This window comes from Ursus maritimus, unplaced genomic scaffold, assembly GCF_017311325.1.
Source record: "Ursus maritimus isolate PB19 unplaced genomic scaffold, ASM1731132v1 scaffold_5, whole genome shotgun sequence".
In the NCBI taxonomy this organism is placed as follows: Eukaryota; Metazoa; Chordata; class Mammalia; order Carnivora; family Ursidae; genus Ursus; species Ursus maritimus.
The window spans coordinates 8,650,168-8,722,256 of NW_024426663.1; the positions used below are offsets into that span (position 1 = coordinate 8,650,168).

A 72,089-nucleotide genomic window follows, 5' to 3' on the forward strand; every position below is an offset into this window, starting at 1 on the left:
ATCATGACCTGAACTGAGACCAAGAGTTAGACATTTAACCGACTGAGCCACCCAGGTGCCCCAATACCATTTCTATCCCCTTGTCCCCTTACACCCTATTCACTCTTTACCTAAATAACTCTTGCCAAGTTCACTAATGGCTTTTAACATCTAAACCTAAAGGATGTTCATTTTGGATCCTCATCGTATATAATTTATCAGCAGTTTTGAGAAGGTTGACCTCTCCCTTGTGGTTTGCAAGACAGGACCACATCTAGTTTTGTTGCAACCTCTCTACTTCTCTGTGTTTTCTCCTTTTCGAAGTCATTAAATGGAATTTTCCTATGTCCTCTTTACTTCTCTGTCTATGCTCTTAGGAATTTTATCCAATAGGACTTTAGCTATCAACCATAAGCTAGTGACTTCCAAATTCACTTCTCCAGTCCAATCATTTATTCATTCTTTAAGAATTTATTGAATGCCTACAATATGCCAGTCACTTGGGATAAGGGAGTGAATGAGCTCAGACTTTTCTGAGTTTAAGACCCATATATCAAACAAACAAACAAACAAAAAACCATCTATCCAACTGCCTACTATTATCTCCACTTGAATGCCTCAAAGGCATCTCCTATTAACACACGTTAAACCAAGCACATTATCTCCTCCTCAAGTCTAATCCTCTTCCCAAGTACTTATTGGCACCACTTGACAACCAGTTGCTCAAGTTAGAAAACTGGGAGCCTTCTTCAGTTTTCCCTGATCCTTCACCCCTTCAAGCCCATTTCATTATTACCTCCTAAATACATCTTGATTCCATCGAGTTGACTCTCCATCTCCACCTTCAACTCCTAATCCCATGTACCATCATCACTTAATGATACTAACGCCTATAATCCCCCAGCTGAGTTCCCCGGTTCTGCTTCTCCTTCTGCTTCTCCTCCTTCCTTGTGTTTTAAAAACACAAATTTTATATTATGATCCATAACCCCTCTCCCCACACCACCATATTCGGCCCTCTTTCACTTCTTTAAACACACCGTGCTCCATCCTACTACAGGGACTTTGCAATGCTGTTCCTTTGCAAAGGAATGTTCCCCCAGTCCTCCTACCCCACGTACCGGCTTAAATCTACCTACAGGTCAAATTTTAGTATGCTTGTCAGTTCTTCTGTGAGCTAAACCCCACACTATGCTAGGTTCCCTACTGTATACCCTTGTTGTTACCTCCCTTCTTAGTATTTATCACAGTTGCAATTTTACATTTAATTGCATGTGATTTTTGAAATTAATATAGGTCTTCTCCAATAGATTGGAAGCATAATGATGACAGAGGCTATTTAATTTTTGCTCTCTGTTAATTGTTCAGCTTTCGTATAGTCCCTATCACATGTCAGGTTTTCAATAAAGACTGTTATGAATGAATGAATAAACGAATGAATGAAAAAAATCATTCAAAATCCCATTACCCCAAAATAGGCAGTTATATTTTTGTGTATTCATTTCCAATAATTTTAATGCAAACATATTTTGATATTTTTATAATTTGGATAGATACTGTATCTACAATTTTAATTTTAATACTTATATCAAACCCCAAGAGTTTTCTGAAATTATAAGTTATTCTTCAAAAACCACTTTTGGGGCTCCTGGGTGACTCAGTCGGTTAAGCATCTGCCTTCAGCTCAGGTCATGATCCCAGGGTCCTGGGATCGCGCTCCATGGCGGGCTCCCTGCTCAGTGGGGAGCCTGCTTCTCCCTCTCCCTCTGCCTGCTGCTCTGCCTGCTTGTGCTCTCTCTATCTCTCAAATAAATAAATAAAATATTTTTAAAATTTTTAAAAAGACTCCACTTTTAATGGTTGTATAACATTCCAACTTATGAGTCTAGTTTAATGTATTTAAACACTCTCCTATCATTAGATACTTGGGATCTTTCCAATAGTTTTACTGTTATAAATAAAGCAACAGTAACCATTTTTGTGTATTTTATGTATCTAAATTTATGGCTACTTACATGAGACAAACCCTTAAAATGGGATAAATTCCAAGGTTAAGATGTATAAATTTTTTTAAGACTTGAGGATACCTGGGGCACCTGAGTGGCTCAGTGGGTTATGCATCCAACTCTTTTTATTAAAGGTTTTATTTATTTTTTTTTGAGAGAGAGCACAAGCGGGTGGGGGGGGGGCGGGGAGAGGGAGAAGCAGATCCCCTGCTGAGCAGGAAGCCCAACATGGAGCCCAATCCCAGGATTCTGGGATCATGACCCAAGCGGATGGTAGCCACTAAACTGACTAAGCCACCCAGGCGCCCCAAGCCTCCAACTCTTGATTTCGGCTCAGGTCATGATTTCAGGGTCATGAGATCAAGCCCCACATTGGACTCCAAGCTCAGCACTGAGTCTGTTTGTCCCTCTCCCTCTTCTCCTCCCTCCACTCCCTCTCTCTCTCTCTCTCAAATAAATAAAACCTTAAAAAAACCCAAAGACTTGGGAATGCCTGAATACTAAGAATACAAGAGCAGTAAATGATATTGTAGCATTTATATGTATCTCTGTTGAAATAAATTACTCAGATTAAGACTGCAAATCAGGGTGAGACCAGTTTCCTGCAAGCATTTACTCAACTTTTAAAACTCTACTTTGTGCATAGGTTACTCCAGAGCAAGAATGAGGAAATATTTTGCAGGATGGACTTATTTTTCAGCATTTTGCCCTAGTGTCTTGAAGAGAACTCTTTTGAGAATATGCTTTCCCCACCTGGGGTTTGGGTTTTGATTTTCATGCTTAGTCTTTGTTTCTGCTTACAAATCTGATTTCACTATTGGTATAGTTCAGTAGGATTCTTCACAGTATGTCCTAAGAATAGTCATTTACAAAATGAACATAAACACAGCCTCAAGACTCTGCTAGTCGATATGCTTAAAAGTTATTTCTTTGGATACGTTAATCAAGGTCCAGTGCCCTGGGACAGGGCAAGTGATCAATTAAAGCATCAGGGGCTAGGGTTTAAGGAAGGTGAAATCATCTGCCATGCTGGACACTCCCTCCCTGCTCTCAGCAATTACAGGATTTCCCTCTGGGAGGTTTCCACACAAGAGTCTCAATTAGAAGAGTCTATTAACAAAAACAAAGCCTTCTAGACAAGTGTTTTTTGCAAGAATATTCCATTCAAAACAACCACAGCAATATTTTCAACAAATATGCTTATAATATTTCTGATATTCGATATACACGTCAGAATCATCCATTTTTCATTCTGAGAAGACTCAATTCTCAGGCTACTATGTTAGCACACGTCAAGCTAGTAAAAGAAATCTGTGCACGGCATGACCTACTTTTGATGTACTGATTTTTTTTTCTCAAAAAGAATTAAAAACGGTCATTAAAAATTCAGGCAGAACTGCATTAACACAATGGATGTAAAAGCTATTTCAACACAGTGGAATGCGTTGTATTTTTCATGAGATTCTACAACCGATAATTTTTAGGTATATTTTGCTGTTAGATACATTATATAAATCCTCTCAGTTCTTAGGATATAGTTTAATTCAGAGTCATATCCTCAGTTCCCTGTTCTGGTACATAATTCTTCTTGTAAAGGGAAGAACCACCTTTATTTTTACTAAGGTAGGTTAATTTTGATACCACGAATATTCATATTTATACCATACTCTTCTCATGTTTTTCATTTAGACATGCCCAGAGATACTCCTGCCTCTATAGTAGAATTTTCTTTTTATTACCTAATTCTTCTGTTTTGGTTGTTACGAAATGCATTCTAAGTTTTTAAAACATCTTCCTATGTTCACAACAACTCTATGACATATGCATGTATGCTCATTTTACAGATGAGGATACTGAGGCTCATACATTTAAATTACCTGCCTAATGTAATCTAATTCAAAGCCTAGAAAAGGGTAAAGTCAACATTCTAACCACGTTCTCTCTGGCTCTACACCTCTGTTCTTCCCACCACGTCGGGTCATGAATCATATAACTGTACTACACCTAGTTGTGAACATAGAGATGACATAATTTCTGACCTGTTTTGGTGCTCAGTGACACCTAATTATTATCAACAACACCATGTTTCTAGTGTCACCTAGCTATGAGCATTCCTCTGTCATTCCTTGCCTATTAATTCTTTTTCGATCAAAGCACATTCTTTTCCTTGCCTATACCTCTTCTTTCTGCAGCTACACAATCTACTGAATGAATGAAGTGTCGTTCCTCGTTTTCTCCTCCATACGCGCAGGTTGAGGACAGCGATGCACGACAGAAAGAGCGCGGGCTTCCGACAGGTCCATCTGCATTTGAGTCCCAACACCACCACTTAGCAGCTACATAACTGTGGGCAATCATTCCTTGGAGATGAAGATCTTTTCATCTGTAAAGGGCATAATGATGCTTATCTTATAGCGTTTATAGATTAAAAACAATGCATGCACATAGTAGGTACTCAGTAAATAATTTCTCTCATGATTATTTTCACCATTTTACCATATGCTTCCGTTAAATCAGACCACATGTCCACTCCACCCCCAGTATTGTCTATGCTTTGCCACACCACTTGTCTGTAATTCTCACCCACCCCATTTCTTCCAATTTATTCTTCAACCTTCGTCCAAAAATCACTTCCATCAAGCTTTCCCAGCTCCTACTAAGCAGGAGACAGCTCTCCTTTATCTGAACAGCGATAGCACTTGGAACTTGCTTACTAGATTCCCTGTATCTTGTATCGCAATATGTTTATTTTTGTCTGCTGTGTCATTAAACTGTAAGAACCTCGATTACATGGTCAACATCGTAATCGTCCCTGTTTTCTCCACAGCATCTAGCTCAGGACCTGGCCCTCCGTATATGGATGAATGAATCAGGTATATAAATGAAATCTCTATTCTGTATTCTTTCTTTAATAGCCTCAAAATCTCTTAATTTAAAATGTGTGGGAACTCTTAAGCTAACAGTTTTAGAGATAGAACTCATTTCTACAGTGACCAAATAAAAACCTCGACTCCTTGACCCTTCCCCAGAACATCCCTACCAGGATGGATACGCATAAACTGGAATACCCAGAGGAGATTAGGAGTTCTGAGATATATTGTAAAAAATGTAGTTTGAAACAAAAAGAATGGGAAGATGGGCAGTATTGTGTTATGAAGGGAGAAGTAATGTGGAAAATCAGATAGAAAAATAAAGTGCTTCTAATGGAGAATGAACATCCTTTGGTCCAGAAAAAGGAAGCTCCGTGATGTATTTGTGAAAAATCAAACAATTTTACACTATTATTTCTTCTTATACTAAGGTTCTCTAGAGAAACAGAAACAATAGGTATATATGTATGTAAAGAGATTTATTATAAGGAAATGACTCGGGATCATGGAGGCTGAGAAATCCCACAGTCTGCCATGGGCAAACTGGAGTCACGAGAGCCTTGGTACAGTTCTAGTCCAAAGTCAGAAGGCCTGAGAACCAGGAGTACGAATGGTGTACATCCCAGTCTGAGGGCAGAAGACCAACCTCCCAGCCCAATTAGCCAGACAGAGACAGAATTCTCCCTTCCTCCGTTTTTCATTCTCATCAGGCCTTGAAGGTTTCAGATGACGCTCACCCACACTGAGGAAGACAACCTGCTTTACTCAGTGTACGAATCCAAAGGCTCATCTCATCCAGAAACATCCCCACCTAGACACACCCAGAAATAATGTTTTACCAGCTCTCCAGGAAACCCTGAACCCAGTCAAGTTGACACGTAAAACTAACCATCACAACGCTCGAGTTTAAAAGGATGTAATTTTGGCAAAAATAAGGAAATTCACTGACTCGTACCACGGTAGCTAATAACTCTTACGCGTGTTGGTGAACACAGCCACAGGTCTGTAGGTGAATCCCTGCAGACGGCCCCAGGCCAGAGAAGGAAGTCGGTGCTGAAACCCAGCAGGTGCTCTGCACAGCCAGCGGTGCTACTCTGGCCTGGAACTACTTCCACCTGGAGGAACGGTGCCTTCTGATAATTGGTCGAGTCGCTGTGAACCTGAGGGGTTGTCACAGAAGACCTGTTCCAAACTGTCTCCTATGGTCAACGACAGCCTGTCAATAAACCCTTTGGGCATTCCGATAAAAGCGTGCCTCTTCTTTTCCCTAGTAGGTCTGTGTCCCTGAACACTGCCTGCTGTGAACTGGAGCTGTAAATGCTGAAAGTTCAAAAATATTCAGTGCAGCAAGACCTCACCTGCACTTTCGCCATATATAAATTCTTTTAGGGCAAGAAAAACACCTTAAAGTATTAAAAATAGATAGCTCTTGGGTGAATCTTTGAAAACAGACATGCTTTCAATCTATTGTTTTATTTAAGAATACCAGTCTTACGTGGGAATCCCACTATTTATGCAAAAGACATCAGAGAAAAACTTGTCACATGTACTCCTGAGAGGGAAACTTTCTCTCCCACTACTCCTAAAGAGGCACCCTCTCAAAGCTTGTTTCTTTAAAAGCTTTAGAAAGTAGGTGGAACAGAAGAGGATGACAATGTCATTCCATGTGACAGCCACAGCATACAATGAAACTCCTCTGCCACTCACCCCAGTGTATTCCCTTCTGCTGAGACAAATTCTGATTCTCTGCAATCTTGACCTCAAACCACTAATAAAACCATCATAATTATGGACTTGCATCCCGGCTTGCTGATAGCCGCCCACCCACACGAGCTGTATAAGCAGCAGCTTCCGGAAGTCTGAGGGTAGGATCACTTTGTGCGGGACAGTGGGAGGATGAGGGCAACAGCACTGAATGTGGGGTCTGGGCTCTGAGGCTTCCGGGAACCCAGGGGAGGTGACGGGAGGGGCCTCCTCTGCCTCAGAACCTGAAACAATGTGGAGACAATTATACAGGTGGGAACAGTGGACAAAAATAGGCCAGAAGCAGCATCACGCAGTTCCCTCTGCCTGGAGTGTCCTTCCCTGCCCCTCCCCTTATGGGCATTCTACCCACCCCTAAGGACCACTTAAAGACCTGCTTCTCCAGGAAGCCTTTCCTAATCTTCCTCTTTCGCTCTCCCCTCTTCCTCCCTCTCCTCAACTAGTACATGCTCAGAATTCATCTTCATTCCCTTCCTTTCTGATGTTAACCTCAATTGCACTTACTCCTCTTATTGGTATTTAAGTATATCATGTTTATTGTGTTTGAATTTTGGGGGTTTGTCTCCCAGATAAACCACAGACAACTTGAGGCTGGAGACCAAACTTGGTGTATCCCTATATACCCCCAACACGAGGCACAATGCCTTGTTCACAGCAGTAGACAGGGCCTTTGCACATCCTGTTTTATTAACCCAGGAAACACCTCTCTATTCTCCACCCACCCACCCTACCCCCTTAATCAAGTTTACTAGTACTTGTTAAGAAAGAAACATTCTCCTCTCACTCCTCATACACTGTTCATGAGCAATTCCCACAGTGACATTTATGGTCTTTTGTCCGTCTCTCTCTGACTCACTCCATCCCAGGACAGGGACCTGCATGTGACTGGGGTGTTTGCAAGAAGGGACCGAGGAACCCCAGTCAGGCTCTTATCTTACTCCCTATTCCAGGTTTCAGGAGGGTGTATTCTGGTCTGCGATCTGATCTGGCCTGCAGTTTTAAAGCATAAATTCAATTCAGAGAAGTATTAGCAAGCTTTTCTGACTGTATATGCAAGCTCTACCTTAAATTGTATCCGTAACAAAGTTGATAGTTTGATCTCCATCTGTCTGACTCCTTTGTCTTCCTCTCAATTGTTCCCAAACTCAAGCAGGAGAGGGGTGTTACGTACGATCCTCCTAATGTCTCATTACTAGTCCTATTTCCGATTATAACAGACACATCACTTCCTTGGAAATTCTTCCCTGACCATCGAAACTTGGTTGGGTTCTCCTGTACATCATACATATGATATATTATATATATAAATATCACTTTATCATACCTGTTTTCCCCTCCATGCCACTTATCCAACAGCATATTTTTCTGTGGGACTGCTTTCTTTTATTTTTTATTATAGACCATTTCAAATATATACAGAAGCAGAGAGAATAGTATATGGATCCCCCACACACCCATCAACCAGCTTCATCAATTACCCACCCAACTTTATTTCATCTATACCCCCACCCTCCTCCACAAACCCAGACAACTCTGAAGAAAACATCCTAGACATCACACCATGATATCTATATTTACAGCACGTATCTCTAATACACATGCGCTAACCGTTAATGTTTGATTTTTTACTTCACCTGTTTGTGGAATTATTATTATGATAATCTGTACTCCTTCCCACAGATTATGAACTCCGTGTGTCAGAGAATTTGTCTGTTTTATCTTGATTATATTCCTAGTACGTAGTAGCTGCTCAATAAATTAAATATAAAGGAAGACATTTAAAAAGTGAATACAGAAAACCATTTGCAACTTGGGGGCCAGACAGCATCTGTTCCCCTTCTTTTGGTAACAACACCCAGAAGTTCTCTCAACTCTCAGTCCCTGTGATTCAAGAAGCGTTGGCTCTACCCCTGGCTCTAGGGTTACGGCACATGGATCAGGACCGACAAAGCAGAGTAATGCAACCTCATGGCCAACGATACCGGTTTAATGACAAGCACAGGACCCAGTCAGAGGGAATGGGATGCTGGGGAACTTGGTGCACAGCCGGGAGAGAGGCAAGCACTTTCTCCTACTGGACCTGAACCTGGAGAATGAGAGGTTCATATCACTGCAAGGCCAGAGTGTATTTGAAAATGGCTCTGTCATAGAGGATGGAGAACCGAGGGACGGGGAGAGAAATCAGGGCATAGAGAAAGCACTCGAGTCAGACATCATGGGAATCAAACCTACCAGGGGATTTTTAAAGTTAAATTACTCAGCTTAAATTACTAAGCCCTGTTGGCTTAGACAAGCTTGGGGTATAGTTGCCAAGACCTTTCAACTGAAGGTTCCTGTCTGATTAGAAGGAAAGAGGGAAAAGATAAAGAGTAAAGAGAAAACCACTTGCATGGTAAGTAAAATATATTCTTTTCAGTCGAGTCCTTGGCGTAGTAATCATATATCCTGAGTTTTTACGGCAGATCAAGCCTCCAGCCATCAGATTCCTCATTTATATGATGAGGGGAACTAAGTGGTCTCTAAATCCCCTTTGAGAGATTGTGTGAGTTTTGTGGGGAAAGCCTGAGAGAGCACACAGAGGGATCTGGACTTCCTTGCTGGAAATAGCATCTGCTTACTGGCATATTTCCTTTCTTGGTTTAATTCATTTTAAAGCATTTCATATCTTCTAGGAAAAAAATAATAACTTCCAAAATGAGAAAGACCCCTGCTCGGCATTTCACTTCTGGGCAGCAGACACTCTATAGGAAAAATAAGTCTTTCCTCACTCACTGTGGCCCAAGACTATAATACAATATCAGCACTATGAAAGCACATTCAGATATGAAGCATCATCAACAGGGAGCCGGAGATAAGCTTTTAAAAATTTTCCCCAGCAGAGACTTTGCCTTCTGCAAAGAATAAGCTCACTTTAGCTGCTATGGAGATCACTTGTTTTCTCTTAAACACACATGTGTCTTTATTTCAAGTTCCTCTTTTTTGGAACAGTATGAAAATGTTCACCTGGTTGAAAGACAAATCTCAGAATAATACTAGAGGCAACAAAAGAAATTGTCTAATATTTAGGAATCTCTTGGCTTTAAAGTCTCGTATTTTCTCCTAACAGAATTTAAGAACTACATTTATGGAGTTGCAAGTAGGAATCTACTTTTATTGAAGGAAGTCAAATTACACTGTGGAGGGAAAAGAAAATGGTCTCGGGAAACATGGCGATATGGAGAGGTCCTCTGGCTATAGTTCTCCCATTCACTACCTACTCTCCCACGAGGTCAGAAGGAAAGAAACTTGGGTAAAGAACCTACTTCCCCTCCGTGTTCTCCTCCACCGGAGAAGACGCAGGAGCTGGAAAGATTGCTCATTTGAAAGACGCCTTCTCTGCTCTCCCTGAAATCTGTATTTTATCCAAATTTCTTAATGTAGAGATTCATAAAATCTTTCTAAGGAGCAATGTGACAATAGAATTATCAATACCTTAAAAGCAGACATATCCTTTGCGGCGTCCAAGATGGCTCCTAGAACTCACTCCTTCCTGTAGTTCCGTCCCACAGTGAATCGCGGCTGGGCGACGGCAGTAGCGTCCTACTGCTGCTGTGACACACTGCTACAAACGTAGCTACTTAAAACACCACAGACTTAGCGTCTTCAAGTTCTAGAGGCGAGAAGTTCAAAATGGGTCACAATGGGCTAATATCAAGCTGTCGACAGGGTGTGTTTTCTCTGGAGTCTCCAGGGGACGATCTGCTTCCTACCCTTTTCCAGCTTCCTTGGCGCGTGGCGTCCTTCCAGGCAGCAATCACACCACTTTGACACCTGTGTCTGCAATCTCATCTCCTTCTCTGACTCTAACGCTCCTGCTTCCCTATTTTACTTATAACAACCCTTGTGATTACATTGGATCCACCTGGATAATCCAGGACACTCTACCTATCTCAAAATCCTAACTTAACAAGAGCTGTAAATTCCCCTTTGCCATAAAAGATAAGTTCCACTGTTTTAGGACGTCTTTGAGGGATCATTATTCTGCTTACCACAGTGACCAATAGAAACTGGCATTCGTAACAGCGTGTGATTTCCTTTGTGAGGTCATGGAAGGCAATACAACTTCAGTCTTGCTTTCTGGAATGTTTTTTGTTCTGGGGAAATCAGCTATCATGTGTGAGGACAGTCAAGCAGCCCTATGGAGAGGCCCATGTGAAGAAGAACGTTTTCCCACCCACAACTGGCATCAACTTACAGCCACATGTAGGGCCCCATGGAGTAGATTCTCCATCTTTGGTCGAGCCTTCAAGTGATGACAGCCCAGCCAACATCTGACTGCAACCTCAGGAAAGACCCTGTCTGGCCACTCCTGAATCCCCGACCCAACAATAATACATTAGTTTTGTTGTATGCCTCTAAATATAATTGGGGCCATTCATTATGCAGCATTACAACTGACATACCCCTTGACCCAACGATTCCACTCCTAAAAATGGAGTCAGTTGTATGAGGAGAGAATTCTGAGGAAAGATTAGTGCACAAAGTCATTACCTGCACACACAATTCTGAATAGAGAAGCTCATCGGAGTTTTTATTAGTGAAACTTTAAAGATAGCCTTAATAGGCAGCCATGGGGGAATTGGTTAATTAAAGTAAAACATACCCATATGATGGATGAGCAAGTATCATGTTGCAGAACATAAAAGTTATGTTGTACAACAAGAGTTCTCAAACCTTTCTGGGTAAAACCTTTTCTGTAAGTAAAACTTTTAAGAGCAGCATGCACAATAAAAGCAAATCTTCTCAGCTGAGATAGGTTCAGGTTCCCAGAGCCAGCCCCTGGTTAGCAGTGATGTACCCCAAGGACACCTAGGATTCTGGAAGCACACTTTGAAAGTCACTGTTCAAAGAGAATCTTTAATGTCACATGAACCAGTATACCAACTGAAAGAAGCAAGATCCCTGTTTTTTGCCATGTGCTTATCTCCCTCACCAGACTCATCTTAGACGCTCCGCCCTTGCCATCAGCACCCCGGCCTTCTGGCTTGCTCAGCTGTCAACTTCCTCCTCAGTAAAACCTTCCATGTCCATTTCTTCCCTTCTTCCCACACTAACCCAAACTGGATCAGGTCCTGAGGCTGGAAGTCTAAGATTAAGGTGTTGGCAGGTTTGATTTTTTTCTGAGGTCTCTCTCCTTGGCTTGCAGATGGCCAATTTCTCCATGTAGCCTCACGTGGTTCTGTCTGGTCTATGTCCTAATGTCCCTATCTGGTCCCTATGTCCCAATTTCCTCTTCTTATGAGGACACCAGTCATAGTGGATCAGGGCTATTATGGACTGAATGTGTCCCCCGGAAATTCATATGCTGAAGTCCTAACCCTCAATGAGATGGTATTTGAAGGTGGGGTCTTTGGAAGCTAATTAGCTTTAGATAGGTGGGACCCTCATGATGGGATTAATGTCCTTGTAAGGAGAAGAGGCTTGAACTCACTCTCTCACTAGCGTTCTTTTTCTCTCTCCCTTTCTCTCCCACAAGTCTTCTCCACCCTCCTCCTCTCCCTCCCCCTCTCTTTCTCAGGGCCCTGCGGGGATATAGTGATGTGGCTGGCTGCAAGCCAAGAAGAGAGCTCTCATCAGTAACCAAATCTGTTAGCACCTTGATCTTGGACTTACCATCAGAGCTGTGAGAAATAAATGTCTCCTTGTTTAAACAACCCAATCCAGGGCGCCTGGGTGGCTCAGTTGGTTAAATGTCTGCCTTTGGCTCAGATCATGATCCCAGGGTCCTGGGGTCAAGCCCCCCATCATTGGGCTCCCTGCTCCACAGGGAGCCTGCTTCTCCCTCTCCCTCTGCCTGTAGCTCCCCTGCTTGTGCTCTCTCTGTGTCAAATAAATAAATAAAATCTTTTAAAAATAAATAAATGAACAAACAAAACAAACAAACAACCCAATCCATGGTACTTTGTTACAGCAGCCCAAGAGGACTAAAGCAAGGGACCGCCCTAATGCGGACATCATGTCCTCCTGATTCGATGTGACGAGAAGGGCGCTTCATCTCTGTGGTATTCTTTCCAAAACCCATAACCCTAGCCTAACCTTGGAAAAAACAAAATCAGACAAATCCAGATCTGAGACATTCTACAGGATACGTGTCCAGTACTCCTCAAGGCCATCAAGGTCTTGGGGGGATGAGGGTTTAAAAAAAAAAAAAAAGTAAAGATTGAGAATCTGTCAAAGACCAACAGAAACATTAACAGAAAAACTGATGAAATGCAAATGAAGTCTAGAGTGTAAAAAAAAAAAAAAAAAAAAAGCCTATCAGGAATAAAAACTTGACTCTGATATCCAACTTGAGAAAAAAAAAATCTCACAATTCCCTGGAAGCAGGGCAATTTACATTCTCGATACAGGAATGGGAATGGGGCAACAACCTCATCAAACCCACAAAAAAGTCCCGATTCAAAGTAACTTGTTGGAAAATTTGCCTCTCATTCCATGTACATTAGAATCCTCTTGATGGTCTTGTGTAAGATGTATTAGAAAACACCGGTTCCTTTCTATTCTCCCTTCTGCATGCCACAGCCAGAATGCCAAGTCAGCTTGAAGCTATATTATATTAGGACAACATATTATATGTTCTTTTTTAAAAGCTTCAAGTTGAATAAACTGAGCTCTAAAACCATAAAAGCATTCACACAATATACCCAAAGCAGTTTTAATCCCTTGAAGGAAGATTGTTAAGAGGTACAAAACTTCCAAGAAAAAAAATGAGTAAATGATTTAACAAAAAGAAAAAGACATATGTAACCTTGTATAATCATATCAGAGGGCCGTCCTTATAAATTTAAACTAATAAGCAGAATAATAGTGTTTCATTTCAGTGGTACTAGAAAAAGCCATCAAATTTAGAAACTTTTCGAGGACTGTTTCAGGGAAGGAGATACTTAAAAAACTGTGAGTACATTGTCTTTTGCTCAGATAATCTTTTATGTTACCCAAGCTGCTGCCCTCCTTTTCTGGCCTTTTCCCTTTCCTGATCCTTAAATCCATCTTTCTCCTCTGTCTAAAATCAGAAAGCATAATTAGAGGGCATGTGGCTCCACCTTTTATGGAAATAGCTCTACTCCCTATTTGCATGTGTTTGGACCCATTACCAGCTGTCTGTAAAAGCAGGAGGGTGACCATTCCTCCTTATTATCCAGGCAGATTCTGTTCAAAGCCAAAGATTAGAACAGTGCAAATGGTAGAAAATAGCTTTTTTTTCTTTTGAAAAATACAAGAGCAGTTTAAAGTGAATAGAAATTAGTGGATCAGTGAACTGGAAGGAAACGTTATTGCCTCTGAAATAGCCTTGCTCCCACTCAACTTTGCATAACAATATTCAGTTTGCTATTATGTAGCACGACTTCCAGCCGGCTGCCCAGCCCAAACCGGGAAAGTTCCTCTCTCTACCATGGGCTTGGTGCGAATGAGATGCACAATGCCACCAAACATAGAGAGGACGGTTTTTTTAATCTAAGCAATTATTTCTGCCATTAACAGGTGTAAAATGTCTTCTAACAAGAAAGTGCAGAACAGCAAATGTGCTTTTGAAATATGCAGCACAAGTTGCATATAAATAAGACATTCTAGGAGTCTCTCTGCTTCAATTTTATAAAGCAGATGTCTGCTGTCCTAAGCAAATAGTTCAAGTTGTTTCCAAAATATGGAGGCAAAAAGCAATAGAGGTACCATTTACACACTCATTAGTAAGAGAGGAAATGCATCTGCTTTGGAAAATTGCTGCTCACTAAAAAGCAAGTTTCCCTAGCAACGGCTACATCACACAACTCCGACCATTTCTAAGCTACAAGAGAAATTATAGGAAAATATATAAAAAGATTTTTATCGAATATTTTTTATCTTTGCCATGGGAACATTTCCCCTAAGCTAAGATATGCCTAGGGAAATTAAGACTTGCCATACACTAGGCAAGAAAAAAAATTTTTTTTTTAAGGGTGTATCTATAATTACTCATCCTTTGCTAAGGGCAAAAAGATGGAAAGCCATTCTATAACATCAGATGACAGGGAGTGAGAGAGAGAGAGAGAGAGTGCAAGAGAGGCAGAGAGAGGCATGTGTAAACCAGGGAAGTGAATAGAGAGGGGATTCCCTGCCTCAGGCACCATCTCAGTAAGAGGTATGGTTGGTTTGGTGACCCCTGGCTCCATTCTTTCCTTTGTGGCTTTTCTTGTTTCCACCCCTAGCTGAATAATTGTTACAAATCAAACAATTTCTAATTGGATGATAACAGAATCAATAGGTAGAAGCTCTAAATCCCATAATTCTGTCTGTAGTTATTTAACCCCACCCCCCCAGCTGCCATTGGTGATATTAAGGGAGGAGGTGGGCATTTCTTCCGTCATCCTTCTGTCCAAAACCTTTCATTATTCAAAAAGGCACTTAGAATTCCCTCCAAGTTCATCCAAATCTAGTAGGGAATATCTTGATTTTTCCAGAAAAAGAAAAAAAAACAACTATAAAATATGTCTTTTTGCCATGAGAACTGAAATAATGTCTAAAAATAAAGTGGGACATCTGAATTTTCCAGCATTTCTGGATTGTTCCGATATATATGTGTTGTTTTAACTGAAATGCTGTTTAGGAATATAGCATACTTCCTCTTGGTGAATCGTTACTTATAATACCATATTTGAATGTATTTTAATTGTTGATCCCAGTTTTAATTCCATAAATAAGAACTTGTTTTCAACGTCTTTTCATTGTATCAGGTAACATTTAATATAGCCTATCTCCGCCTAGAGGATCACTTTCGGTCCTACATCTGAGAGAGCGAGCATGAGGGAGCCAAAATTGTAGGAGCAGTCTCCAACCCACCAGCTCATGGGACTCTGAGACGGGGAAAATATAACAACAAAGCAAGTCTATGGCTTTAAACTCAAATGCACTATCCTGCAAAAACCAAGATGCTATCAACAACGGAAGAAAGGAGCTGAGATCAACTCAGTTCCTGTTGAGTGTTATGCATTGTACCTACATTCTTCCTTTGGTCCTTACATTTTTCAGATGAGGGTTTTGAAGCTCAGAGATGAGTCATTTGACCAGCATCACCAGGGAGTAGTGGCAGAGCTGAGATCCAAACCTGAGTCTGTCTAAAACGATAGCTTGTGCTCTTTGCATCGATCTCCCTTTGCCCCTCTGGTCACAGGGATTATTTTTGTTCCCCATATTTTATTTTATTTTTTTACCCGGACTTCTCCTTGGCAGGGCTCACACACTTGAGCCTTTGTTCCTTTTAGACAGAACCGCTTCGTTTACAAATGTGAATTAATAGCCAAATTTAAAGCCAGAGATTTCATATAAAATCTTGATTTGGGGCTTCTTCAAAAGAAAAGCATAAAACGATGCAATGGCACCAGGATTCCCTCATAGCCACTGAGACCTGAGGGACGGCTGTGTGCTCTTTCTTCGGGTGTCCCCTGCCTGTCACATTCACAAGTTAACTGCCTGGCTCTGACGGGCAGGCCCCTGAGTTTGCCATTTCTGGATGAATGGTATCAAAAGGAGCCACCTTATCTTCTGAACATTGTCTGCAAACAGCACCAGGGCCTTACAACTTGGGAATGGGTACAGGAGAGCTGGCTGGAGGCTGCAAAACATAATGAAGGAAAGAAATAAGACTGAAGAGCAAGATAGAACCTGTGAATTCATTTAGACTAGCTCAGGCTCTAAGCAGGAAAGAACATGAGCCAAGATGTTTGAAAATTAGTCATTAAAAAAAAAAAAAATTCAAGACCCGTCCTCAGCCAAATAATGATCTTCCATGAAATTTCAGCTAAGGAGCTAAAAAGAGCAGGCGTCAAAGAATCTAAAAACTAGCATTCTCATTTTCACCCATTTTACGAACTCACTTTGTGATCTGTAAGCAGCACTCAGCCCGGGGAGGCTTCGGGCGCCACATCTGTAAATGGAAGGAACTGGATTTTTGCAGGGACAGCAGCCATGCAGGCAGAAATAAAGGAAGACAGCAGTGAGGGACTGGGTCTGCATGGGGGACACGAAGGAAGGGGACAGCGGCCGCGGCACTCCAGCCCAGAGTTGCCTTCGGGGATCTGGCCTGAGTGTTGTCCAAATGTCCCACTTGGCCAGAGTAGCCAGAAACATTTGTGAGTCTGTTTTTGAAATGTCTGACTTTTGAAAATATTATCAACGAATTCGAAGTTGTTAAAACACCACCTAAGCCAACTGTGGGCAGTGAAGAAAAACGTCCCTGGGCTGCAGTGGCCTGCAGGCCCTCAGTTTTCTGCCTCTGGCTGAAACACCATTTAGCATTAGGATTCGGTGATTTTAAGTGCTGAGTAGATAGAATCATCGTTGGGAAGAAGAGAGGGGTGTAGGTGGGTATGTTTTCAGCTGAAGAGCTCAAAAAGATGAAATGTGTGGCACTTGCTAAGTGGCCCGCTTTGCCATCCTCCTCTGAATCTTGCATTTCACGAGTACAAGGCAGGAGATGTGGGCAGACACTGTGTGAGCATCGCTCACGGAGTCGGAGTGGGGAGATGCCGCTGGAAACGCGAAGGAGGAGCGGAAGGCACAGGCTGCCCTCCAGGGAAGCAGGAGAATTGCACCCATTCCCAGGAAAGCCACGAAGGAAGTAGGTAAGAACATGCACGTGCTTGGTGTTTCATAGAGCCCAGGTAGTCCCTAAATCTTCCAGGTCGACGCCAATGTTACCGATCATTATCGCAACAACAAGGTACCGGGCATTTTCCACGAACCAGTGTGAAGTGATTTAATGTAGGTCTCATTACCAGGAGCATGGCCAATATACAGATGAGAAAAGCAAGACTTTAAGACAGATTCAGTCATTTGACCCAAATATCGACAGCTAATTAATAAGCGGTGTGATTCAAACCAAGGTCTCTGTCTACACTGCTCTTCCTCTTTACTCTTTTCTGCTTCTCTAAAAACGTAGGGGACTGATTAAAAATCCCATCACCAGGAAGCAGTAGGATGGAGATTCCATTGCAACTTGGAGTCCTCAGAACCCCTGGCTGCTTGTCGTACCGTCTATCCCTCAGTAGCACCAGGCCAGACGCAAGTCCCCAGGGTACAATGCACTTGAAAGCTGTCCCCCTAAACTCTTCTTGAATTCACAAACTACTGTCCTTTGGTTTTCATTTCTGGGACACGGTGTACACAAGGTACGTAAGCCCTGGCTCCTCTAGAGAGGGAAAGCAACTCTGGGCTAAGATAATTAGACAACATTTAATAATCATTGTTCCGCCTTTCTCCAATAAAGCAAAAATATTAGAGCGTGAATGACACAGTACTTCATTTTTAAAAAACACAAGAAAATATAGAGCGTCTGAAAAAGAATGCTAGTGCAGTGAACATATTTCTATTCAGTTTGCCACTTGCTTCCCATGTGAGAAAAATATTCTAGACATGATTTCCAAGTACGAAAAGAAACGCAAAAACCGGCTAAGTAGAGAGTGTGGAGCTAGAGAGAGCCACACCGACCCCAACACCAGGGAGCACCTACTCTGTGTGCTGTCCTAAGCACTGGACACGTAGGACCTCCTTTCCTCCTCACCCCACTCCACTTTCCAGATTCGCTCACTGAGACACACAAAGGCGAAGGGACGTGCCCAGGGTAACACAGGGAGTGGTGGAGGCAGCTTTCAGACCCAGGCGCAGGCTTCCCGTGCCTTGACGCCCTCCCCAAACTGCCAAGCGATGGAAGGCACGGTCTCACTTGGCCACGCACGATTTCTAGGATTTGGAGATTGCTCTTTTCTTTGGTTCCTTCCCATTCTCTAAGAGTACGTGATTCACGTGGAGGGATTCACACAGATATACTTAGGGTTCAAATGACACCTGCAGAAATCTTTGTAATGTACATGTTAATTCCTACGGCTCGGTAGGGCCCTGTTGAACACAAATACTGAAAATCACAGACCCCTCAGACATAAGAGCACTTGGAATTGCACATTTAATAAAGTGCTAACTAAATGAACTCACAGACCAAAATAAATTAATTAATTAAACAAATAAATATACTCACAAACCAAGACAGGTACTTATATGAGGCAGAGGCACACAGTGTCTGCTTAGTAAATGTCTGATGAATGAATGAATGTTGTGTCTCTTAAAATTTATTTATTCATTCAACAAATACTGATTTGGTGCCAACTCTGTGTCAGGCACCGTTCTAGGCAATGGACAGACAACAGTGAGCAAAACAGATGAAACCTCTGCGTTTGTGCAGTTCACATTCTGATGGACAGAAACTGAAAATAAACAGGATAAGTCAGATAGTTAGCATGTTAGTCATATAAGCTAAGAGGAAAAATAAAGACAGTTAGAAGCGGTTTTGCAATTTTAGATAAGGTAGCAGGAAAAGGCGTCCCTGATTAAAAGAGTCAATGCTTTTAAAATAATGCCCTGGTAAAGATTTTTAAACATGCTTTTAAACATTTGAAACTTTAGTGCCCCATATATGTAGTAAATTTAGTCAACTATATTCAATTACTATTGTTGGGTATGAGAAATGTGATTTTCTAGACTCGGAAGAAATTGTAGAGAGTTACAAAGCATGATAGAAAGAGAGGGTGTATCTTACAAATCACTTAAGACAGGTCTAGGTTATCATTGTTTTGCTTATTCATATTGATATCTGATACTTCACACACTGGATGTATTTCCAAATGAAAACTAAATACGTCAATCCCATCTGGAGCCTTCTTGAAAATAACCCACTGGTGCAGATTCCGGACGTCCTTGTGTGACCCCTATGCTGCCTGAGTAGCGTTTGAGGCAGAGACCGTATGACACGGACTGTCACCCACACACAACCCTCCCTAGGGTCAGCAAAGCACTTAGAGCCACCAAGCAGATAAAACAGTTTGAACTTTTTTCTCTCTCTAAAATGTGAAGACTCACTAATGAAAACCCACTCGGTACTAAAACAAAAGAATTTCACAATATCAAGGCCTAGAAAGTGGATACTACAGAATTGGGGTTAAAATACAAATTATCACTCAAGACACAACCATCTGTAGATAATTCCATATGAATAATGAGAAAAAGCCCTATCCACCTTCTTGGGGCTCGCGAGCCCTGTAGGCATTTAGTAGCATGAAATTAACACCGGGCTTGGCACAAATGTTTAAAGGCCTTTTTTTCCTCCATTTTTATTATCAACTGGTTTGTCCACAAAGCAACTTTTATCAAGCTTTCGATCTGTGAACCTGCCTCCATGTGTCTACTGCTTCCTACAATAGGTGTCCATTTAAAACATGGATAAACCTTTGAAAGTATTTTGCTTTTGAAAACCTACTAAGCGTTAGTCAAATAGTTCAGCTTCTTTGGTACTAGATTCACTTTCGCACCCAAGATAGGGCTGAATCTGAGAACAGCGAATGTGACTTAGATACTTAAAAATATATCCCAAACTTACTTATCTGACCGGTAAGCCTTCTAAATCTATTTGAGTAGCATATGTTTACAAAGTAGAAAGTCTAGAAAGTTCTTAATTATAATTAGGCACACAGAGAACTAGCCAAATGCATTAGAAGTGAGACCACTCAAGGACTTAGCCCTTGTCGCCTGGTCAGCTCTATTCACGTTTCGCTCCAGCCTCATAGCTAACTGTCACAGCTCCACGCCCAACGCCCAACGCACCAAGGACTTTCCTGGCGCTGATGTGCTTACTTCACAACGAGCAATATTTCAGCACCATCAGAATTAACCATCCACTAAATTCAATTTAATAAGGCTGCATCATCCTCAGTGTTTCACCTTCAGGCACAATTTATTATAATTTCATATGAAAAGCTAAAAGCTCTGAAAGCACAGATGCTATCATATTCCTGAAAAGAAAGCCCTTTTCTTGAGCAGTCTGAGACACGGGATAGCAGCTCAGACTGTAATTGGGAGTCTTCTCAGATCAGCTGACAGGATTCGAATTCAAAAAGAGATTAAAGACAAAATGCCAGCGTTTACCGATTGTGAGAAATTCCTGAATTCTCCTTCAGCCCTTCAGCAAGATGAGAAGCCTCAAACAAGGACTCCCAGGGCCTCTCTGCAAGCAGACCAGTCCCTGGCTCTCCTCAGGAGCTCCGCTTCCACCGCAGAGCAGAGCGAGGAAAGACACAAAGGTTTATGTGATTTCAAAGTGAGACTGGAGATGCACCTCATCTGCATGTATGTCTTTTCTTAACTTTTATTGTGTCTTACTTTCTTCTGGCTTACAAGAAAGAAAACCAGCAGGCACTGTAGTGCACACAACAATTGTGAAAGAAAAGAAGTAAACTGTCAGAAGGGACTGTCAAGTAAAAGCTAATATTAGAAACATTAACAAGGCTGTAACATCATTTTGTTGGCCTCTAGTTAAAATGGTGCATCCGAGGTTATTTTAAATTCAGGGTAAAGGCTATCTTGAGACTGCATAGCAAGGTCCTCGTTAGATGTAGGTGATACAGATACAAAGCTCCCACGGTTAAAAAAGCAAGAACTTGGGGCGCCTGGGTGGCACAGCGGTTAAGCGTCTGCCTTCGGCTCAGGGCGTGATCCCAGCGTTATGGGATCGAGCCCCACATCAGGCTCCTCCGCTATGAGCCTGCTTCTTCCTCTCCCACTCCCCCTGCTTGTGTTCCCTCTCTCCCTGGCTGTCTCTATCTCTGTTGAATAAATAAATAAAATCTTAAAAAAAAAAAAAAAGCAAGAACTTTAAGGATGGGGCAAGGGAACGAAATCTTCTCCTTGCTGACCTAATTCATTAGGTCAGTCACTTGTTAGCAACTAAATATGCCAGCTGTGTGCTCGTCTTATTAAAGGGCTAGGTTTTCCACTAGAAAAGCAGAAGCCAACCACAAACGTGTTATTTCCTCGACAGCACCAGTGCGCAAACAGGTGTGTACTGGGGGCAAAGGTCGCGGATGCCCCCTCAAGCCAGAGGCTCCCAGCAATGTTAACACGCTGTTGTGGTCCTCGGCCTAGTCTGGCACACTGAACAATAACTGAACTCCGTCACAAGATCACTTGCCAGGCCTCTTCGGTTAAATGGGTCTTTATTTTTAGAGAACAATGGGAATTATAGGAAGCTGGAGATCTTACATCACAGAACTATAAATAGTCGCTGTTAAATGCAGCCCTATGTTTTTGTTTTTCAATTTTTGAAATGAAGTTGATATTTGAGAGGGGTTTTTCATCTGTTGGACAGTTTATGATGTCCCAGTGATGTCATCGTATCTAGGTGATTAAGGACTTTTTTCGTTTTTCAATCAGACAAACCACTAGCTCTCAACGGGAATTTTAATCAGACGGATTGCTTGCTGTGCTGAGACTGTCCCCGGCGAACAAACAGAACATTACTGACCTTTCCTCCACAGGAAATTTAAATTTGTATCATTTGGCTGGTTAGGATTTCTGCCATTTCCCTGTGGATCAAGATTAGAGATGAACTTTCAGGTTCAGTCATACATTAAAAACACAAACACATAAGCTGTGAAAAGCCAGAAGCAGAATGATGTGTTTCCCCTGATGCAAAGGTCACCGCTGTTTCTGCTCATTCATTCCAGTTGACCACAGGCTCCTATGCTTACTGCCCTCATTTAGGGAACTCAAATTGGTAAAGAGCCATACTTATGGGTCCTCAGCATGTTCACTGCATTAAGATTATCTGCTATATTTAACCTCGCTCTCTCATTTGTATGTTAAAGGAAAAAAATATTTCCCTTGTGACAGACTAGACCTAACAGGACATTTTTTTTAATGTGTAAATGAGGTTATATTTATCAGAATAGTTCTGGTTTGGTCTAGAAAGTTTCTGACTTGTAGCAGCAGCAAGGGAAAAAGAAAAAACAAATCCCAAGTAAATATTCCTTAGAGAAACCTGCTGCTCTCAAAATAAGCCATTTCAGGGCACAAACTCATAGAACAGCTGTGTCATCAAGTATTAATTAAATAGGTTAGGGGAGTCATACAGAAAACAGATCCTCTACCCCAATAAAGTCAGTAAAAATAACTTCGCTAAGCTAGTGACCATGATCTCCTGGATTAAATTTGCAATTGTTTTTGTATTTCCTAAACTAAATTCATAAACTGATGTAATTAGGAAACAAAACCATCTCTAAGATCCCACAGAGCATTCATTTTATGACTTAGGACTGAGAGGAAAGGTTGAACAGCTTTATTCTAGAACCAAACATGAAGCAAATGTAATGACTAAAACAAAACAAAACAAAACAAAACAAAAAAAACCTCAGGACTAAAGGTTTATTATATATTATTTAAAAGGTGATGTTGTCTGAGGGGCGCCTGGGTGGCACAGCAGTTAAGCGTCTGCCTTCGGCTCAGGGTGTGATCCCGGCGTTCCGGGATCGAGCCCCACATCAGGCTCCTCCGCTGTGAGCCTGCTTCTTCCTCTCCCACTCCCCTGCTTGTGTTCCCTCTCTAGCTGGCTGTCTCTCTGTCAAATAAATAAATAAAATCTTTAAAAAAAATAAAAAATAAAAAAAAATAAAAGGTGATGTTGTCTGAAACCAAGGTGAGGCTGCATTTCCACTTCAACACTTATCTTTAAATTAATCTTCAGTTTAATATGCTTAGCTACATTGTAATATCTGATTCCAAGAGGATATGCAATTAATTATCAGGAAACATCAGGAAAATACTTAAATCTAACCTGTTGTAACTAACATATAGGTCTAGCTTAGGAAGAAGTTTAAAAATGCTTTTTAAATATTTATAAGTTAGGTAATTCTATTAATTTTACAATCTGTTTGAAGGATGCTTTGTAGTTTGGTCATGAAAGGGCTGGGTTTTTTGTTTGTTTGTTGTTTGTTCTTAAAAAAATTTAAATCAGTGGGCTAGGGAATGTTTTATCTTGATAGGCAGGTTTGATTATGCATTGTTTTTATGAATTGCCTTCACAATGAAAATGAGTCACACAAATGAGAGAGAGGAAAATCATTTCGGATTTCAGCTAGGTGCAAACACACAATTGCTTGACACTCTCCTTGGAAAATCAATTCAGGTTTGACATCGGCCGTATCACTTAGAAGTGATCACTTAGAGGGGGTCAATAGATTGCACAATACCAAATAGCAAAGATATCTTGAGAGAATAGCTTGTTCCTCATAGCAGAAGAATATGCCCCAAACTGTTTTTAAACTGAGTTTTCACGGTCTGCGAAATGCCATGGCATTATTTTAATGATTACAAAAATGAAAAGTCAATAAAAATGAGTGAGGCATTCATCCTTAATTATATGCCAAAGGTGACTAGATGTCTTTCTTTATCATAAGCTGGGGGGAAAAAATGAGTACCTGCTGCACCAGACACTGTGCTAAGCAAAGACATGTTAATTTAGCTCACATCCTCCCCCATACATTTAAAACACGGAGTCTCGAATTCAGTAGCTCAAGGGCATACAGCTAAAAGTGTCAGCGCCCGGGGTTCACGCCCAGAATTCAAATCCAGGTTTTGTCCAATTTCAAGGCCCATGTTCCTTTCACCACATATTCCGCTGCTTGGTTTCATACTGACCAGGCCCCTTCAAGTCACACAGTTCTCAACTCCATGACCGACCTCAGAGTGCTGAATAGCTAAATTGCGGGCAGAACAAAGGTAGCTGCTTCCTGAAACTCACCTTGCTCTTCTCCCCCACTGCCCTACCCCGGGAATTCCGAGTAGGACACTCCTGTCCCTCTCCAAGTGATTGTAAGAAGTGCCCAAGCTAAACAGTGCATGCAAAGAGATTTTAAAGTCATTTTGGCATAATTATCCTAATCAACAAAAGCCAAGTGCAGCTCAATTAAACTTTTGAGAAGAAAAGATTGTGTGGGAGTTCAATAAATTAAAGCGTAAGGTCAGGCTTTTATAAGGTGCTCCAGATTCTATCACCTTGCTCTAATTCTTGCATATTTCAGCAGTCACGTTTTTTTGCGACTTCACAGAAATAACAAGTCATTTTAAAAATCCCGAGATGGTTACAGAAGTACTGTTAACACACACTGTGCATCCACATATAGCCCCAGCACTGAGAACATTGGGATAAACTTGAAAGTCTGCAATTGCAAAGTTATTTTTAAATCTAAACCAGGTGATAATTTAAAAAAAAAAAAAAAAGGAAGAGGTGAGTGTTACTGAACCAACTTGGATTTCTCAGTTTCCACAGTGTTTGTACTGCTCCTTTCATTCCTGGCACTATCGGTGTCGTAAGGTTTGAACAAATCTAGAGCAATTATCCGGAAACCCTCACACATAGGCTGACTTGATCATCCTGAGGCTTTTTATTTCACATTAAGTGAAATTATTTACTTGTAAAGATTCTTCATCTCTTTTTAGAGCGGTAATTTCGAAGTTTCTGGAATAGTACATCAATGAGAGCAAATAACTATTATCAAATTGTCAAACGGGTGATATCCTTCATGATAAGCCAACCGCGTGAAACCTTTGGTTATCTGTACCCAAAACAAAGAGCATGCTATATTTAATTTAAGGAAAACTCATAGGCTTTCGGAACGTTCACTATTATCCTTAAGAGCCACCTACAGCCTAATTTGGTTTAGGGTCAAAGCATTGTGTGCACACAGTAGGTTCTCAGTGCGTAACCTGAATGAACCTAGGCAATTGTCAGCGGGAAAATGTGTATATGTCCTCGGTAATAGTGACTGATTTCAAAACCAAACACGGAGAGAATGAGAAAGAGGCATGCTATGCATGAGGCAGGCCTTCAGGGGCAACGGGACTTGCCAGGTAGGCTGAATGCAAGTCTGTGAATGGGGAGTTACTCATTAAACAGCCCACATAAAGATGCTTGTTAGTACAGATTTTTATGGAGCAACCAACCGCACAGAGGGCTATTATAAACTTCGATTATGTATCTAAATTTGTATGAATGGAGCACCGCTGTAAAAAGCCTTTAGGTACAAAATGTTTTGAGAATTTCTGTAACTTCAAAAAGGTCCGATCACACCCTCCCCCTCCTCCACCCCATTGTTCCATTGCTTCAGATGTTTTTATTAAAACTAGCAGCTACAGAGGTATTGTGAATGCAGATTTAAGCCAAAGAGGCTATTTTGCCTTTTCTGTTTTCAGCCAAATAAAATTTGATTTTTAAGTTTTTTGCCAATATGTGTCCATCTTCAGACATATTGCAGAACCTTAAAGAGAAGAATTAATATCATCTGAGGCTTTGTTACAGAATGAAGAATCTACAGTTGTGCATTAAAACAAAATGTGTTTTTACTTCAGAAGCTATGAAAAAGTAAGCTGTACCAGCCACAAGAGATTTTTGGAAAAAAGATCAAAAGATGGCTAATATATTTTTATATGAAAAAAAGAAGACAAGCTAAATTCTCAGCGGCTCTTGTCAAAGCCAGCTTGTACAGTGACTAGACAACAAATAAGGGCATTGTTAGCAACTCAGGAAAACTCCTGCAGAAATAATTGAAAATTTCCCCTCTGGGTTTTCCATTTACCCTAGGCAAAACAAAAACAACCCTTAAACCAAAAATACGCACTAGAAACTGAACCGGCGGGGGGTGGGGGTGGCGCCTGGGTGGCTCAGTGGGTTAAGTGTCTGACTCTTGGTTTGGGCTCAGGTCATGATCTCAGGGTCCTGGGATGGAGCCCCACATGGGGCTCTGCACTCAGCGGGGAGTCTGCTTGAAAGACTCTCTCCCTCTGCCCCTCTCCCCCATCCATCCCCCCCTTTCTCTATCTCTCGCTCTGTCAAAACAAATAAATAAATCTAAAAGAAAGAAAAAGAAAGAAAGAAAGAAGAAAGAAAGAAAGAAAGAAAGAAAGAAAGAAAGAAAGAAAGAAAGATTGAGAAAGAAAGAGAGAGAGAGAGAGAGAGGAAGAAACCAACCAGGTATTGAGAGGACAGCCAAACAAGTGTAATGGAGAGGTATAAACATGAGGTTATGGTACAGGTACATATTTTCTTCTCAAGGGAATGATGAAAAAGGATCTCCCTTTTTGTTAAGTACGCATAACACAGAGGCCTTACAGGAAGTTAGCTGTGGCCAAGTGTAGCCAAGTTCAGAACAGCGAGTAACTGTTGGAAGGATGGGCTATGTAACACTGTACAGTTTGATGAGAGCGCTGAGAGCAGGCTGTCCTAAAGATGGGAAGAACAATGTGTGGCTTCCCCGAGGTGGGTCCTCAGACCACACCCAACCCCGTGCTTTATATTCACTATTTGAGCACGAGCAGCCTGGGCTCAGAGAGGGTGGTGGGGTCAGTGCCAGCTCTTACAAGGTGTGGCTGCATAAGGACAAAGAGGGAGGAAGAAGCCACTTTCTAGATACTTTGTCATTGTTATTTATCCCTTTGCTGTCAAAGATGCTGGCAACGCTTTCCCCCCCCCCCCCCCCCCAGGATAGGAAGAGTAACCATATGCACAATTTACCTGTCAGTGCACAGGAAATCGACCTCTGGGGAGATATATTTTGTAAGGGCATCACAGGCCAGAGAATGTGATCAGAAATTCTGCTAAATGCTGGAAAAAAGGTCTTCAAATGATCAGAGATGGTTACCTGAAAGAACTGTGGGGTAAGAAGCAGAAAGTTCTTCACGGTATAGCAGTATCATGCTCTTAAAAGACATGACTAAAAACCATGACCAAGAACACGACCTCACTCGAGGCACAAAAAATGGATTCTGCAAATGGGATATTCAGCAAATGTTTCGCCGCATGGTTCAGGAGTCCCTAACCAAAAATATATTGTGTGCACGGGAAAAGGTTCACAACACAAACGTCAGAAGCCTATTGAGACAGATGGGTTCTGTTCTCCTGTCTTTTATTTCCCAAACTGTATTAAGTCCTCAAATTAGGAAGTAGGAAGCAAATCCAAAAAATCTGAAAAATACAGCACTGGGGAGAAAATTACTAGCAAAAAAGATGTAGAATGAGAATCAAAATACAACTGTCTGTTCGTTTTTAAAATGGTCCTTATTTTTCAATCTTGCTGAACCTCAAGCCCGTGTTCAAACATTTAATAAGACAAAATTCTAAGAAACTGGACTCAACAAGAAGGATTTTCATGTTATAATAGATGTGGTCCTTTAGACCCATGATTTCCCAACTCTTATGGTCATCGATTTAAAAAGTCTAAAAAATTGTGTTGATATCTCCAATGTCTACATACTTATTTATATAATTTAGTTATTTACTACTACACTGGCACACTGTATAAATGATATATACAACAAATAAAAATTTTAAAAGACAAAAAAGTACTTTTAAAGCAGGTCTAACATTTTCTTCCCACGCTCAAGCGCGTGATCTCTGCACAACTGCACGGCCTGGAACACCAACAGCCCACCTGCCGCAACACTAACTCACTAAGTGGGTTGAGCGGCAACAAATATGCACCCCTAGCGCCGACACGCACGTTTTGAGATTTTGCAATTTTATTCAAAATACTTCAACTTTATTATTTTTCTTTTTTCTTTATTTATTATGTTCAGTTAGCCACCATACAGTACATCGTTAGTTTTTGATGTAGTGTTTGTCCATGATTCATTGGTTGTGTATAACAGCCAAATACTTCCACTGTAAACGTAGTGCTTTTATTTTACTTTCAGACAGCAATTCAGGGGTTTCGAAGACAGTTTTTATTGCTGTCAATAGCAGCATTTCATTCAGCAACTCGAACGAGATAGGCATTTGCTATTACATGCAGTATGTCTAGTTCTCATAAGAACTATAAAGTAGGAATTATTTTTCCTATTTTATAAAATTAAAAAAAAGAAAAGAAACCAAGTTTCATGATCAGCTGTACCCTACAAATAAGTGGGAAAGCCAGGATGGGTATTCTTAAAACCACAAAATCAAAATGGTCACAACTATAGGACATTATGGGAAAGGCCAGTATTTTAGCTCTTTCAATACTTTATTTACAGCCGGCTCCTTAAAGCAAAGAGAGGGGAACAGAGAAACAAATGGTTGGCTATTAAAAATTACCTTCATTTTAAAATACAGCCCTCAGATTATTTCCACCTGCTCCTCTCCCCTTCTCTTCCAGCAAACAGTCCTAGAAAGAGGCCTGCAGGCCCGAATTCTGGGAGCGGTTCCAGCGGTGAGACACACTGGGCCCAGGGTCAGCTCCCACTGACAGTCATCCCAAACCTCAGAGCCTAACCGGCACTGTTTCCCCAAACAACGGCCTCTAATAACAGAGAACCTGTGAAGGGCGAGTTTGGGGCTGGTAGGGCAGCGTGCTCTGTTCTGCACCGAGAAGCATAAGAGCAGGGGAGGATGGAAAGCCGATTCCCTCCCCACTCTTCTCACCGGATCGACTCTGGAGTAGGAGCGCCCTGGACTTTCTCTCAGGGCCCAGTGTTTCTGGCTACGTTCCCAAATAGAGCCTGAAACTGGCTACTGGGTCCCCCAAAACTTATTCCTCTTCCAGATACAGACGCGACAAATATCTGCGAAAACTCTGGCCCACCAGAGACCCACAAAAGATGAGATCAGTGAAGCTGGGGCAGTTACTTTAAGGTAAAAAGTGGCCGGATTAGGAGAAATGCTGATTGTAAAACTCTGTTTGGCACTTTAAGTACCATGACTTGAAATTTCACTGCTGCACTTAACGGAAAACGTGGGTCAAATACATTTAGTGACTCAGTATGATTTCCTTTCCTGGACATTTTTAGAAAGATACATGACATACTTCTGTCCAGGTTGGTTTCAATAGTGGAAAAAGTAGAACGGATGAATCTCAAGGCCGTTTCCGGTCTTCTATTCCCACACAGGCATTGTCCCCACTGGCAAACCCCTATTCACGGCCACACCCAAGCAGAGCTTCCCTGGGAAGCTCTCCCCCCACTGAAGGTGGGATTAGGAACTTTCTCCTCTGCAGGCTGAAAAGATCTTAAAGCTATGTTTATGAGAAGCGCTCTAAAATGCAAGTGTTTGCTCTTGACTGTGGCTTTCTGTGCCTACCTGCCTTGTATTCTCAGGGCTTATCACCGTACCTGGCATGGCCTGGCTCACAATAAATATTCTGTGGATGAGGAACTCAAGGAGGAATCCAAGAATCCTGATTCCTACAGATCAGCTAGAATAGCTTGGTCTTGGTGCTTCTGTTTCAAACCAGGGTTTGTTTTTATACACTTCATATAAATCCACCCTAGGTCTCGGAGCATTTTGTCTGTCTCCTCCTCCTGAGGTCACTACATCTGGTTGTCAACATACAAAGGAACTCTGCTCATTAGAGGTCACACTAAATCCAGCATAACACAAATGAGGTGGCTCTTACAACTCTTCTGTTCACAAATTAGAAATGACTGTCATTTCCAGCATTTGCTGTGACTCCTCTACAAAGTGGCCTGGCCCGGTGGGGAAAGGTACGATTCTCTGGCATCTTTATTCTAGTCAAAGCACTCCTCGGTATCATTCTGATTTTAGTATATGTGCTGCCAAAGAGAGCACCCAAGTGTTCCTCAAAAACAAAGAAAGATTAAAAAAAAAAAACCAATCCCCACTTATTTCACTTAGAGGGCTTGATCCAGCAAATACTTAAAAAATGAATTTCAGGCTGGGGTGTAGCAAGGCAATGTTATGCCAAATGTAATACAGTATGTCCTTTTCCCCTAAAAAAAAAAAGCCAATTTGTGCTTTTTAAGGAATATCTTTCTGAACTACCAGTGAGTCACTTTATGTGGCCTACCACAGAATAATATTGAATCCTAGAAAAACGCTAGCCCTTAAAAAATGTTTCCTTTTAACTTTAGTAATTTATTATAGGAGGATGACACCAAAACTGTACATGAAACCTTGAGAATAACAAAACCCAAACTTCATAAATATTAGAAATCTACCAAATATTGCAGGGTTCTAGTTAGCTGTATGAAAAGAAAATCCATATGAGGAAACTCCTTGCACAAAACACTTCCCAGATAGTTCAATTTCTTATACAAATTATGTCAAGAATTCACACTTTTAAATATACTTCTGACCCCAAATAATTAAAGCAAACCTTCTCTCTCATCCTCAGCCCGCCCCACCCCAGGCCGAAGAGCAGGGCAAGAGCAAACGAGTCACTAAAATATCCATGTACTTAGTCCCTCATAGCCCTCGCCTTCCCTGACCCCCAATTCCAATATTTCAGTTAACTACTGTCTACCTTAACTCTTCTCTTCCAGAACGCAGGTCAGCAACCAAGGAGAAAGGTGCAGATAACAAGTGAACATTTTTGCCAGGCCATGATACTTCTTAGATTCGATTATTTTGTTAAGACTTTGCTTTCCCCAAACTTCCCTATGAAGGCTTTTTTTTTCTTTTTTCTTTTTTTTTACCTTCTATACAGATCAGCAACAAAGCGAGCACATCCAAAATAAGTTGGCCCTGCTACTGAACAAGATAGATCTTCCCCAGATTTCAGTACCAAAGGATTCCAGTTCCTCTTCCTTAAATTGGTATTTATTCAACACAACACTTACTGGGCATGCATCTTAGGCTACCTTCCCCTTCTCCTCTCCCAATAAGAGTCACGTCCTTGGAGGTGAAAGCTAGCTTAAGCCTTTCTGCAGCCCGAGTGCCAGCATGTGCTCAGGAGAAGCCCTGTGGGTGATGGTAGTGGGGATGGGCCATTCTCCTCCAGTCTGGTTAGGACACAGGACCCAGAACAGCCTCCTACTCAAAAACATGCAGACCGTTTTTGAGTTCACATTATACCCTACTGGAGGGGGTCTGAGGGTGCGGTAAACAAACAGGTTTTATCTCCTACGATATTCTGATCAGTTCGGTGGCAGCGGCCTAGAGCGCTGGGTTAAGAAAGATAATGAGGCCACACGTCGTACTCTGAGGGATTAGGGACGGCTGGCGCAGGCGCAGGTGAGGAGCCCACGCTGTGTGTGCTCAGTGCTTGCCGTCCTAGCTCCATCACTGAGCCCAAATCTCAATTTCAGGGCTTTCAAAAACTTCTTACTGCCTAAGTTCCTTTCCTGACTGAAGCGTTAGACCAGGTATAGAGGATTCAAAGTCTTCCAGATATATATTTCAATGTATCCTTTTATATAAAAGTTTGGTGAAGAATACTTTTCCTGGTGAATCAGACTTAAAGGTCAACGTGACGGACCCAGCGCTCCCTCCTGTTGCCGCTAGCTTTTCCACAAAAGCAAAAGCATCAAAGCTCTTCATTCCAGAAGCGGCACCAGCCGGGATCACTTAAGGATCCCACGGACGGTGCAGCCACTTGCTTTCATTCTAGTAGATGCTGTATTCTTCTGTTTAAAGAGCTCTCTTTCCCCATCCTGTGCTCGCCCATAAATCCATACATCAAAGACAACCCCAAGATCAGGGGTAACAACATTGGGAGATTTGGATTCCAACTTCTCCTCTGAAATCATTTGATGAAACCTTGCATAAAGTCGTTTCACAACGGCGAGAATACAAACTCGACAATCTCCCCCAACAGGAGCACAGAAGTGTCCTAGGGGCTCAGCAAACTCAAAATAACAAATCAAACCCATTCTTCTTTTGATTTGTTCCTGGTCATGTTCCCCTCAGCCGGCAAAATCCTTAATTTTTTTTGTAATATAAAAGATCAAAAGATCCATTTCATAATTCTTATCTAAAGAAGCATTATTACAAAGCAAAGCACATTGCGCGCAATCTCCACTTCTAGCTTTATAATCAAATTTATTGTATTTCTAAGGCAATCTTCATCAATTTGCACTTCCCTAATCAAATTCTATTGTTTAAAGAAACAATTTTGCTTAATACTTGCTGTCCCCTCTGCATTACGGTAACGCGCATCCTTGGTCTCTCCGCCCCAACCCCTTCAAAGCATTTACGCCACTTATGAACTGCTGGACAGGCTTTCCTCCTACTTTCTCCGACTGAGAACAAACCACTTAGGCCAGGGTCATTTAAAAGTTCCCTTAAAATGTTCTCAATGGTTATAATGAAATAAAAAGTCTTTCCAAGATAAAAAAAAAATTTTAAAGTATGTTATAGAGTGAGAAAATAAATAAAAATATGTTCTTCTCAAGAAATATTCTTTGTTTAGTGAAAGGCCAGTTTGCCTTTGTAAGTTAACTTACAATCTTATAAAAAAGCTTCCCAAACCCCAAATACTGAAATCATTTAAATAATTATCTCCGGGAAGGAAAAAGGCACCCACACATGGGCATTAAATGACATAAGGAACAATAGCCTGGAACAGGAGCCATGCTGAGCCAGAGTCTGGAAGGTCTGGGGGTTCTGAACCGGTTTACACTTTAATCCATCCCCCCCAGTCTTTTCCTCCCCGACTGCTGACTCCAGGAGCCCTGGAACCAGAGGTGCAAACACAGCCCAGGACAAGTCGGAGACGCAAACGCAGCTCGCCTTAGATTGGCACCAAGAGTGAAATCCTATTGTCACTTTAAACATCAACGGAGCCTCTAAAACACATATTTTCGCAAAAAAGAAAATTCGTGTCAGTAAATGGCAGGCACTGTATGATAGCATCAGGTGTCCTCTGAGCAAGTGTGCCATTTAGTATGAAATATTAAATTGATAAAATGGCGGGGGAGAGTTCAAAATTAGAAACCATGTCAAAAGTCTAAAGAAAATGGGATTCCCCTCCGCCCCCGAGAAAAGAGATCCAGGCTAACCTTTTTTCTTGGGATACTACCTTCTATAGGACCACAACAAGATCATGGGGTGCAAAGAAAGCAAGGTTGAAAGAAGGAGCTCTCCGAACACATTTTGTCCACTACAGACCTAGAGTTTCAAAACTTTCTGGAAAACCGAACTTAAATTTTTTTCTCTTTACTAACCAGATCATTGCACACATGCCATATCTCAAACTTCCAACCCCTTCATTTCTGCCACTAAGCTTCACTTGTCTTTAAGTAAAAACAAAACAAAACAAAAGAGCTGCATATTTTTATTTAGCTCAACAAAACACGTAGGGGCACGGGCAGGGGACAGATCTCACAGGTACACAGCCGTGTTTCCTCATGGACTGAATACATACCATTGCCATGAATATATCCTTTACCCGGAAACACGAATGAGCAACATAAGTAAACATTTTTTTTTAACAAAAATGGGGCCTAAAAATAACTCCTTACGCGTAATTCCTGAACAGCAACTAGCCTGTCGATGACGGACCTTGTTTAAAGCACCACACAACGATGTGTGTTTACATGACCCTTTTATTTCATAGTTAGAAATAATACAGTTCCACAGGGTAAATCATCAATAAATAACGGTGTTTAATCATTAAACGTAAAAATCCCAACTCTTTGGCATCTGACAGGATTCTATTTCTTGTCAAACTAATGACTGTATAGATAGAGTTAATCTTAGCGATCATTCGTCAATACAATATGTTACAAAGGTGCAATTTACTTGAAAATATACAACAGCTGAAAATTTCCAGCCCACCAAGAAATCTGATCAACTCAGTAAGATATGGGTCAACTTCCGCAAGGCGCTTTCACATGGTTTGCCTCAGTGAAAGCATGATAAATGTGGATGAAGAGCTCCTAGGGTTTCCTAATACTTATTCTGCTCTAAACAGAGTTTGCCATTCATTCTGGCTAAAGGAAAGTCATATCTGCACCAGGAATGACCCACTCATTAATAAAAGGTGTTCATATTTTATAAGCAAGATTGCTAACACCTAAGAAACTCACAGCCCCCAAACTGAAATTTAAAATAAGCAGTTCCTATGCTGCCAGAAATGCCAATTCAGTAATAAATTGCACCTTCAAGAGTCAAAAAAGAAAAAAAGAAATAGAAACTTTTACAAAAGGTTAAGTTACATACATTTTTCTCAAAATATACTCAAGAATAGTTGAGCTGTATTTGTTACTAAAGCCAGGGCGTTATTCCTTTAGCAACAAATTAAACCAGTGCAATTGACATAAATTGTTAAGTAATCCAGGATTAACCCATTAAAACTGTAGAAGCACTTTAGGCTCCTACACTAATCCTAGAAACTGGAATTTCAACGAGTGCTTGAGCTGCACAGAAAACTGGAATGACCCAATGCCATGCTGAATGGTATCACTTCATACTTAGTTTAAGCATTCGATAGTAGAAATCGTGAGTCCTTCTATTCAAGTTTCATTCACTTACAGAACATTCAGATGCAAACAGTATTATGCCTATCATCCACAACTAAAAGAATCCTTTCCATTTTAAAGTTCCAGATGAATTTTTAACTTAGAAAGTAAGCACTAAGGAAACTTTTTTAACTTATGAAAACCTCATATTGGAAACTTTCTGGAAAAGCTTCCCCCCACCCGTTGTAAAATAAATACTTTGTATCCCAAATTTAATTGTATTAAGACACACTTTAATAATGCTATAAAGAAATATTTTACAGCCATAGAGATCAATAACTTTCCATGCGGAAATAAAAAAATTCATTGCTCAATAGTATTACTGAGGCAAGTGAAGAAAGATTATTCTCTTGTCAATCTGAAATGTTAATTGTTTCAGTGCAAAACCAGTTATAAAATATTTAAACTCAATATTTAAAAATAAAAAGTGGTCCAATTCAGCAATGTTCAAGTTCTAAATTTCATAAAACAAATCATTACATACATTTTATAGTAAAATACAGAGATTAAAGAAGTACTTGAGTACTTAAAGATAGAAATTTCTAATGAATCATACCAAGTCAGCAACAACCAAGCAGATAACATTCCCAATCTGAGTGTCAGAATCATAAAGATGGTATTACTGTACCAAAGCCTTTTTTTCCTAGCTAAAAAGCTATACAAACTAACGGCCAACATTCTGTTTTCTTTGCAGTTGCGTGCTCTAGAATGATTTCCCCCCAAGTACCTGTGATTTCGTTCCTGTATTCAAATTTTGACCCAAACAATTTTTATGTTCCAGGAACACTTAGCTGATACAACCATCTATAATGGGAAGAGTCCTGTACAGAGTACGACAGTGGGTTTTTCCGGCCAAGCGGAGGCTGACCTAAACTGGTTACACTCTCTGCAAGTCACTCATGTGTTATTCCTAGCGAACACTCGGTCCCCTCTGAGGGTGAGGTGTTGGAGCTGGTACTGTAGCACTTCTGTGTCGGCTGGCTCCTTGATGTTCATTTTATCTAGATTGAGGTAGTCCAGGGATTTGGAGTGAGCCCTCTTACCTTTAAGAAGGCAAAGAGGCAGAGGCCCATGGAGGGCCTTGTAAGGTTCATAAGGTAAAGATTTAGTGCACTTGTCTCCTGAGCTGGGCATGCGCCTTCGCCTCCTGCCGTTCACAGCGGGGATCTCGTACGGCTGGTAGTACCTACTTCGGGTCTTGTACAAGCGGGAGGAACGCGCGAGTCCTGCATCCAGCTGTTTGGAGCGCAAGGAAGGCACAGCCTCTCCCTTACTCTCTTCGCCTCCCGTGCACTTCTGGGCTAGCTTCAGGAGTTCCTCACCAGTTGTGAAGCCAACCAAATAGTTGGAGTCCATGTGGAGAATCTGGTAGCCCGACACAGTCCGGCGCATGGGCGAGCACGGCGTGCTGGAGCAGCGGGGCTTCTCTGCTTCCGCCTTGCCCGGGGAGCTCGCCTCGGCCACGGGCAAGGGCAGCGTGGCCAGGGTACTTCTGGACTCTCCATTGACGTCGACTTCCATTTTAGGCACCAGTCGGCACGCTCCTGAAAGCAAACAGACGCAGATCGTAACGGTATCGTGCACAGAACCTTGGGCCGAGCTGGAGCAGTTTAGACGGCTCAGGGCGCACGAAACGACGCCGGCCTGAGAAACAGCCCCTGTCCAACTGCCAGACGTTTATCTGTGTCTATACAGCATTCCAGAGCAGGCATAAAATGACTACGACTTCTCCGCCTGCACGAACTCCAAGGCAGGTTAAATTAAAGTCCGGAGGACCGCTAAAAGTTTTCAGATGGAGAAGGCAACAGAAAACTGTACTTTCTCTAAATGAGGCACTCCGTTCAATCACACGAAGTTTATTCCTTGAGAGGATAGTAAGCAAATCAAATACAGATCTCAACACGAGGCCAATAAAAATATCCTACACAGTGCCACAAGGATCCACCAAATATTCCCAACTTGAAAACTTACATCTTTATATTTCCCAACTGTTCATTTAAAATAAGTACTCAGCTCTTCACACACCTACACATTTTTTTCAATTGCGTTTAAGGGGCACATCATGAGAGATGAAAACAGATCAATTTCTGCAAAGGTTCCAATACAGGCCCCCAAAATGTTTTTAAGGTATGGAGGAGAGTCAGTCTCAACGGAAAGTTCTGCAAATGTTCTTCCTCCCATGTCCCCAATGAATTATTTAGAGCAAACCATTCTGTAGTTTAAACATAAACCCTAAATCCAAGAAATCAGGTCATTTTTAATATTGAACATCTATAAAATATCAGATGCACTTTGACTATTTAATCAGAAAATACGCCATTGATTTGTGAGTTATTTTATTTTGCAATACCCGAGACACTGCACTTTTGAACAGTTTAATAAATGGCAGAACAATTCTCAATGACTGCTGGTATTATTCATCACGAGGACGACACTACACAGTTTGGAAACCCCCTGACAAGAAGTACCACAAATAATGGCCAGGTTTGTAGAAAGCTGCCGATAAGTCAAATTTTGGAAAATGAAAAGTACTAAGGGGAACTGAGTGACAGTGTCATTCAGAGAAACTCTATTTTTAATTAAGCATCAGTGAGGAGCAGAAAACACAATTTTAAGTATTTCAGATTGCCAACCAAAATGATGTCAAATAGTAACTAATTTTAAGATGAAAAATTTATTGGAAAAGACTGTTATATTAAATAATTCTTATCAATCCTTTTGCGAAACAAATAATCTTTTCCTGATTGAGGCATTTCGCAAAGTTTGGGTATTCATTTAAAATCCAAGCAATTCTAAAGCTTAAAAAAAAAGAACCTTATCCCCTCACTTGCGTGCTATACTTTCCTTCGTTAGGAAATAAAGCAAGACTGGGAAGAAGTCCCCTGAGACCATCCTGTCCTCACTGCAGTCCACATCTAGAGCACAGGTGAAAATGAACATTAACACTGAGTCCTGAGATAGAGCACACGACAAAGGGATCCACAGAGCTTTACTTACGTCTTGCTCTAAATCTTAGTCCAGGTGGTTCCAAATTTAATTTAATCAAAATATAGTAGCCCCTCAACCCTTCCAGAGTTAAGGTAATTGGCTTTATTCTACATTATTAATGTAAAAATAAATTTATACTTGATTGTGTAACTTATTTCTCTGTTAAGAGGACAGGAATAGTTGGGGACGGTCAGCTACTTTGATAAGCATACAGAAACCTGAAGATCTCTATCTAATAAACTTTAGAGGGCCCAAGCTTCATCAAACCTTATGCTGAATAAACAAATGTTTCCTCTAAACCAAATGACACACTAATCTAATACTTCCTTTCTCACTAATTCTAGATACCCAGAAAGAGCACAAGAGGACAGATCCAAGGCCTCCAACCTACCTAACCAGACAGGCAGCTACAGGCAGCAAGTGTGTCTCTGACACTCCATTCTGGAAGACAAGGTGAGGAGGGTCGGTGAGGCTGTGGAGGAAACGGAGCACACACAGATGGGGAACCACGCAAGAATGACCCAGGGGATGACACTCAGGCAATCAGTCCACACTAGGTGACACACTCGTCTCGGTCTCTTCCAAATCTGGGAATCCATGACAGTCCACAGACCACCTCGCTGTGGTCTCATCTGGTGCATTAACAACGTGCCCAAATCCGTGCATTCACACTCCACCCACTGGGATCTGGGTAATAATTCAAACAGAGGCTAGGCTCAAGTCATCGTCTGTGCTTCTGAGGGATCGAAATGGCTAAGCAAGGGAAGCGCGGACAAATACAGTAAGAAGGGCAGGGACAGGCTTCTGTGGTCAACAGGACCATCACAAGTTTGCTCCTACCCTAAGCCCGTTCTGCTGCAACATGGCAGCCCACCAGGAATTCTCAGAATCTCTAGAGGAGGAGGATAAAGGACGTCAGGACGCAAAGGTTTGAGAGAAAAGGCAGAAAGTATCTATTATCTAGAAAATAAGCACCTCGAAAATGAGAAAACTGAAGAGAATGAGTGAAGTGATATAAAAAGGTCACAATCTGATGGGACACGACACAGATAGTAGGACAACACTGAGATGAGTACCCACCACGGCTTCGGTTTCCAGCAGCCATAACATCATAAAAACTAGCACGTGGGCTGGGCCAAACCACCTAACAGGATCTTCAGGTACCTACCTGACAGATAATGATTTCACCCTGATTGTCAAACAAAAGAAACAGATGTAGTCGAAGAGCTCTGGAAATTCCACCCGAGCAGCCTGGTGTAAGACACCTACCAAATTTTGCTGAAGTAAACAACACACTCCCTGTTAGAAGACACCACCTCACCGGCAAGTTAAAGCAACAAGCATTTCCAATACACTCTAACAAGTATGTGGCCTGGTAACTAGGGTCCATACTCTACGTCAAATTTCTGAATTACGGCCTCGCTGTCTTGGAACATAAAAACGCTTGTTTTAAATATTACATACATAGCTGCAAGCTATGGAATTTCTGATGAACAACTGTAAACTTGGGAAATCTGCTTGCACGTTTTAGCTATAAAAACATCAGGGCTTCTCCTCCAAACAGTAAGACAGTCTCAAAACTAACAGCTCTGTTGGGTAGTTTCACTGGTTTCCTCAGTGCATTGTCAACTGTACACACAGATGGGTAACCACGCAAGAATGACCCAGGTGATGACACTCAGGCAATCAGTCCACACTAGGTGACACACTTGATATTCAAGTAGGAACGTCAATGGTGCAACAACCCAACTCTTGCAAACTGCTTAGATTTTTTTTTTTAAAGGATCCTTTTTACTTATATATTGAGTGCCCTTCTAAAGAGCACCTAGCATACACCACTGAGAAAGCTAGGTGGGGGCCGCGTTTCAGAAAAGAGAACACTGATTGGCAAATATTTTGGTTTTCGGTAGGTGGAATGCTGACTAAACAGTAGGCCCTCCATGCTTCAATGTGAACGAAAGCAAACGTCTTATGCTATTAAATTCCTGAGAATTTCCTGCCTGGATTTAAATACTGGAGCAAGACCCTGGGAGCAGTTACAGGATCAACTTCCTCAGGTGACCTCGTAAATGAGCAGAAGTAGTACCGGAACACATCTGAAGAAGCCTAGCTACTTTCTAATTCTGCAATTCTACCAAAAAAAAAAAAGCAAAAGGAAACAGTGATGCCGAAGACGGAGGTACAGTATTTCACAGAGCAAAATGTCTTACTAAAAGCACTAGATCAGGGACACACGGGTGGTTCAGCTGGTTAAGCGTCTGACTTTTGATTTTGGCTGAGGTCATGATCTCAGGGTCGTGGAACTGAGCCCCGTGTCAGGCTCCACGCTCAGTGGGAGTCTGCTCAGATTCTCTCTCTCTCCGTCTCCCACCCCACCCACTCACTTGCTCTCTCTCTCTCTCTGAAAAAATAAATACAAAATAAATAAAAGCACTGATCAGGAAACATGGCTACCATGACGACAACTGGAGATGGTCTGTGTTCAGCAGAATCTGCTTATAGGTTTATTATTCTTAACAAACCATTCGTGACGAAGCATTTTGTTTCCTATTCTAAAATAAACCATGCCTCATAAATGCATACTGCCAAGATAAAAGATTACGAGGAACTCTTACAAGTACTGTGGGTATGTGCAACAGGCACCCACTCGCACTGCATCAATAAGAATAAACATGAACTGGGAAACGAGGCACGACGCCGACTAACTTCTGCACTGCTGACCGCTGGAAATCATGGAGCAACAACACCCTTACTGATTCCATTAATGCTTTTCATATGTACTTTAAAGCAAAAATGAAAACCGGAAACAGAAAACAGAAGAAGTATTGTTATTATAATAACAGAAGCAGAAAAACTTCTGTTGATAGAAGAGTCCAGAACAAAAAATACAAAAGAGAATAGAAAAGTCAACTTGTAGTTGACTAATACCTTTAAAACTGAGTTTCCTAAACAAGTCCCAAGAACATATATAGTTTTTTTAAATGACACTTAAGGGTCTTCAGTATCAAATTTCTTCACAATCTAATCTGTAACAAAGGTGGTGACATAAGACTTACAAAACGAGAAAGACCTCACAGTGTTCACAGGGGCCACTGTATTTCTTTGAAATGTGGGAGGATTCAAAACTCAACAAGACTAGACAAGGTAACACCTTAATATCTACTAGAAAAATGTACAAAGAGCATTATTTTAAAAAACATGGGGTACGGCACACAATTATGAATTCTGGCTGCAACTAACAGCAGCAGGTCCAAACTACAACACACACGTGTAAGGGACCCTGGTACACTGAATGAGCGCACTCAAGAGACCTTCACCTGTGTAAAATCTGCTCGGCTCCGAACACTCCCCAGGAGGTCAAACCTCCTAAGCATTTGGCACAAGGAGCATTTAAAAAATATAGCCTCAGTGCCTCAGTGCCTCACACCAGCTCTGAAAGTAGCTGAGAAGTTTCACAACTGCCTTACAAAGAATTCTTTTTGAGAAGTACTGCATTCTGGGAATATTTTTTTTTTTACATCAGGCTTATCAAAAAAAAAAAAAGTCACCATCAGTAATCAAAAAAATTATCCCATATGCTTGAACCGTTTTTAGTAACACACAGCAATTCCATTTAAGAGAAAACATATATAACTGTCTAAATATACAGAACAAAAATGTCACCATGTGAACAAAATCCTTTTCAAGAAATGATCCATTTGGAATAAAGCCGGCTCTTGGCAAATGGACTCTCCCTAAGCTTGACTATTGTCAGTCTAGTAATATCTAGAACCACCTAGTTTCAATGGCAGCATCATCTTGGATTTCACCTATGCAGAGCATCTGACTATGAAGAAGAGGACACTGAAGCTGTCAAGGCAGGGGCTTGCCTGGGGCCAGGCAGGCAGGGCCGGGTTTCCGGCGCCGACAACTTCACCGTGCTGTGCTTGGGGCACATGGGTCCTCTCTGTGCATACACGCGAACAGCATCCAAGGAGCTTCAGCAACTCCTGATGCCTGTGCTCTACCCCAGGTCTCTGGCTTCAGTCATCTGGGCCATCGCCTAGGCTCTGAAATTTTCAAAAGATCTCCAGGAGATTCTACTCTGCAGACATGTTTGGGAAGCTGTCAGAACTTACCAGATATGTGCCTGGGTGGCACAGCGGTTAAGCGTCTGCCTTCGGCTCAGGGCGTGATCCCGGCGTTATGGGATCGAGCCCCACATCGGTCTCCTCTGCTATGAGCCTGTTTCTTCCTCTCCCACTCCCCCTGCTTGTGTTCCCTCTCTCGCTGGCTGTCTCTATCTCTGTCAAATAAAAAAATAAAATCTTAAAAAAAAAAAAAAAAAAAGAACTTACCAGATAGAAAAATTTCACTCCTCTAAGTCCCTGCCTTTTGTTTTGTTTTGTTTTAAATCAGTGATTACTGTCCTATTACTGGATTTTCGGCTGCTTCGAATTGCTAACAGCCTGTCCCTAACGCCTTCTAACTTACTCTTTCTAATCCACTGTGGGCTTAAAAAGTATGTGCTAATCAAACTTGTTAAAACTGGATATATAATAAAAATAAATCTTTGCTGAATGAGAAACAGGCCCTTCACCTGCACACACTTTGGTACAGTTACTTTAGCTTCTTAGAAGTCTGTGCCAGGTAGAGCCCTTTGCAAAAGAGTCTGCCAATTACTTACACAGTAAAATAAAAGTTTATTAAACAACCCACCTACTCTACTGGTAGGTACTTACCGAGGAAAAATGAAAATGTATGTTTACACAAAGACCTGAACATGAATGTTTTTAACAGTTTTATTCATAATCACCAAAAACTGGGAACAATCCAAATGTCCATCAACAGGGAAATGGAAAAAGAAACTGTGCTCCATCCATATGATGGAATTCCATTCAGCAACAAAAAGGAGCAAACTAGGATTACAAGAGTGAAAGCCGCAGACAGAAAATGCTACGTACGTGTGATTCTATTTATATGACATCCTGGAAAACTAATAGGGCAGTAATCAATCGATGACTGCAAAAGGTCAGGGTTGGGAGGAGGGGACAAAACTACAAAGGGGCACAGGGAATCTTGGCGGGGTGACTAACACAGTCTATGTATTGACTATAATGGGCATTCCACAACTGGATACATTTGTCAAAACTCATCAACCTATACAAAACGGTGATTTTTACCAAATGCAAATTATTCTTCAATTTGAAGTCTGACTTTAAGAATAAAAAAAAGGGGCGCCTGGTTGGCTCAGTCGTTAAGCGTCTGCCTTCGGCTCAGGGCGTGATCCCAGAGTCCTGGGATCGAGCCCCGCATCGTCTCCTCTGCTGGGAGCCTGCTTCTTCCTCTCCCACTCCCCCTGCTTGTGTTCCCTCTCTCACTGGCTGTCTCTCTCTCTGTCAAATCAATAAATAAATCTTTAAAAAAAAAAAAGAATAAAAAAAAATTAAAAGAAGCCTATCACATATGTCCAAGTTTTTGACCATCCTCCTAATTTTAAAATTCTACAAATTATCTAATCTCAGAGTCAGACGGAATCTTAATGGTTGCTCAGTGCATGTTTGAACACCTCCAATGACACGTAACTCACTACCTCTCAAGTCTGTTCATTTCATCTTTGCAGCTGTGCTAGACTGTCCTTGTATTTACATATATAACTATATCCATAATTATGTATACATACTTACATATACACATGCGTATCTGAAGAGAAAGATACAGACACACACACACACACACACACACACACACACGTTCCTGTAACTTCCACTCACTGCTTCTAGTCTTGGGCTTTATTTAAATTAGATGAGTTACTAGCTCAGCCACATTATTTCTTGCTCAATAGCCTCTAAAAGTATTTTGTACTTAGAGTTTTCAAACGTCTTGCTTTTTTCCTCAAAACTGAAAATTTAGTAATGTTTCCATTTTCTCAATGTTTTAAAACACATTGTCATAAATCCGGTACGCTATATTACCTAACGAAACAAAGGTGTCTGGTTTTCCCCACCATTCTTTCGAATCATTCTGCTGCTGACTGCTAATTTGGAGATCACTTATTATGAAACCAGAAGTTTTTCCAGAATTTTTTTCCCCAAGTTTTTTCCCCTCAAGGATTCTGACCACCCTAATTCAAAGCAAGGACCTACAAAGATATTGCCCAAATAGAATGAGATACCAAAGCACGAACTCACACTAATACACTTTTTGAAATGTTAAAAAGCTACAAAGATAATTATTAAATTTTTTTCACCATCAAACACATGGAGCCACATGGATAACTGTTAGCACAGATACACAGATGACGCACTGAAAAAAGACAACGAAAAGACAACAGCACTGCATAATTTTAACAAGTTTAAATTCATGGTGTAATAAAAGGAAGGTCACACTTGCAGTGAACCGCTATATGACCGAGCAAAACTGATGCTCCCTCCAGTCACCTGTTTGCCATTCTTTACGTATGGTAACATACACTTGAACTTTTTGCAAATTATTTTGCCAATCTCTAGGGATTAACATTTTACTAAAATTTCCCTGAAATCAGAGCAACTACCTCTTATCCACTCTATCCTGAAATATTATCCCATAAAACCCCCTTATCTCACAGGAATAAGGAAAAACCCCACGCAATCGATAAGGCAAACATTTCAGGATAATAATGTTAGCAATCTGCAACAATAATTTCAGTTGCCATCATTAAAAATTTCATTACTGTAGTATACATATTTGCAACAATATCTCGACATTTCACATTCATCTGTTTATGCAGTCCTTAAAATACATGATGATATTATGTCCATACAATGGGCTAACAAAAGGAAAAAGCAAAATAGAACTCACCAGACTAAATCCCAGGAGACGTCACTGTACAATGTCCAATGAGTCCCAAGGGCACACAGGCATAATATTTTTTCTGCTCTACTCCAGATACTAAACATGGAATATAAAAATAAACCTTTAATTTAACAAGTAACACAACTTATAAAGCAATTATAACAATTCTAACTGCAACACAGGATGGAACTAGCAGGGGGTACTAACATCAGGTACAGGTTATAGAGGATGCAATATTAATTCATTTAATTAAAGCAATTTGACTTTGTTCAACTAAATTAAACTGTCAACATTTTATCATGTTTGTTCCTCTGTATTCTGCTGCTGAAATTCTACCTCCAGACTAAGAGCAGCTAACTGGACTGAATAAAGAGACACACAAACATGGGGGGTTTAATGGTGGTTCCACCACCCTAGTTCTCTTCAAGTACTCAAGAGATTCACAGTGTCTTGTGAAAAAAAAGATGAGGCTGGGGTCAAAGGAACAGGGCCTAGCCACGGCCTTGCTAAGAACTCTGTCTCCTGACCGTGCATAAAGAGCAATATTTAAAATGAGGACGATACCATTCTTCTTCCCTCATATAGTTGTTAAGTGGATCAAATGAGATGAGGCAGGGGAACGTGTTCTGCTCCTTGTAAAGCCCTTTAGAGACGTGTGATGTTATTATTATGCAATTAATTTTTGGTGTCTACTCATCTTAGCTGTAAAACAGCAATAATAAAAATCCTTCATAAGACTGCTCTGAGGCAAATGATTAGAAAGGCCTTGGAAAACACTTTTTTTTGAGGGGAACAACACTCCTTTAGAGTTTTCACATTGCTTTAGGTTTCAAGCTTCTCCTCCAGGCCTTCCCCTTACCTGGGGAGGTAATGTGTGAGAATCTATCTTTGTGAGAATCGATCTTTATCTCCTACCTTCCTTGTTAATTGGGTTAATTTCTCCAGGTCAAGAAAACTCCCCAAAGTCCCATCCACCTGTAAAGATCTCTTTGGTGGTTGGGTTTCTGTTGCTGTGTTTAACCTGGGGCCAGGCAGCCTCCAGTGAGCTCAGAGGATTCATCTCACCAGCCCAGGACCACAGGGCCCACAAGGGTGACTACAGTGACATGGCCCATGCCAACGGCAAGGGACAAGGCCAGGACTTTGGCACTTTATGACTGTCCTCGCCACTCCTGAAGGGTTTCATCCAAAGGAAATGCTGGTTACTGAGTTAAAGAGATTTGCCTCTTCAGCTTGAGAAACTGGCAGGACTGAGTGTCCCAGGACCCGCCTGTCACTCTGAGGCGCTCCCCTGGCCATCAGCCTTTGGAACCTCCCAGATGGAGGAAACAGACCCGCGATGCTCCCTGCCCCGGCGGCTGCCACAAACCGGGTCCAGGCTGCTTAACCAAGACACCTACGGAGGGAAGACTGGGTTCTCCTCCACCAGCGAAGCCGCTGGGTTCTGCGTCCAGTGAACTGCAACGCAGCAAAACTGCGGCCTGACGGCAGGTGCTTTTATCCAACACGCCCACCTCTCAAACCGTCCCCACTACTGTTGTTTAAGTTCAAGCTGATTTCTTCTTCAGTAAGTGGGCTTTCAACGGAAGGGAAGTTTAGAGAGAAACGCCTGTTTTGGAGCCCCTTCCGTGGGCCGAAGCGACGGCCGCCCCTAGCGCCGCGGCCTCACCACCGCTCCTGGGGAGCCGGCAGCCCACCCCCCGGAAAGGGCTCCGTGGAGCACTGCGTGGAGAGTCAGGCGGCGGCCTGCGCCCCGCTTTGTCGGACTCCGAAGCCCACTGGCGCTGCTTTGTCTACACGTGGCCTCTGTTCGGGGATAAGCCCGAGGGACAGCTTTTTACACAATAACCATGTTCCCGAAAAATGTAAATTAATTTCTGTAAATGGAATTCTATTTCAAATGTGTGGGGAGGCACTTTATTTTAAAGCTTTATTGCCTCACTTGTGAAACGATTAGAAGGAGGTGGTTTTCGCTACTGGTTCTGGTGTTCCTTCCAACTTGAACATGTGAGGACGTCAAGGCACGCGCCCAGCCTGTACGAGGTCGGTCTCGGTCACGGACCCTGTGTCCCGGGAGCGCGTAAGACACTCGGAAATCCTACATCACAAGGCAGGACAAGACCGCTGTCAACCAATACTAGCTGGTTACATGGTTGGACGCAGAAGACAGAGAGAGAAAGCTCCACCCCATTTTTCAGGGCTCCCTCTATCACCGAGAGAGAGACATTTCATTTAGACTTTTAGAAATCGAGACAGAAAACCCAGGAGCGGGAACATTAGAAAAATCTGGATGTGTTTTAAATCTAAATAAACACTAGATTTAGAAAACACTGTAAAATCTCATTCAAGCTATCATGTATTACATATTTGGTCAGATGCGTTTCTTTTCCAGCTTTGAAATGCATTGAAAAAACATATTTTCCAACATTTTTTTCAAGGGCAAAAGAAAAATCAACCCAAAACTTCATTCTGGATTTGAAAACAGAGAGCCTTAAAGTAATTATCCAGCTCTTGCCCAGGAGCTGATGTGGAAGTCTAGGAATGGTCGGTAATTTCATAGTAAACAAAGTGTAGTAACTGATTATCCCTATTGCGGCAGTGCCAGGCCAAAAATAGAATACAAACAGAGTCCACGGAGCCACCCAGGCGAACCACTGTGCGGGAGTTCCTTTCCCTGCCTCATTTTTTAATCATTTCTGACTCTGCTTACTGCTGTGTGTGTAACCACCTGCTATCTGTGCACAGGGGCTAAGAGGAAGAGGATAGAGATGATGAGAAAGAGAAAGAATTAAGAAACGAGACCAGATACTCGTATAAGAATATATTTTCTTGAAGAGACTGCCTATAAAGGAATCTAGTTTAAAAAGGGGGGAGGGGGAGAAAAACTACAGTAAGGGCCTTTACTCCATGTCCTGCTAGAAACAATGAAGATTGTGCTATGAAAATTCCCAAAGAACTGTATTTTTAATAAAAAGAAACCAATATTTTTGAACAACTTCCTTATGCCAAAAGCTATAAGCAATTTATAGCTACTCCACGGGGAAAATACTATCCCCATTTTAAAGTATTCGACCGGGGGGGGGGCGCCTGGGTGGCACAGCGGTTAAGCATCTGCCTTCGGCTCAGGGCATGATCCCGGCGTTATGGGATCGAGCCCCACATCAGGCTCCTCTGCGATGAGCCTGCTTCTTCCTCTCCCACTCCCCCTGCTGTGTTCCCTCTCTTGCTGGCTGTCTCTCTCTCCATCAAATAAATAAATAAATAAAATCTTTAAAAAACAAAAAATCAACACTTGAAATAACAAGCTTTAAAAAAAAAAAATTAAAGTATTCGACCAAGTAATACACTATTTGAGAGTCAGAACAAGAATCTGAATGTCACCAGTCTGACTCCAAAGCCCATGGACACTGGCTTAATAGGGAAGATGAGTTAATATACTTGTTTATTATGAAAGTACCAACCATTTCCTAAATTTCCATTTCAGCTCCAGGGCAAGAGTAGATAACCACTTTAAGATTCCCCTGCTTTCAAATCTAGAATAGATTGAAATAACATTTTTAGAATACTTTAAAAATCTATAAATCTCTAACATTTGCAGCTGATTCTGGCCAATGTTTTGACCATGAAGGCTTGGCAAGATATCAACAGATCTCCTCTCAAAGACAGAAGAAGGAAAAGAACTCATGTGAAATGCTTACAAGATGGACTAAACGCTGTGCAGAAAAACAGACTGAAGTAAACAGAGCAGAGGCTAGAATATATAATGCTTCCAGCTACAAACAGCTGAAATGAACAGAAAACCCGGTGACATTATCCTGGAAGCAATGAAAATAGGAAAAAGTCAGCATGGCCAAGGTCTTCCCGCAGGCCTCTGGATAAGGAAGCCATGAGTGACTAAGCAAAAGACACCCAACATACGACTGCAAATGAAGCTTCTCCAAATAGGAAAGTTTGCAAACATTAACCAGGAAGCGTGTCAAATTTCTCAGTCGGGGTGATAGATATCAAAACAGGTAAATAAAGAAGACTGTCCTTCAAAAGTAGGGTGGCCATATGTCTCAGTTCACAGCCAGTAATGCGGCATAATTATTTATAGCACCCCCTTTATCTCTCCAAATTGTCCCAGTTTGGCAATTACATTGCTATCCTACTCGAAAGTAATATTTAACAATGAAAAGGCAATGAACTGAAACACTGGTGGGGGGGGGGGAGAGACCCCTCTGCTTGCCCAGTGGCTTCCCATAAAGATCTGAGGAGTATTTCTTTGGGTGTATCCACTCAGCCACTCAATTCTTCATTTACTCATTCTGTCATTCAACATTATTTCTTGAGTCTTATTATATCCCAGCACTGTACAGGCACTGGGGCAAATACAAAAGTGAAGCCAGAGACCAGGCGAGAAGGAAAAACAGACAGACACGGAAATACATGGAAATCTATTACGTAGAACAGTAAACCTGAATGGTACCGGGAACCCAGAGAAGGGAGTATTTTTCCCCCAAATACAGAAAGCTCCACACGGAAATGTTCAAGCCCACACAAAATCCCTATGTACAAAAAAGCCGTAAGTATCAGACTTCAGCACAGATCCACTAACAAAATAGCAATAAGTAAAAAATTAATGGACAGAGAACAGAGGGTTGACAGAGGGAGGGGGTGGGGGATGGGCTAAATGGGTGACAGGTATTGAGGAAGACACTGGTTATGCTGAGCACTGGGTGTTATATTTAAGGGATGAATTACTAAATTCTACTCCTGAAACCAATATTATACTATATGTTATCTAACTAGAATTTAAATAAGTTTGGAAGAAAAAAAATAAAAAATAAAAAATAAAAAATTAGGGGCACCTGGATGGCTCAGTCGGTAAGGGTCTGTCTCATATTTTCAGCTCAGGGATTGATCTCAGGGTTGTGGGTTCAAGCCCTGTGTTGGGCTCCACTGTGGAGCCTACTTTAAAAAAGAAGGTTTTTTAAAAGAAAAAAATTAAAATCTATCACTTCCAAATCATATGGTTATAAATATGAAGGCCAGCAAATAGCCCTTGTGAATTTTGGCAAATAAATCCCACTAATCATTAAAGAGTATATTATGGAAAACAAGATAAAATTTTAGGCAAAGAAAAATGGTAGTGTAGAAGTCATGGGTTCTAATTCTAGATCCCAAAACACAAAGAAAAAAAAATGGAAACAGGCACTATTTCTCAGATTAGCTATTTAAGGAGAGATCAATAATTTTAAAAAGCACTTGAAAAAAATTGCAATTTTTAAAAGTTGCATTCAGACTAATGAAAATATTTTGCGACCACTAGTCTCAAACATTACTCTAAAAACAAAAAAGATAAGGACCAAAACATGTCTCCAGTAACAGAACACTGAGCAGAAATAAAATGGTTTAAGTGCCAAAATACAACATACACAATAAAAACAAAATGCTTAGCTGTACCCACCCTACATGCTCCTTGCAGAGATTACTTCAATCTCACTTTTCCATTTGTAACTCATAAAAACTAAATCATCAATAATTTTTAAGAAGAGTTGTTAAGTAGGGTGTGACTTTTCTGAAACCATCCTGGATCTCAAAAACAAACCATTAACCTCACGAAGGGGGTAAGACAACCCATAATCAGTTCAGTAAGACAAAAAAATGTGTTTCTCTTCCTAGTATCAGTTCTTTTAATAGCAACCCCCTGAAAGTGCAGCATTCATTTTCCCCTCTATTTCTGCTAGTAGAAATTAAAGCTAGATTACCAATGTTGTCTATTATGTAAAGTCACCGTTCTACTTTTAGGAAAAAAAAATTGGTTTCACTACAAATATGACAGACAGTAACTGGAACTGCAGATCTACATGCAGTCTTTACAAGAAATTTGCCTCTTAGGAAAGCATAACCGAAATCGGACAGGTGCGCACGGTGGAAGTGGCTAACCTTCCACATGAAAGCTTAAATCCAGGAACGTATTTTGATAGGCTGGTGACGGAATCAAGAGTTCTCTCTGGAGGAAAAGAGCTGATTTTTTTCCCCCAGAGGATGTGAAATCCACAACAGCACAGCAAATTTCAACCCTGTATATAAAGTTTTATTACTCCCCCCACACTAAATACTTTCAAGGGTGTACAAGAGCTCTCCAAAGGATACAAATTTATACAAAGTAAACAAATTCGCTGACCATTACCCAAGGTCAATAAATACCCTATATATCTTATGTCCTAGAATAGTCACTATTAAACAGTCTCACTTGTGGTTAACTAAAATGTTGACAGAAGCATGTAGTATACACCGTTCTTATCAAATCAAGAGGTCTACGGCTTATTAATCCTTATATTTCATCCTGGTCATTTTATTAAGTTTATAATGCACACACAGCTACATGATAGAAACACTGAAATCTGTGAAACATTCATTAAACATAATTGTGTAAGCATAAATCATGGTCTTGAATAAAGTACCAAAAGCTTCTGCAGTAATAACCAACGCTATATTTTGAAATCACTGAGAAAATAAACTTTGGGAAGACATCATTTCTCTCTCTCTCTTAGTGTGTAACTTCCTCTACAGGGTTAAAAAAAAATACATTAAGCAACTAACAACTCTAAATTGTAGGGTGGCTCATCTGAGAAAAACAATGTAAAATAAAGAGTTCTAGTAACGTCAGAAATGTTGTGCAAGAACTGTTCCTTCGGCTAGGAGTAGCGAGCATGCAATAAAATGCTACTGCCTCTCCATTCTTCCTCAAATCATTGGAAAGTTCCCAGCCCCAGTTTTACCTGTGCTCTACAACCATAAGCATACACTCTCAGCATCTTGGCTCGACACAGATCACTAACCCACCCGGGTGCAAACTGATGTGGGTGGAGAAGCAGGAAGACCCTAAGGATGTGGAACATTTGCAAGGGGAAAAGGACGGGGCCATCATTCCCTTCATGTTCCCATCGCCTAGCCGGCAGATTTGCGGATTCCACCACTAGAGAGAGTTTGGCAGCTTCACAATGGGGCCGCCTGCTCAACGTCTGACTGCCGCCCGCCTGGAAACCCCTTTCCTCTGTTACCACCCGCCCCAAAGTCCACCCGCGACAGGTGGGGAGAGGGCGGAGATGCCCAACGACAAATCTGCCACTTTCGCTTCTGGCCAGCGCCCGGCCCCAATCTACACGCGCGCCCCCGGGCACTGCCGGTCCGTTCGCCCCCGCTGCACCGGCAGAAGCGCAGCGGACGCGGGCTGCGGGCTCGAGGGCGGCCTCACCCCCGGGATTGCAGCTCGGGCGAGGAGGGCCCACGAGATAAGGCCGTCAGGACTCGCCCCCAGGCGCTATCTGGCCGGGGCAGTCGCACCGAACGCGCGGCCGGGACGCGCGGCCAGAGGCGCAGCAGGCCCGGGAAAGAGCTACTTCTCAATGGGGCTCCGCGGCCGGCTGCCCCACGGTGCGGGCACGCTGGCGGAGGAACTAACGTGCGCGCCAACGCGCCCCGACTTCCGCACCGCCGCACCGCGGGAGAGGCGCTCCGGCTCGCCGAGTCCCCGCACCTCCCCGGCGAGCGCACGCCGCGCGCGCACGGGGGCGCACGCCCCCGCAAACTCACACGCGCTGCACACTCACGGCGTCTCCGGCCCCACCCCTGTGCCAAGCAGCCGCGGGCTCCCCGCACCCCGCAAGGGCCCCACCCAGTTCACCAGACCCCAGCCTCCTGCTCGGGCGCCCAAGGACCAGCCTGCCGAGGCCCGGGGCCCCTGGGGCCGACCCGCCGCCCTTCCCGGAGGCCCGCCCGTCCGGGGTTCCCCAGCACCGCGCGGACACCGCGCGCCCGGCCCCGACACGAGGCAGGGAGGAAGGGGCGGTGCCGCGACTGGGGCTGGCACCGGGGCTCGGTGACTGGGGCACCCCCCAACCCACCCACCCATCACCACCACCTTTTCTGCAGCACAAAAGGTTGCAGGCGGAACCGCCGTCCCCGTGCAACCTACCGGTGGCCCAAGGCTCCGCCACCTCCGCTGTGCCTGGGCCGCGGAGCCGGAGCAAGGGCGGGAGAGGCGCAGGGCTGCGGCGCCGAGATCCGGGCAGAGGCCGCCAGGCGAGCCAGCCGGGTACCCTCTCCTCTCCCACCGCGTTCGGCGCCAGCTACCGCCCGGCGTAGTCCCCGCCTCCTCCTCCTCCCCCGCCCGCCTTCCCGCCCTCCTCCCTCTGGCTGCGGAGGCGCAGCCCGTCAGCGCTGGGCCCGCCTCCTGCGCCCAGCTCCGACACCCCGAGGAAGGGCGGGCCGGCGAGAGAAAGGCGCTAAGAGGCCTGAAGTAGTTGGCGGGGGGCGGGGGAGGTGCGGACTAGGGAGGAGAGGAGGAGTCGTAACACCTCCTCCCAGTCCCAACCGGCACTCCTGCTGGGGAGCGCCGACTCGCAGGCCTGGCTACGCTCAGGTTTCCTCAGTTAGGTGGTGTGGGGATGTTTGTCGTTTGTGGGTCTCTGCTTGGGGGACTCAGCACTGAGCAGAAGTCGAGAAGACTGGAAGCCCATGAAATTACAGATTTTACGGTCAATCTTGAAAATTGCGGGGTGAGGTGAATTCAAATTTAGATTCTGATTGGATTCGCTGTTTTTGAATCCTCAGACTTGGTCTTTCCATTCTTGTAAGAAATTCTTTTCTTTGATCAGACTCTCCTATTCTCAATTAATATGCATTTCCTCTGCCAAACAAGCCAATAAACTCGGCGATAAGAATATGACATTTGTTTAGCTCTCACTGTGTGCCAAGACTTTTCACGTGCATTTCCAAATTTACACCTCTCACTTCTGTAAGGATGTGACCAATTATGAGCCACAGTCTAAAGATTTGGAAAGTTTAACTTCCTCGAGGTCACACACCTAGTTAGTGCCTGAGCTGAGTCTGAACCCAGAGAGTGGAACCACAAAATGGTTTATAAGTGTTATTTATAATTTATGTTCCAGTCTCAATCCAGGAGAGTTTGTTGTTACTGTTGTTTCTTCTTCTTTTTTAACAAAATACTTTATCTGAACATAAAAGGCATAAACTTGGTGTAAATTAATACAAATTTAAATAATTCTTGATTCAAGCTTGTTCCGAAATCTACGTATGCCTCTGATAATATAAAGGCAAATAAATCTGAACACCCCTATTTCAACAGGGATGCCTGTCGCTGTCTCCACTAGAAGACATTTTATACTACCTCCATGTGCACTAACGTAAGTATGGGAAGGTAGAGGGAGAAGGACACTTTGAAGAATATTCTCTAAAGAACAATTTTAGAAAATATAAATTGTTTTATTTCCAACATAGATAGGTATGTAGCTTCTCAAATAGAGAACCTGGCACAATATACCACGTGTTGAATAAATAAATGAATGGATTTTTTTGCATCAATTATTTCAGATTCTAATTTGTTCGACACAATAGTGAATTGAAAGTTATTTCAGATTATAATCTGTTTAACACAGTAGTGAATTGTTGTGATGATCATTCTCATAAAATCACTTCCAAAATATTGTCTATTTAACATTAGGAAACTTCCTTTCATTCTGTCCTGTCTGAAATCCTATAACCTTTCAGAAGAATGACTTGTCCTTGCCCTTTGCTCTGAAAGTTTGGCAATGTTCTTTGGCCAAAAGCAATAAAGTGCTGGTTTGCCCTTCGCTTTATTAGGCTCCAGGCTAGCCATCTTGAAAGGGCTTTGTCTCCAAATTGCCTTGCTCTCTGGGTGGTGCTTCCAGCCTACCTTTAACTCCTCACCGCATCAAAATTTCAGTCAGTTTTTGAGTATCACAAAGAACACCTACCTAATAAACCAGTTCATGAGGCAGTTAATGACCGATAATAACTTTATGTGTTATTACCTGTACCTGACTGGGTACTGCCTTAATTCAGATCTGTTGTGCCTTAGTAGGGGCTGTGGCTGAGGGAGGTGGGGAATGCAGAAGCTCTTCCCAGAGCTTTTTTGTGTTCTGTGAAGATCTATTCAATCTATAAAGAAAAACGCCAAGCTTATAAACAATAGGGACAATGTAAAAAAAGACCTTGTGATCTGAAAGGCCTGAATCTGAGGAGTCCGACACTCCATCTCAAAGATCCCTTGTGTAAGTTACCTCTTTGCCTCAAGCCACCCTTCCCAGAAAAATCACTTTAGAATGATGGTTGCCTGAGACCGCTTATATCTGGATATAACAGTGTCACTTAGCCAACAGCCAGCTTGAGAGAACAAGATAGGTAGATTTGATAATAATATGGTGGATATAAACTACAAAGCCAAGTGTATAAGAAATACCACATTGCAGCCTTTCCTCTAAACCCATTTGTTTCCATCAGGGACTAACCAGGAAAATAGAAACCACTTCAAGTATTTACAAACAGACAACTAAGCGCAAGGAAAAGATAACACAGACAATGGAAGAACTGAGAAGCTAAGCGGGATGGTGAGGTAATCGAGAAATTAGCAAGCATGGCCCCTAACTGGAGAAATAAAGGGAGGAGACTGAGGTACGGGAGCCCAGGGGCCTGGCAATAGGGTCAACCTGGGAGCTGCAGCCAGAGAAGAGAAATAGCTACTGCCAAAGAAGTCATTTATGGCAAGGGAAGGGGGAAAATGTACCATAGATGTTCCTCTCCTCGTGCCCTCTCGTCTCCTGCCAGCGCCTGACATTCAGCCAAATCTAGGTCCCAGCCACTCTGAGAACCAGGGATACACCCTTCAGGGTTAGCCCTTCTGCAACGCAGAGGCAAACGGGAAGGGCATGGAATGTGCAACGAGGGCAAACAGGCCCTGAATCGACACATCTTTTTATTTCACTTTCAAGGCTTCAGTTCTCCTTAAAGTTTTCCCCCCACTCCCTCGTAGGGTCAAAGTTCCAAGAGTTCCATGCCAGGCTATGCGTAGGTGGTGATGACAAGGAGTGGGAGGAAGTCCTTTGGTTTATATGCATCTGTCCACAGAAGTTCTAGTGTCCCTTCCCAGAGCGACCACCTACAGCAACATGCTGCTGTGTACAACACGTCCAGAGATGGGCTGGCTCTGTCCTACGCACTTGAACCCTCCCTTTAGCTCTCTCCTGCTCTAACACCACACTTGGAGCCAGGGAATATTTCTAAGGTCTCAGACTGTGCTGTTAAGCCTCATACAGTATCAGTCATTTGTATTTAGGGTCCTTTATCAAATATATGACACAGGAGGGTTGAAAGTTTAAGAATGAAAAAAGAGATGTATCTTGCACACATGGTTGAAAACAAAGTAAAAGTGGCTCCATTAATATTAGGTAAAGTAGACTTCAGATCACAGAAAACTGACAGACAGAAAGGGGCATTATAAAATGATAAAATGGTCAACATATCCAAAAGACTAACATATAATGCACCAAGTAAGAAAGCTGCAAATTATGTAAAACAGAACCTGGTGGAACTGAACAGAAAAATAGGCAAACATACAAATGAAGACTTCAACATCCCTCTATTAAGAACTGATAGAACAACTAGACAAGAAATCAGCAAGGATCGAGAACATCTTCAGCCAAGAGGATGTCGTTGACATCTATGCCCACCCATAAACAGAAGCAGCACAATCTTTTCAAATGTCCATGAAATACCAAGAAGGACAATATCCTGGCTCATAAATCAAATCTGAACAAATTGAAAGCAATTAAATCATGCAGAGCATCTTCTCCAACTACAATAAAATCAAACTAGAAATCAAGAACAGAAAGAAAACCAGGAAATGCCCAAGCACTTGGAATGAAACAACAAACACCTGCATAATCCATGAATCAAAGAGGAACTCTTGAGAGAAATTTTTAAAATACATTTATCTAACTGAATGAAAATGAAAACACAACACTTCAGAACATGTGAGACACAGGTAAAGCAGTATGGAAAGGGAAATTTGCAGCACTAAAATGTGTACATTAGAAAAGAGGAAAACTCAGATTAATAATCTAATCTCCTATCTTAAGAATCTAAAAAGAATTCTGGGGCGCCTGGGTGGCACAGCGGATAAGCATCTGCCTTCGGCTCAGGGCGTGATCCCGGCGTTATGGGATCGAGCCCCACATCAGGCTCCTCCACTATGAGCCTGCTTCTTCCTCTCCCACTCCCACTGCTTGTGTCCCCTCTCTCCCTGGCTGTCTCTATCTCTGTCGAATAAATAAATAAAATCTTAAAAAAAAAAAAAAGAATCTAAAGACAAAAAAAAAAGAGCAAAATAAACCCAAAGCAAGCAGAAGAGAAGAAATAATAAAGATCAGAACAGAAATCAATGGAATTGAAAACAGTAAAACAATAGAGAAAATGAATGAAATGGAAAGCTGATTCTCTGAAAGGATCAATAAAATTCACAAACCTCTAGCAAAGCTAAGAAAAAGAGAAAAAACCCAAATGATCAAAATCAGGAACAAGACAGAAGATGTCACTGTAGCCCCTGCAGACATTAAAAGGACAATAAGAACATACTATGAACAGCTCCATCCTCATAAATTTGACAACTTAAATGAAATGGACCAATTCCTTGAAAAATAGAAACTACCACAATTCACCCAATATGAAGTAGATAATATAAATAGCCATGTAACTATTAAAGGAATTTAATTTATAATTTTAAAACTTCCCAAAAAAGCAATATTTGGGTCTAGAGAACTCCTGAAAAACTATCATACATTTAAAGAATTAATACCAACTCTGCAGTCCCTCCCAGAAAATAGGAGTAAACACTTCCCAATTCATTTTATGATGCTAATAGTACTCTGATACCAAAACCAGAAAAAGACACTATTTAAAAAGAAATCTACAGACAAATATCCTTTGTGAATATAGTTGTAAAAAAACTCAACAAAATATTAGCAAATAAAAATCAGCAATCTCTAAAAAGAAATAGATGCCATGACAGTGAGTTTATTCCAGGGATAGAAGTCTGGTTTGATATTCAAAAATCAATATTATCCACATAGTAATAGACTCAAGAAGAAAACCAATGTGATCTCTAAGCACTGGGAAAAAGACAAAATTGTTTATTCTCACCACACATATTCAAGTTGTACTGGAATTTCTAGCCAATACAATAAGGCAAGAAAAGACAAACAGACTTGAATGGAAGAAATAAAACTACCCCTATTTACAGATGATCTGATTTTCTATAGAAAATCCCAAGACATCTACAAACAAAAACAAGCAAACAAGTTCCTAGGATTATTTAGTGAGTTCAGCAAGGCCTCAAGATACAAGATGTACATTAAAAAATCTACTGTATTTCTGTGTACCTGTAATGAATATATGGACACTAAAACTAAAAATACAGTATCATTTACAATCCCTGAAAAAAAGAGAAATACTTAGGTTTAAATCTAACCAATGAAATATAGGACTACAAAATGCTGATGAAAGAAATCAAAGATCTAAATAAATGGAGAGAAGTACTGTGTTCGTGGATTGGAAGATTCAACCTAGTAAAGATGTTAGTTCTCCCCAAATTGATCTACTGGTTTAATGCAATCCCTATCAAAATCCCAGCAAGGTTTTTTTATGTAGACACAGATGAATTTATTCTATAATTTATATGGAAAGACACAGTCCCAGAACAGCTTAAAAAAAAAATCTTAAAAAAGTAGAGTAGGGGTACCTGGGTGTCTCAGTCAGTTAAGCGTCCGACTCTTGATTTTGGCTCAGGTCATGATCTCAGGGTTGTGAGATTGAGCCCTGCATCGGGCTCTGCACTGGGTGTGGAACCTGCTTGGGATTCTCTCCCTCCCTCTTCCTCTGACCCTCCCCCCCCACTCATGCTTGTGCTTTCTCTCTCTCTGTTTAAGAAAAAAGAAGAAGAGTAAGACAGGAGGAATCCGTCTACCCCTTTGCAAGACTTACTATATAACTATTTTAAATGAGACCAGTGGAATAGAATAAAGAACCCAGAAATAGACTCACAGAAATATGACAAACGGATTTTTGACACAGAAGCAAAAGCAATTCAACAGAGGGAAGATAGCCATTAAAACAAATATTGCTCCAAGCAATTGGACATCTTTAGGAAAAAAAACCTGGAAGTTAAACCTGGCTCATACTCTATACAAAAATTAACTAAAAGTGAATCATGAATGTAAATGTAAAACATAAAACTATAAAAACCATAAACATTTAGGAAAAGGTAAACTTCTCAGCTACGACATGAAAAGCATGATGCACAAAATGAAAAACTGATAAAGTGGACTTCATTAAAATTAAAAACATTTGCTTTGCCAAAAACCCTGTTAAGAGGATCAAAAGACAAGCTAAAGAGTGGAAGAAAATATTTGCAGACCATATACCTAATGAAGAACTGGAACCTAGAATGTATTATAAACGTCTTAAAACTCGACAGTGAAAAAAAAATCAAAGAATCCAATTATAAAATAGCAAAAGATACAAAGAGATGTTTCACCAAAGAAGATACATAGATGGTAAATCAGCACATGGAAAGGTGTTCAAGATCGCTAACCATTAAGGAAATGCAAAGTAAAAACACAGTGAGATATTACTTATACAACTATCATAATGGCTAAAATAAAAAATAATGACAACACCAAATGCTGGTGAGGATGTAGAGAAAGTAAATCACTCACATTGCTAGTAAGAATGGACCATGGCAGGATGCCTGGGTGGCTCAGTCAGTTAAGCATCTGCTTTCGGCTCAGGTCGTGATCTCAGGGTCCTGGAATAAAACCCCATGTTGGGCTCCCCATTCAGCAAGGAGTCTGTTTCTCCCTCTCCCTCTGCCCCTCTCCCCTGCTCATGCTCTCCTTCTTACCGTCTCACTCTCTCACTCTCTCTCAAATAAACGAATAAAATCTTAAAAAAAAAAAAAAAAGAATGGAGCATGGCATAGCCATTCTGGAAAACAATTTGGAAAAACACTCTGGAAAAAAATTGAACATGCAGTGACATATGACCCAACAATTACGTTCCTGAGCACTTTTTCCAGAGATGCAAACCTACATTCACCCACAACCTGTACGTGAATGCTTAGGGCTCTCATAATAATAATAGTACTCCGCATTATTCCTTAGAGTCGGAAACAGGAAACAATGTAGATGTTCTTCAGTGGGTGAATGGTGAAACCGTGATGCACCCATACCACGGAGTACTGCTCAGCAATAACAAGGAACAAACTACAGATACACGCAACAATCTGCAGGGAATTATACAGAGAGAAAAAAGCAATCTCAAAAGGCTACAAATTGTATGATTTCACTTACAGAACGTTCTTGAAATGACAAACTTCGAGAACTGGAGAACAGACAGTGGTTGCCAGGGGTTAAGGCGGAGAGAGTGCACCACGGTAGAGTAAGTACTCTGTAGCACTCTACTGTAAGTTACCAAGAGGGAATCTGGGTAAAGTGTTCATGGGATCTTTCTGTATTATTTCCTGTAACTGCAAAATAACTCAAAATAACAAGCTTTAAAATATTGAAGGAGTTTAAAAGCAGCACGTGTGCATGTTGACAACATCTCTAGAAGCATAGCCAAGAAGTGGAAAATATGAATTGCCCCCAGGGAGGAAAAGATGTGGCTGGGGAACAGAGTGGGAGGTAATCCTTTTAGTATACATTCTTTTGTATATTTTGAGTTTTGAGTGATGCGAAATTAATGCCTATTTAAAAAATTGATTTTCACGTATCGGTTTTGAAATTCCTCAACCAATCAAAGCCTGATGGTTTCCAATTGTTAACAGTTTTGATCAATCTGTTAATTTCTATTCAGAAACTACGGGAAGTGGCTTTTTTTTACCCTTCCAATCAGTAACCTAATGCAGGATTACAACTTCTTGTTCTTCCTAAACAGCCAAATCCTTCTTTTTTTAATTATGAAAATTCACTTTAATATGTTCATTCTTTTCCAGAAAAAAAAGAAGTTTATGGGAAAATCTGTGTTGCTCTTTGTTACTATTGTAGTTACTGCAGTGCGTTGACTATGAAATTACTGACCACTTCCTCAGATTCCACATCAGAACCAGGGCAAGAGCTGGATAATAACTTTAAGACTTCACTGCTTTCAAACCCAGAATGAAGTTTTAGGTTGATTTTTCCTTTGGTGTTGAAAAATAACAGCTGACCCTTGAACAATTGGGTTTGAACTATGCCAGCCCATGCATACTTGGATTTATTTTTATTTTTATTTATTTACTCTTAAAGATATTATTTATTTATTTGTCAAAGAGAATGAGAGAGAGAGAGAGAGAGAGAAAGGCAGGGAGAGGGAGAAGCAGGCTCCCCACTGAGCAAGGAGCCTGATTCGGGACTTGATCACAGGACCTTGGGATCATGACCTTTAACTGACTGAGCCACCCACGTGTCCCTAGGATTTTTTAAAAAAATACAGTACAGTACTGTAAATGTATTTTCTCTTTCTTGTGATTTTCTTAACATTCTCTCTTCTCTAGCTGACTTTATTGTAAGAATACAGTGTATAATACATACCCAAAATATGTGTTAATTGACAGTTTATGTTTTGGTTAGGCCTCTGGTCAGCAGGAGGCTATCAGTAGTTACATTTTGAGGGATTGAAAGGTATACACAGATTTTCGACAGCAAGGTGTCAGGGCGTTCTTCCAGGGTCAGCTATATGTTTTTTCAATGCATTACAAAGCTTGAAAAGAAACGCATCTGACCAAATATGTAATACAACTTACATGATAGCTTGAATGAGATTTTACAGTGTTTTCTAAATCTAGTGTTTATTTAGATTTAAAACACATCCAGATTTTTCTAATGTTCCCGCTCCTGGGTTTTCTGTCTCGATTTCTAAAAGTCTAAATGAAATGTCTCTCTCTCGGTGATAGAGGGAGCCCTGAAAAATGGGGTGGAGCTTTCTCTCTCTGTCTTCTGCGTCCAACCATGTAACCAGCTAGTATTGGTTGACAGCGGTCTTGTCCTGCCTTGTGATGTAGGATTTCCGAGTGTCTTACGCGCTCCCGGGACACAGGGTCAGTGACCGAGACCGACCTCGTACAGGCTGGGCGCGTGCCTTGACGTCCTCACATGTTCAAGTTGGAAGGAACACCAGAACCAGTAGCGAAAACCACCTCCTTCTAATCGTTTCACAAGTGAGGCAATAAAGCTTTAAAATAAAGTGCCTCCCCACACATTTGAAATAGAATTCCATTTACAGAAATTAATTTACATTTTTCGGGAACATGGTTATTGTGTAAAAAGCTGTCCCTCGGGCTTATCCCCGAACAGAGGCCACGTGTAGACAAAGCAGCGCCAGTGGGCTTCGGAGTCCGACAAAGCGGGGCGCAGGCCGCCGCCTGACTCTCCACGCAGTGCTCCACGGAGCCCTTTCCGGGGGGTGGGCTGCCGGCTCCCCAGGAGCGGTGGTGAGGCCGCGGCGCTAGGGGCGGCCGTCGCTTCGGCCCACGGAAGGGGCTCCAAAACAGGCGTTTCTCTCTAAACTTCCCTTCCGTTGAAAGCCCACTTACTGAAGAAGAAATCAGCTTGAACTTAAACAACAGTAGTGGGGACGGTTTGAGAGGTGGGCGTGTTGGATAAAAGCACCTGCCGTCAGGCCGCAGTTTTGCTGCGTTGCAGTTCACTGGACGCAGAACCCAGCGGCTTCGCTGGTGGAGGAGAACCCAGTCTTCCCTCCGTAGGTGTCTTGGTTAAGCAGCCTGGACCCGGTTTGTGGCAGCCGCCGGGGCAGGGAGCATCGCGGGTCTGTTTCCTCCATCTGGGAGGTTCCAAAGGCTGATGGCCAGGGGAGCGCCTCAGAGTGACAGGCGGGTCCTGGGACACTCAGTCCTGCCAGTTTCTCAAGCTGAAGAGGCAAATCTCTTTAACTCAGTAACCAGCATTTCCTTTGGATGAAACCCTTCAGGAGTGGCGAGGACAGTCATAAAGTGCCAAAGTCCTGGCCTTGTCCCTTGCCGTTGGCATGGGCCTTGAGGGCGTGTTGTCACTGTAGTCGCCCTTGTGGGCCCTGTGGCCCTGGGCTGGTGAGATGAATCCTCTGAGCTCACTGGAGGCTGCCTGGCCCCAGGTTAAACACAGCAACAGAAACCCAACCACCAAAGAGATCTTTACAGGTGGATGGGACTTTGGGGAGTTTTCTTGACCTGGAGAAATTAACCCAAATAACAAGGAAGGTAGGAGATAAAGATCGATTCTCTTACACGTCACCTCCCATATTCTATTACAGTTAGGAAAATGTTTCTATTCCTTAATATGAATTTTAACTTTTCTGCACTGACACTTACTGTTCAGGGCCTTCTCTTTCTCTCTCTCCCTGTCTCTGTGTCTTTCTTTTTCTCCATATGTGTTATTCGTTAGTTGCCGCTAGGAAGGATGAATAGGCAGAGCTTAATCTTAAACCGTAGGACACTCCACCTTTTGAGTGCCAAGCCCACCTGGACTTTCCTTCATGTTGTTCCAGATTGAATATGTCATTGAAAATATGGTTGAAGATGATTTCATTTTCTGGATTATACTCCTTGGAGGGGGGGATAGAAACAAGGGCGAGGTAAATCCCTGTGGGGCAGGCAGTAGGATTTTCCTAAAAAGAGGAGGGAGAACATTGGCCGCAAGGAAAAAGAAGGCAGAAGAACAAGACAGAAATACTGTGTGCTCTTAAGTGACCCCTTCTGAGGGGCTGAACTTGCCTCTTTTTTTTCTCTCTTGGATTAGGGAAACAGATATACCTGGGGTATAATATTAAAGGTTCTTATCTTTGGTTGCAATTAATTTTCTTTAACGATTCCTCATTCTTCAGAGAAAACTCTCACCCATGCAGCCTTGACTGCTAGTGCTTTTGGGGAATTAGACTACATAGGAAGCAAACAAAGTGTGGAATTTCCAACCACAGGAACATGGGTTCCAGGCCAGCACTCTAGCGTGGGGGGAAAGGAGGGAGCTGCAGCTGGTAGCAGCCTCCAGTGGAGAGGACACGCTGGGGAGGAGCAGTTGCCAAGCTGAGGCTTCAGGGGTGGGTGTGAAATGAACTTTCTCCTTTGCAGATCTCACAAAGAGAAAGAGTTGGTGAGATGGGAAGAGGTGGCCACATAGATCACACTCAGTAGACACAACGTAGCCCTTCTCACAACATGGAGACCACCCTTCACACAAGGAACCCCAGTTCCCACCTAAGCCTCTTCCCTTATCTTGGGTGCTTTCTTTCATTAGAACAAACTTCCAGTGTCAGAGAATCATCAGCTGTGTAGTCATCTAACGAAATAAGACAACAAATCAATCTGAGCCCGTTTTAAGAGGTTAGTTCCTATTAAATCAGTGGGTTAACATCAGTAGTACACTGTATCCGCGTGGGGGTCCACGTTCGTCGAGGCCAGCAGACAGAGCCGCGGTTCCAGAAGACGTTCACCTAGGGCACATCGACTCAAATTTGTGACTCTCCAAGTGACATTCCCTTGACGTTTCTGTGTTTCCATATTGTTTCAATAGCCACATGTGTCAGATGTGTTTCTGAAACTTTGCAGGTAGAGAATAAATATTTAAGATACAACTTTTCCCGTAAGTTTCCAGTTGCCCCTTTGAAGTCCCCACAGTAACATGTAACTTTAACCTTCACGTTTCCAAGTATTCTGCCCTTGTTGATGTACAATTTGCATACAGTAAGTTCTTTGTTCAAACTCTAATGTAGCCAAAAGGACAGTCAAATCACAGAACTTTCATAGCCTTGTTTCTGTAATATTACACAGACATCACTGTGCACCGCACAGGTGATTATCATTTCTTGGACTTCCTGGAATTCTAAGAGATTTTTATATTGACGTTATCATCCTACCTAAGTATTCAGGAGAATTTATGAATAGAAGACTCACAGGGACAGATGGCGTAGATCTCATTGGTCACTAATCTCTGCTTCTCTATGTTTGTTTACAAAAAAAGATAGTCTTATTATGAGACTGACTCTCCTTCTGTTGCACATGACAGAGGTTTTGAAACGCCGAGAAGTATGTATCTGTAAAGGATAAGCTGATATTCAAAAAGCATTGTGTAGTTTCTTTTCTCTCATCCTAGGCCACAGTTGATGATCTTCCAATTGTAAAGATCAAGTTCTCCGTTTCCTGGAAAAATTCACTACCCACAGTCTTATAAGACAAATTTGGAGCAGAAAGTCCATTTAATCATGCTCAAGGGAAATATTTCTTCCTGGTAGAGAAAGCAATTTGATACCAGAAGCCCACTTATTTAGAACTGGAGTAAGAACTGCAGACACTATCATAGGTATGGGTCAGATGGTCCAGGTCTTTTTTGGGGTCCATTTGGACATCTCTTTCCTGGGCAACCTGAAGACAGGAGCTCTAAATGGTTCTCAAGCCTAGATTTCCACTTCTCCAAGCTACCCCTTCTGTCCTTTGAACATCTAAGTATTTACCTGGAAAAGCCCCCCAGGGCTGTCCTACAGAGAAAGCCTCTCTGTGTTAACCTCTTTTTAAACATCTGACAGCTTCTGGTTTTTTGAGGAAGTGGTATCTCCACCCACCACAATTTGGTGAGTCTAATCAACATGTTATTATATTAAGTACCATAAGCAAACAATAGGGTGACTATGACTTCCTTGTAAGGCTTTGTGATTTCTGCATTATCACTTTATTGATTATTTTTGAAACTTAGGTCCATTTTTATTGACTCATCAGCCAGAAATCATAAATCTGCTCTTTGGTTTCTGTGCTCCTCAGTAACAAAGCCATCTCAAGGATGCTACATTATTAACTCTAGCATAGTTACCAGGCAAAAGAAAGCTTTTGTTTTTCTGTGCTAAATCGTCAGAGTCAGAAAGAAAGAGTTGGCTTTTAAAATCACACTGTGCATGCTTAAGTTCGGTCCTTAAATCAAACCTGGGGCATGTGCGTGTGTGAGGGAGAGAGAGAGACAGAAAGAAGGAGGAAGGGAGGGAGGATTGAGAGACAGAGAGAGAGAGGACATTCCTACGTTCCTGGAAGAGTTGCTGGTCACCCTTTCCCCCCCCTAAAACTAGCTTAACTTAATCATACTAATGTAGTCACAGTTTTTCGTTCTTGCCTTTCCATTGCTACAAATCCTGGATGAGAATTTTCTTCATTCCGATATCCTGGGAGCGTACTGGGGACATACAATCAATATCTTCAATATCTTCATGGTCCAGATTCTATTCCTCCAATCCCCTAGTCCCCAGGATATTCAACACAGAACTGTATTTGCCGGGAGCAACTGCTCACCAGTCTTGAGGTCTTATGGAAAGTATAAGTCAGGGATCAAAGATTTTTTTTCTCTTTTATCACCATCATTCAGTGCTAGTACACAGCGAGTACTCAATAAATATTGAGGGGAGCAAGGAAGGAAGGGGCATTTTGCAAATGATCCAGCAAAAAACTGGGCATTTTATGTTTTAAGCCATGATATAAGGGGGTTGGTGGCAAGGAAATCCTAATACTTATGACAATCAGAACCAAGACTGCCGTTTTATATATATGGGGGAGAGGGTAAAATTACTAATACACATGAGAGTGGTGATGATAAAGTTGATGACAACGATGATGATGATGATGATTCTTATTAAAGCTTACTAATTTTTAACTGGAGGACTAAAAAAATGAGGAGAAAACAAACTTTTGATTGGTTATAATAATATTACTTACAATCATTTACATGAACTATTTCTATCTAAGCCAAATTACTTTGCAATATGATAATGATGATAAACACTCTAATAGGTAAGATTAGTTTTATTATAATTTTATCCCCCTAGAGTATTAATCTGTATATACTTCTTCAGAGTTGTCGTGAAGCATGGTGATATGTTTATTCTGAATATTGCTTAGGACTTTAAAAGAGTCAAAGGAAATACTGCATCTATTCAAGGAAAAATATATTTTTCCCGGCCATGGTGAATAAGTTGTTTTGTTCTTTTACTAATTAGTCATATCCTCAAACCAGGTTGGATTATCTTTATAATCAGCCTTGGCAAACAGGTGCTATTTTGTTTCAACTGCAGACAAGTTGATAGCTTAGAAATGTAGCAGTTTCTTCTGAACAGTGCGTTCGGGGATAAGCAGAACCAACGAAAATGAATAGCTGTCAGTGTTTAGAGCTATCTCGCTTGCTTTTCCTGAAATTTACTAAACTTTTTTTGTCTTGATACTCTTAAATTTCATAGAATATGCCTACATGTGACTTTTTCTTTATTTCTCATGTTTGTCACACTATAGTTTTTTTCACTGAAAGCATTCATCTTTCAGTCTGGGTTATTGCTCTCCACTGTTTCTTCACATATTAACTCCTCCCTGTTTCTGGGACTCCTAATATCCAGATGTTAGCCTTTCTGCTTATCGCCTCCATATTGCTTAACTTTTCTTTTATATTTTCTGTGTCATTATTTTTACCTGTTTCCTATGGGAAAGTGCCTCTATCAAATTTCCAAGGTGTTCATTCATTCTACAGCTGTACCAACTCTACTTTTTTCCCATCTATTGCGCTCTTTATTTCAACTCTCATCCTTTTTTACACCTAATATTTCCACCTGTTTCTTTTTACATTTTCTTATTGTGGTTTCATGTCGGTAATATCGTTCCTAATCTATTTGACTGTATTTACAATGTCTATTTTGAATCCTTGTCCCATCACTTGTAAAACTTACTCTTTTGATGGACTCTGTAATCCAGGTTGCTGTTTTCTTAAAAAACAGACAAACAAACAAACAAAACCGTGCTCCTCAGATATCTCCTCATTTTAACCTATCAGTTAATATTCCTGTTGGAGTGCTCATTGCTCTATCCAGCAACATATACGGGGGAAGGCCAAGGGTCAAACTCCAGTCTAGCTGTGACCTGATGTCCTTGGATTGTTTGCAGGGCAGGAGAGAGGTATGAGTCTAGAGGTGAAGTGCTGTGGGCACCAGAGAAACATCTTAGTTTGCGTCACCAGTCCTGGAGGTTTGGGTGAGGAGGCAGAAGAAGAAAAATGACCACACAAGAACTATCAATCCCCACCTGCTTTTTTGGAAACTCCTAACCAATATTTGGACTGCCAAGATTTCACACCTGACTCCACCTGCATCAGTGTGCATCCTGGCACCACTGATGGCCCTGAGGCAAGGTAGAGAATGTCCTAGACTTGGACCAACATGTCCTCACACAACAGTTCAAAACAGCCCTCAGTCTGCCCAGGAATTTCTGACAGCTTCACGTCTATCCTGGTGTTTCTACTTCCACTGGCATTGATCTTGGGGGAGTGACCTCGTGGTGCTTCATGGCACAATGTCTCGTGATTAAAACTGACTTTACTCAAACTCCATATAAAATCCTTTGTAGTCATCCAGTGCTTCATAAAAGCTGTTCACATTTTGTATAGGCCCACAGTGGTAAGATGCTTGATTTCAATGTGCGGATAATGCAATGCGGCACTTTCAGGCATGTAACTGGGATTCCATGATAAACTATATTACAGATGTGAGATTGGAAATGGTAAATCTATACATTACTACCAAAAAACGTGGCCATGTTTCTTTTATCTCTTCCATCTGAGACACATGATTATGTTGTTTTTCTGATCCAGAAAGAGAAAAATCCTTTAAGATCACATCGTGCCTATTTGTAAACCACCACAGGCCCACCCAAATCTGGCTGGCAGACATTACTTTGGCTGCATGGATACATAGCAGTGCTAACTTCTGGCTTTCCTTATTAGTCAAGACAGCTAGCTGTACGCTTAAAAAACAATCAACCCTTGAATCTCAGTTCTTTAACACCCCACAAGTTAATGTTTCTCTTGCATGTTATGTATCACCATAAAAATGCTCTGCTTCGTGTAGTCATTCAAGGACACAGGCTGATGGACGTTCCACTGAGCCAACATATGGTGGGAGAAGAGAGGGAAGAGACATCTTAAATCGGATCTTCTGTGCCTCGGCAGAGCTGACGCCAGCCACTGCTGCTGAAAGCCCATTGGCTAGAACTAGTCACATTGCCAGGTCTGCCTGCAGGGGGGCTGGAAGGTGTTGTTGTCCATATGCCCCGAAAGGAGAGGAGATTGGATATTGATGAGCTCTGGAAATGTCTACCACATGTTCTCAGTGCTGTGTCACTGTGCTTATGATACAAGTTTCATTTCCAAGATGACACGCTGCACAGATTCGCCTCTTAGCTTTTTTTATTCTCTTTTTCTGTTTTTCCAGTGGGTTTACTTCTTCCACATCCCTAATAAAGATGTTTCCCAACGTCCAGTTTCCAGCCATATGCTACTTTTTTTATGCACTATTTTTCTTGAAGCTTTAAGAAACATCTATCATGGTGTTTCTCATAGTTCCTTAACTATAGAAGTTTAATAAATATTGAATTATTAACGAGCTAGTTAAATATCAGCTCAAGGCTAAATGGTGTTTTTAGAAATTCCATATTTGGTATGCATATTTAGTAATCTTTTATACTTAATAGTAGAAAACTTCAGTATTCTACCTCCTTTTCCTCATATTACTTCCCTCTCTACCTTTCTGTTTACCTTAACACCTTAACTTTATTATTAGAAAACAGTAATAACTCTATAAAGAGCTCTGGCCTTTGATAAACCAGAGTTTGTAAGTAATAACAGCATGAGGATATTCAAATGATAAAAAAGTAAGCAAGAAAACAAAGTATTATTTTTGCATTTCCAACTTTCAACCATTGCATGATTATCTTCATTTTTAGTTGTCTCTAGTCGGTGTTAGACAAATCATGCTAACTTCAATGTCAAAATACTTTTGGAAGCAGTTTTTAATTTTTTTTAGTATCTTCAATTAGAAACTATTTAAGAGTAGTGTTTTTCACAAATAGTAGCAACTTTCTGGGCTACAGGACCAAAACTAATTTTTTAAATTGAAATTTGGGGGGCGCCTGGGTGGCTCAGTCGGTTAAGCATGTGCCTTCGGTTCAGGTCATGATCCCAAGATCCGTTTCAGAGCCCGGCATCAGGCTCTCTGCTCAGCGGGGAGTCTGCTTCTCCCTCTCCCTCTGCTGCTCCCCCTGCTTGTGTGCGCTCTCTCTCCCTCTCTCAAATAAATAAAATCCTTTTTAAAAAAATATTGAAAGTTGGGTTGCCTGGCTGGCTCAGTTGGTTAGGCCTCAGACTCTTGATTTTTGCTCAAGTCATGATCGCAGGTCGTGAGATCCAGCCCTGCACCAGGCTCTGCCCTGGACGTGGAGCCTGCTTGAGATTCTCTCTCTCCCTCTCCCTCTGCCCCTCCTCACTCACATGCTCCCTCTCTCTCTCAAAAAATAAATACATAAAATATTGAAAGTTATTTTCATTTAAACTTTCACGTGAATATGTAAGTAATTCAAAAAACAAAGTTGTTCATTGATTCATTTTTAAAAAATATCTATTGAACACAACAGTGCTTAAGGCATCTTGTTCATAAATTGACTCTGAAATCTCTGAATTCAGGTACCAATGAATAGATTTCTAAAAACCTATCAAATCCTCTTGGATGGAGTTAAGTTTGTACGTTTCTCAGTGTGTACTATGCATGAACATATATAGACACATGTGCAGACTACATCTGCGTATCTAGAGACAGAGCGAGCAGATGATGGCTCTTGTTTTTGCTGCTTTGTTATTGGGTTCCGTGGGCCAAGAAAACCTGCTTCTTGTTGTTTAGTCCAAAAATATATTGTTTCTTGTTGTTTAGTCCAAAAATATGTCAAAAGGAAACTATGATTCTACATGAAGCAGAGGTAAACTTTTTATTCTACACCAAACATTTTCATAGAAAGGATTATATATTAAACAGATTTATTTTCAACTAAATTATATCAAGTCTCTCCTGTAACTGCCTACTAGAGTGTTAACTGCTTTTATCTACCTTTTAAATCTTTTCAAAGAGCCAGAAAACAGTATCTGATACACAAAAAATACTCTGTGTCTATTATGGATTTTTACAGGTTTATTGGAGTATAATTAAAATAAACCAAACCACACTTCTTTAAAAAGTACGATTTGATAGGTACAGATATATGCACACACTTGTGAAGCCATCGCAACGATCAGGATAATGACAGTATCCATCAGTCCAGGGCTGCCTCGAGCCTTCGTCATCCTTCCTTCCACAGTGATCTGCATCACCACCCCGCCTCCACCCAGGCAGCCAGCTATCTGTTCTGGCATTAGATCTGTTTTCATATTTTAACATGTTACGCACATGGAATGATACAGTGTGGATCCTTTTGTTTGCCTGGCTTCTTACACTCATCACAGTTCTTTTTTCTTTTTTTTTTTTTTTAAAGATTTTATTTATTTATTCGACAGAGATAGAGACAGCCAGCGAGAGAGGGAACACAAGCAGGGGGAGTGGGAGAGGAAGAAGCAGGCTCATAGCGGAGGAGCCTGATGTGGGGCTCGATCCCATAACGCCGGGATCACGCCCTGAGCCGAAGGCAGACGCCTAACCACTGTGCCACCCAGGCGCCCCACTCATCACAGTTCTATGGAGACTTATTCCCGTTGCTGCATGTATCTACAGTTCGTTCTATTTTAATGCTGAATAGTATCCCATGGTATGGATATATCACAATTGTTTACCCATTTGCTTATTTGTAGACATTACAAATGAAGCTGCTATGAACATTCAGGTTCAAGAATTTGTGCGCACAGGCTTTCATTTGTTGTGGGTGGATATATAGCAGTGCAATGACTGGGTCGTATGATAAGTAGATGTGTAATTTTTAACACAGTTGTCAAACTCTTTTCCAAAGTGGTCATACCATTTTACATTCTCACCAGCGGTGGATGAGGGCTCTGATGGTTCTGCATCCTTGCCAACACGTCGTACAATCGGTATTCTTAATTTTACTCCTTCTAACAAGAGTGTAGTTGTATCTCATTGTGGGTTTAATTTACTCTTCCTTAATGACTAGTAATTTTTTTGAATTTTTGTGTGCTTTTTTGCCATCTTTACATTTCTCTGCTCAAGTACATATTGAAATCTTTTTCAAATCTTGTGTAAGACTGTTTGTACTTTCAAAAATATTTCTACATCTTTTTGTTTTTACAATAGTTTGAAAGTCTGAAATTATTTCTGAATAAAAAAGTAAAGGAAAAGTCACTATAAATATGGTCACAAGAATTATAAATGTTAACAAATCATCTTTAAAGATATCTTTGAATATAAAAATACATTAAACACTTAAAATATAAATATACACAATATAATATTAATTAATATAAATTAATTTTAATATATTAAACATTAAATAATAGTTTAAACTCTAAATGATGCAAGCAAAGATCAAGAAGTGGAGGAGGACAGGTACGAAGCAATAGAAACACAGAAAGCTTCCCAACCATTGAAGTGGGCTATGTCATAAAACTGAGTTTCAATCTTGACCTGCATAATTAGAGATCTGTTTGTTTAATGCAAGTACAAGCAAGAAGTGAAAACCGTACAAATCACTGCAGAAGACAAAAGCAAAAGAACTATATTCCTTATATTGAAAGACAACACAGGACATGGCACCAAAACATAAAAATAAAAAACTGAAAGCAACATGACAGACAAAACAAACATCCTAGTTAAAGATTTTAGATTTTTTGAGAAATGCAAAAATGTTCACAACATAATGTTAAATAAAATGTGTAAGATTCAAAATGTATTCAGAATGACCATAATTATTTTCAACACACACATG

General features: G+C 41.5%; 1 protein-coding gene across 5 annotated transcripts; it reads right to left on the reverse strand.

Moving 5' to 3' along the window:
- Positions 1-33,748: 33,748 nt before the first annotated feature.
- Positions 33,749-52,617, reverse strand: MACIR (macrophage immunometabolism regulator). 5 transcript variants are annotated; one of them, XM_040622002.1, is made up of 3 exons: positions 52,446-52,617; positions 44,489-44,578; positions 33,749-36,225 (listed from the first exon to the last, which is right to left on the reverse strand). In XM_040622002.1, the coding sequence occupies exon 3, from the start codon at positions 36,200-36,202 to the stop codon at positions 35,579-35,581; it is 624 nt and encodes a 207-aa protein (XP_040477936.1). In that variant the 5' UTR covers positions 36,203-36,225; positions 44,489-44,578; positions 52,446-52,617; the 3' UTR covers positions 33,749-35,578. The 5 variants fall into 5 exon arrangements, 4 of the variants coding, with proteins under 4 accessions (XP_040477936.1, XP_040477937.1, XP_040477938.1 ...); XM_040622003.1 differs by lacking the exon at positions 52,446-52,617 and adding an exon at positions 46,425-46,678; XR_005832384.1 differs by lacking the exon at positions 33,749-36,225 and adding an exon at positions 41,896-41,954.
- Between the last annotated feature and the right edge of the window lie 19,472 nt (positions 52,618-72,089).

Bases quoted from the DNA above. Each gene is read 5' to 3' on its own strand.
- MACIR (XM_040622004.1), bottom strand. From the start codon at position 36,202: ATGGAAGTCGACGTCAATGGAGAGTCCAGAAGTACCCTGGCCACGCTG.